Source organism: Pteropus vampyrus, unplaced genomic scaffold, assembly GCF_000151845.1.
Source record: "Pteropus vampyrus isolate Shadow unplaced genomic scaffold, Pvam_2.0 Scaffold9, whole genome shotgun sequence".
NCBI lineage: Eukaryota > Metazoa > Chordata > Mammalia > Chiroptera > Pteropodidae > Pteropus > Pteropus vampyrus.
In genome coordinates this window covers 330,517-382,975 of record NW_011888790.1, presented here as the reverse complement: position 1 = coordinate 382,975, position 52,459 = coordinate 330,517, and the positions used below count along the sequence as shown (strand labels likewise).

The following is a 52,459-nucleotide window of genomic DNA, read 5'->3' as shown; positions in this document are numbered from 1 at the left end:
TGGAGTTAGGTGTACATTACTCAACTCAAACATTTGCTGAATAAATGAAAAACAGAATGAACAAATGTATTCCCAAAAAGCATTGAAAGAATTGATTTTTAGTCACTTGTTTTTCCATCACCCCACTCCCAAAATTAGTAGCAGAAAAAAATTGGTGCTTCCTTATTGAAAATGATAACTAGGAAATTATCTAGTATGTTTATTTGACTGTTTGATTTTTACTGACTTTTTTATCCAAGAAATATTTTTTGGGTTTAATGGAAGAAATGCAAATCTGAAGCTTTTGCCATGAGCCACAATTAATTTTGAAATTATTCATAAGACTTAGTTTTCTCAATTTTTAAAATAACATGAGGAGAACCTCAAGGTTATGATTTTAATTTTAAATTCAAAATATCATGTCTGGAAACTGTCATTTATAATATGCTTCTTTATTTTCCCTCCACCTCTCCAAGATGCTATTTCTCCTTTTTATTTTATTTTTTTCAGCTTTCATTTAATTTAATGTGTTAGGCTTAAAAACATGTTTATAACAGTTAACCGCAAAGGACCCAGTGGACATTTAGAAATACTGCTATAATTATATAGCTTATTAGTTTCATTGAGAGTCAACAATATACCAGAGGCTGCTAGTGACCACAAATCAGAAAAAATAAACTCTAACTGTAGGCTACAGTAATAAAATCTACCCTATCACTGTCTCATGAGTTGTGAGGACAAGTGAGATACTCCATATACAATACTCTGAGCTACTCAGAATAGAAGAGTAGAATTCATTTACGATCATTTTCTTATTATTATATTTGGGTATCCAAGTCCTTCTAGAAACTTAGAAAACTAGCTGTAAGATGCACTGCTGAAAAGTTGTAAGTTAATCAGTTGCGAATTTCACAACTTTTTTTAGGAGGAGTTTCATTAAAATTCTGTTTAAAAAACATTGCAGCTAACATGTTATTTTTGTCTTTTCTAAAGGTTCACTATCAGATATGGTCAGAGTACAGAGCTCAAAGCTTTAACAGGTTCTAAAAAATGCAATTCCAACTTTTGTCATATTCAGCCACAAATAGCCTTTTCACTTTTTCTCCCATACCCACTGTGAGTCCCAGGTTTGGGTGTGATTTAGGCCAGCTAGGGATATGACTCCAGATTTAAAATGTTACCTTAATGTAGTAGGGCTCTTGCACCTAACATATGCAAGTACGAAGCAGCTTATTGTTTATCACGCATGTGTGGCAGAATGCCACTATTGTTCTCTGACATATATAAAGCCCATGAGGTCCCCTAGCGCAGAAGCGCACACTCCCAGCAATAAAGTTGGTACCCGCCGTTTCATTCCCATGTCGGCTCCTTGTGCATTCTTTCAACTGGGCGTCTCATCACCCAAGCCTTTTCTTCTTGATCAGCTCGGGCGCTGACACCCCTCTTTTTCACATGCTGTTTTGTTACCACATCGAATATTTTGAAGTTCCCTGATCTATATGTTGGGCTTTCTTAACCTTCACCTTTGCTCACACTCATCTCTTTACTTGGAACTTTTTACTTATTTATTTATTTATTTATTCAATTATTTTAAAAATATTTATTGAATATTATATATGTGCCAGGCACTATGCTAGATATTGTTCAAGACATATATAGACCTTACACTCATGACATTTATGTCCTAGGGAGGAAAACAAACAAACAGAAAATAAGTAATCATTTAAATAAATGAAATAGTTGCTGAAATCACGGTAAATATAGTGAAGTAGACAAGTACCTGGAAATAGAGGCTGTTCAGGGATGGATGAGGGAGAAGCATTACAGATAAAATGGTTAGAGAAGGCCTCTCTGAGGAGGTCACAACTTAAGCTAAGCTATAAAGAACTAAGAGTTCATCAAGTCAAAAGCGAGGGAAGAATTTCCAGGACAGGAGGAACACCTTTTGCAAAAATTCAAAAGCAAGAATGAGATTGGCATAGTCTAAGAACTGATAGAAAACAAATATGGAAGTATAATGAGCGATGGGGAAGTGTAAAGCAATGTTGGAGTAGTTGTAAGGTTATGTACAAGAGTCAAAGTAGGGAGACCAGTAAAAAGACTATTTCAGGTCAGATGAGAGATAGATGACTAAGGTTGTGGCTTCAGAGATGGAGAGACATAGAAAACTCAATATGTACTTTGAAGAAAAAAAATTAAGAGACTTGCTAATATATGAAGGGAGTGATAAAAAAAGAAGAATACAAGATGACTGTTAGATTTTTAGGTTAGCATCATGGTGGAGTGAAAAGACCACTTTGTATATCCCCTTAAATTTATAAGTAGTTAGATATCTATAATCCAACAAAGGTTCCTCTGTTCAACATACAAACAAGCCTGAAAGATCCACATATTGGTACATCTGAAGGTGGGCATGTTGGAACTTGCTCGGGAGGCTGGATGGGGGTGGGGACAGTGACAGTGTTGAAGATGTGGTTCCCCAGCTGACTCGCCCCAGCTAATGTGGTAGCAGTGAGGAGCAGAGGTACAGGGCAATCCATCAAGAAGACATAACATTTATTAACATATATGCACCCAACTTAGGAGCACCAAAATATATAAAGCAATTTTAACAGATCTAAAGAAAGAAATAGAGAAAATAATAGTAGGATACTTTAATACCTTACTTACATCAATGTATAGATTATCTAGACAGAAAGTCAATAGGGAAACATTGGCCTTAAATGGCATATTACATGAATAGAACTAATAGATACTTGTAGAACTTTTCATCCTAAATCAAAAAAATATACATTCTTTTCAAGTGAAGATGGAACATTCTCAATGATAGACCATATATTGGGACACAAATGAGTCTCAACAAATTTAAGATGATCGAAATCATACCAAGCATCTTTTCCAATTACAATGATATGAAATTAGAAATGAACTACAAGAAGAAATCTGGAAAACTCACAGATTTGGATACTAAACAACTACTGAGTCAATAAAAAAATAAAAGAAAAATGATTGAGTCAATAAAGAAATTAAAAATCTATTGAGTCAATAAAGAATAAAAGAAGAAATCTAGAGAAAATTTGAAATGAAAAAGAAAATACGACATACCAAAATTTGGGGGATGAAACAGAAGTAGTTCTAAGAGAGAACTTTGTAGTAGCTGTAACAGACCTACCTTAAGAAACAAGAAAAATTTCAAATAAGTAATTAAACATTACACTTTAAGGAACTAGAAAAAAGAATAAATGAAGCCCAAAGTCAGTAGAAAGAGGGAAACAATAAAAATCAGAGCAGAAATAAATGAAATAGAGTATAAAAAGACAATAGAAAAAAATTAATGAAATGAAGAGCTGGTTCTTTGAAAAGATGAAATTGACAAACCCTTAGCTAGAGTCACTAAGGAAAAAAGAGAGAAGACAAATAAATAAAATCAGAAATAGGTTTCTAGTTTGAGGGATTAGATCAAAGGCAATGCACTAAGGTAGTGAAGAAAATGATATATAACAGAAAAAAAATAGATCAACTCTTTTAAGAACTTTATGAACATAAACTTGAAAAATTAAGAGAAATTTAAAATTATCTAGAAAAATAAAAATTATCAAAATGGAATGAAAAGAAACAGAAAATCTGAGTAGACTAATAACCATTAAATAAATGCACTAGTTAGATATTTTACCTTAATCCACACTTCAGATAGTTTTTTAGGCTAGTTTTGTAAAATCTCCAATGAATATATGATTTATACTTTATAAAAACCATTTTAAAAATAGTAAAAGAAAATAAACTACCCACTTATGAGGCTGGTCTAACCTTGAAATAAAATAGATAAGTACTGTATAAGAAATTGTAGGTCTGCCTTATATATAAACATAGCAAATATCGTGAATAAAATATAATAAAATTGAATTGAGTAATGCATTAAAATTATATTGAACAAGTATAGTTTATTAATGTATGCTTAGATGGTTAACATTAATACCTATTTTATTGTAATTTTCTAATTAAGTAGTTTAAATGGATCGTTTCAATAGATGTAGAAAAGCAATGAATAAAGTTGAATACCTAAATTGTTAAAACAAGAAAAAACAGAGTGCTGCCTCCACTGTTGTCCTAGCCTTCATTCTATTGTTAACCTGTAACTAATATGTTCAGAATAAAAGTTTTTAACATTATGTCATTCTCTTCCTCAGAACCCTTCAATTGCTTCTTACCACACTTAGCAAAAATCCTCAAAATTCTTGCTATGATCTAAGAGGCTCCGGAGGGTGGAGCCTCAGGCTACCTTTCCAATCTCATTTGATTGTGCTAATATGCTCTCATCTCAGGACATTTGTACTTCTGGTTTTCTCTGCCTAGAATGCTCTTTCTTAAGATAGCTCCATGATTTGCTCAGGTGTCTACTCAAATGTTACCTCTCAAAGAGGCCTTTCAAGACCTTATATAAAATAACTATTTCTTCTTTCTCCCCCAAATTCTTTGACTTATGCAGCTGTTTTTTGTGGGAGAGGGAGGTAATAACATTTATTACTACCTGATTTTCTAGTATATGTTTTTTTTCTCTCGTTCTTTCTTTTATAAGCTCCATGAGGATGGGAATCTTATTACTATTATTGGTCTTAATGTATTCAATAAATTTAAAATATATAGTATGGTTCCAATACATATTTGTTGAATGAATGAATCAGTGCATGAATAACTACTTCTGGGGTTATTGCTGCAAAGATAATACATGGTAAGTGTTTAAAGAAAGTTGTTTTTATAAAAAGATTAAAAGAGACTGTAATGAATAAAATATTGCCCAGGGCAAGGCCTATATTTACTTTATACATGTACATATATACATTTATAACATATAAGACTTATCATTACATTTTCAAGACTTCTTTATAAAATAGGTAACAATTTTAGATTTTTCTCTAACATATCATATTGATATAAAATGTTAAATCTTATGAATTTAATTAGGTCTATGAGTCTATATAAGTTTTGCTCCCTCAAGGAATGTATAATCTAAGAGGGAAGATATGTCATTATAATGTGGGGTAGAAAGTCATACATACCTCAAGTGGTAATACTCTAGGAGTTCGGACGGGGTAAATACATTTCTTTTGAGAAGGATGAAGTGGGTGAGTCACTACAGTCACTTACAAAAGGTTAGCGAATCAACTGGAGTTCATATAAGACAAACAACTAACTATGGAATTCTAGGGAAAGCTTAACTATAGTCCTATTCCTTTCAGTCAACCAATGTAAATTTTGAATAAGAACCACCCTGTCTAACCTCTCTGAAACTTTTGGCAAAAGAAGTAAAAAAAAAAGGAGGGACTGGAAAATGTGTGAACTGACCAAGGAATGCCAGCACGTAGGCATGAAGTGCTCTGAGGAGCTAGATGAAACCAAAATTCATAGTGAAAGTCTTGAGAAAGTTCACAGCTTAATGACTTCATAGAACACCAAAGAGAAGTCTAAGAATTTTAAATGAAGTTCATGCATAATCACAGTGAGTGGTTCTGCAAGCGAATGTGATTTGGCTACAGACTTTATTATTATTAATATATATTTTGTTTGATTGACTTTTTAAAGGGCACTTAAGAAGTCTGCAACGGAGCCAAAATTAGAAAGATCTCTTGGTTCTTAGTTTTATGTTTAGATATATTTAATCATAAGGTTTCTTCGCCAACAGTGATATTCATGAAGGTGAACTGTTTTCCAGATTTTAAAATGAGCCAGCTTAGATAGTCTCAAACCATAATAACAGCTACCATCTACTCAACACCTACTTGGCTCCAGGCACTATTAAACACTATGCAAATACTATTTTTAACTCTTATAAGAGGCAAAATAGGCATTCCAGTCCACATTTTTTTTTTCAGATGAGAACATGGAGGATTAAAATTTTTGTCTAATATTGCATGGCTTGTAAACCAGAATTTGAGCCCGAATAGGTATGCTACATATAGATAGATAGATAGATAGATAGATAGATAGATAGATAGATAGATAGATAGATAAACTTTGCTACCAAGTCGATCAATACACATTAACTGAGATCCCACTATGTTGAAAGCACTTAAAGAGTCATATCTGTGCCGGCATACCTTTTGCTGTCGTGCAAGCACTGCTTGTTCTTTGCCTTGGAACCTTATCTATTGGGTCTGTAGGCTGTATGAGGCTAGGGGCTGTGCTGTCCACCTCGATTGACTCATACCTGGGTTGGCTTCCAACACAGCCTCCTTTCTCTCCGTCTTCTAAGGAAGGAAAGAGAGCAGTGCTCTTTCATGTTATTCTCAGCCAGAACATATAGGTGATGCTCACTGGTATTAATAGTAAGAACATTTATTGTCTGTCATGTGTTCCAAGGATTTATGCATTTAACATTCACAAGAACTTTGCGGAATAAGTATCATTATTTTCCTCCTTTTCACATGAGGACATTGAAGTACAGGAGTTCTAGTAACTGGACTAAGATCATAAATCTGGTAAGGTAGTGTAGCATTTGAATCCAAAAGCCTGGTTCTAGAGATTGGGCTGTAAATCACTCTGCCCTACTTCTCTCAGCAAAAGAAATCTAGGTGAAGGCAATGAGGCTTCTCAAGGATAAATCAATATTAAAGAGACCAGATGTATCCTATTCTGATGTTCTAATGTCTGACGAATGCAGTTTTACTTCCCTTCCCTTTTATTCCCTTTCCTATTTTGTTTAATTTCTTTCTCAAATTTGAAAATCGAGCAAATAATACGTCAATACTTCCTTGTAAATATTCATTATGACAAAAGTATCTAAAAAGCTAGTGCTCCTTCTACCTCTCCTCTGTCTCATTCTCTACCCTCTACCTCAGCCAGAGGTGAAGCTTCATTCAGAACTTCTAGGAAACATGTATGTACTTATTCAATTATACACTTTGGTTTCTCTTATGTTGTTCTTATGTTAACATAAATGTAATCATACAACGTGCATATAATGTGACTTGCTTTCTGCAAGAGCCCCAGCCTATCTTGGGATTCTTTCCATGTAGGTATATAGTCATCTTCTTCATCCCTTTGATTACCCTGCATATCCAAATAGAAATATACCATAACTCATTAAACTATATATAGATAAATTTACTTATAATTATTATATTTATTGTGTAAAAATAAGCATTTTATAATCAAATATGTTAATTTATAATTTTAATGTATTTTTTATTTAACATCTATTCTGTAGATATTTGTAGATGTTACACTTTATTATTTCAGAAAATGCTAAATAAACATACATGTGTAACTTTTTTGTGTGTATCTGAATTATTCTATTTGATAGATACTTAGCAGTAAAATTGCTGGGTCTAAGAATACAAGTGCAAATTTTAATTGAGACCACTACTTATCCACCCAATAGGCGGTAGCAATTGAACATACACCAATCACGTCTGTATGCCTGTTTCCCCATAAGTCAACACTTGATATTATCTGTTTTTTAATTTGTTTATCTAAAAGCCAATAATATATAACTTTTACAAGATTTTTATCAACCAATGTAAATTTTGAATAAGAACCATCCTGTCTAATATATTTTTAGATGTTATTGGCTGTTTCTTTATCTATCTTTGCCTCTTTTCTTTGCATCTTTTTCCTGTTTTTCTGTTGGTCTGTTTACTGTTATTTATAGAAGCTTTTAGATTTTCTAGATATTAAATGTGTACTTATTAATATGTTGCCAATATTTCTCCTCATCGGTTGTTGGTCTTTTAATTTTTTCAGCTTTATTGAGGTGTAAATGACAACTAAAATTGTAAGATATTTTAATCGTATTTTAATTTTGTCTATACATAAACACACGCTTTTCTTACTTTTTGTCCAGAAATTTTCGTAGGGTTGAATCCATCAATTTCATCTTTTTAAATGTTGGGGTTGTTTGTTGCTTAGAAAAACCATCACTGCCAGAAATTATTTTTTAAAATGCCAACATTTTCTTCAAATAGTTTTATTATTCACTTTCCCATTTACAAATAGATTTTTTTTTTTTTGGTGAGGTCAAGAGCAGTCTCCTGTGGTAGAACCCGATGCAAGTGTTCCCTTCCTGACCTCAGCATTTTAGATTAGCAGTGGTGTTGAGCATCTAAATTTATGTGCACATGGAGAGTCTCTCTTCTGCTGCAGGCACAGACTGTAGCTCTTCTAAAATCAGCAAGTAAAATATAGTGGTATGTGAATTGTTTTTTCTCACGTTATTTGAGCGTTACAGTGTGCCAATGACTGTTTTCTGGAAGTAGCCAGAAATACTTTCCAGTAGAAGTTCTCCCTTTTGAACTGGGAGCCGTGGGAAGAATCACATTTTAGGGCAGCTATCAAAGTTAAAGTGATCTGCGGATGGGTTCATGAAAATGACTTGATTAAAGATTTCAAGAGGAAAATGGGCCCAAATACCTAGGTTGGTGAAGATACTCCACAGACTGTTAGCATTGGAAGGAATCTTCTATGTCTGGTTCAATGTCTATAATTCTATATGTCTATAATAACAAATGAGGAAATCAGGTAAGAAAACATCATATCTCTAAGGACAATGATAAAACTAATATTGTACAGATAATGTGATAAACAGAGCTTTGTGAGGCTTAGCAACAACCTCTGTGGTTTGCTGTGCTGACCTTTCAGCATTTCTGACATTCGGGAAATATTTCAACCTTTGAGGTTATTTAGAATCCCATCCCAAAATACGAAAAAGTAAATATAACCCTGTAAGTGCCTCCTCAAACTCATTCTGTGATAGAAAAGTCCTCATTTACCTCACACTCTAAAGGACCACAGACCTCTTAGATTTTATCTTACATTAAAATTGTATTACTTTTTCTCATTTTCAAACTACTTCCCTCTGCATGATCTCATTTGATTCTCACTTGAATTTGCCTCATCAAAATTAAAATAAATAAATATAAACAAACAAATAACATCCTCTGTTTTTTGGGTATCACTAGAAATACGGTGATCACCGCATAGTACTGCTTTTTCACAATTCCATTACCTTAGACTTTTAGTAATGCAGTATTTTCTTCATTCAGTTTTTTGGTTCTCTCAGTAAAACCCTAAAGTAGTGTCTGGCAATAGGAAATCAGTAAACTTTAAAAAAGATGTGTTTGCCCTTTTATAAATGTGTTTATTTATGTTTACTTATTTATGAATAGGTGATATTTTTACAAAAGGATATACTATAAAAAGTTATCCTCGACCTTGTCCCCTAACTACCCAGTTCCCCTTTCACAAGGCTACTCCTTGGTGGGCACCTAGCAGCTGATTTAGAACGAGTGTGTGCCTGGCTGTTTTTTAGCTCTGTGATCCAGGAAACTGTCAGTCTCTGCATCTGGAAGTCCCATTATGGCCTTTGGGAGCTAATTAATGTTTGATTGAGTGTTTTTTAAACTTAAAAAAAAAAATCAAAACCCACAGTAAGAACCATATTTAAACACATAAATCTTAAATAACATACACATTTCAAAAAACGATACTTATTCTTGCTATATCCTAATATTTTCAGTTCTGCTTCATTTTTTTAACAGTCAAATAAACATGCACATATATATTTTATCTCTCCAATCCAATTCAATTTAAGAATATTTCTTATTTTTCTTGTTGTAAAAGTTATAGAGACTTTTGATTAAACATGGGACTGAATGTTCAAATTTGAATAATCTTGCTCCCTCACAATCTTGCAATCTTGCTCTTACCCCGCCTCATGATAAAGGAATTTAAATAAAAGGGCAAAACACAAGGCCTAAGCAGAGAAAATAGCAACAACTATTTAAAAGCTGGATGGTAGATGGACAAGTGATAACAAATTTAGCTTAAAGCCTTTCCCTGAAAAAAGCACCAAAACTGAGTATTTCCTGCTATGGAAATCTCAAAACAACTCCAGAAATGGAGGTCCCAGCTGCCTTCGAAAGCAGCACTAAAATTCAGACCCAACTCCCTTCGCCAAGACTGGAGCGCAGAGGCTGCATTTGTCAAGACTTTGTGACTTATCCATGCAGGAATTTTCTACCTAGTTTAGGGGAATGGCCTGAAGCGGATTAGACTTTTTCATATAGAGATGTCCAAAGAATCTCCCTGTTTTCCACTCCACTTTTTATTCCTGCCTTTACCTCAGCCGACATTCCCCTGAGCCAATGGCTCTGGGTTCTGTGGGTCTGTGTCTTCTCAGCTTTATGCCCTGCTCCACACATTTGGGCTGTAGCTTCCCCTGACATGTTTTATCTGCAATCTCCTCCACCCACTTTTTATATCAGAAATGGATAGAAAGCTTTTGTTAGATAATGGCTCTTCTTTTTTTTGCTTTGTGTTTTCTAAAAATTATTATTATTGTTGTTGTTGCTGTTATTAGTATTTTCCATTTAATGAAGTTCTAGAAAGGAGCCTGTGCTCATAATGAACAAGGAGTAGACAAATCTTTCCTTAGTTAATATCCATATATGCAAATGAATATCGATAATACTTATGAAAATTACAGTACACAGTGGTAACCACCCCCTCACTTGAGAATTAGAACATAGATAATTCTGTTGAGGCTTCCTGATGCCCTTTCCCAATTGTATCTCCCTCCTTCATCCCAGAGGCAACTGCTCCCCTCGATTGTGTGTTTATTGTACTTTTGCTTTCTTTCATGGCTTTATCACAAATGTACATATATTCATTTTGTTATTTTGAAGGTTTTATAAACATTGAATCATATATAATCTATTGTGACTTACTTTTTTTCATTTAACATTTTGTTTCTAAAATCATCTCTGTTCATGTGAGTAGTTGTAGTCTTTTCTTTTTCACTGCTGTGTAGTGTGGATATGCTGCCATTTATTTATCCATTTTCTAATGGTTGGTCATCTCAAATGTTTCTTTTTGTCTTTTTTTTCCTTTTTAAAAAAAAACCCCATGAACAATGCTTCTATGAACATTCTTTTATATGCTTTCTGCTACAGAGATACACGAATTTCTCTGGCCTAGGAATGGAATTCCTGGGTTGTAGCATATGCATATGTTCAACCTTACAAGCTAATATCAAATTGTTTGTCAAAGATTTTTTTCTTTTGTCAATTTACACTTCTAAAAATGAGTTTCCCATTTTCCACATTCTTGATAAAACTTTGCAGTCAGGCTTTAAATTTTTTCCTATTCTCTTGGGTATAAAATGATTTCTAATTGTAGTATTAATTTTTTAACTTTATAGTTTTCATCGTATATTATATAATACAAAAAAAATGCACAGGTCATAAGTGTAAAATTAGATAAATTTTCAAAATGAATAGTCAGATCAAGAAACAGAGTATTATGAGCATCCCAGTACCCCTATGCTCCTTTCAATTCACTCCACACTTAAAGAACCATTATCCTGACTTATAAAGGCATAAATTGGTTTAGGTATGCACATTTTCTGTGTGTGTCTGGCTGCCTGCTTCAGTGCAGTGGTTTTGAGATTCAGCATATTGTGGCGTGTGATGCTAATTTTGCATTCCCAGCAAGCTCATTCTAACTCCACCGCTTCTTTCCTTTTTGTTCTGTGACTCAACACATTTGGGACACGGAGGTTTAGAACTGCTGCCTTAAGCAGCTTAGAAATCTGAGTTCTGTTGTCCTGTCCAAAGAGAAAACACAGCATGGGAGATGAGAGATGGAGCCAGAGAGATTAGAAGCTGGAAAGACATAAGACCAGAGTAAGGGGGAACAGGGTGAGAGGGCCCAGGAGAACTTTTATCAATGGCCTGGGAATGTCTGAGTCTCCTGGTCACGTTGGTGGTCAGGTTGCTCTAAGTGGACTTAAATAGGTAACCTTATATTCATTCACTATGCAGGGTGCTGAGGACTGAACAATACACAAATAGATCTTGCCCTCAAGAAACTCAGAATATGGGAAGGAATACTAACACATACACAAACTGGTAATTGCAATATAAAGTCATAGGAATTATGCTGTCAGTGTAGCACATGGGGGGTGGTGAGGAATATCATATCTCCTTGGGAGGAAGGAATTCAGGAAAGGCTTGTCCAAGGAAGTGCCCTTTGCCTTAGTTTTTACAGAATGAGGACATGTTTGCTATGAGAACAAAAGTGTAAAAACAGAAGAGTTTCCAGACATAAAGAAAAATGTGCAAAGGAATGACATCTGAGAAAGCATAGTTTAATTATGGGATCTAAAAATCTTTCACTATTAAATAGGCAGCAGAGTACATATATAGGTACTGAAAGTTGAAGACAGATTTTTGATTATGAAGCCCCTTGCATGCCATTGAAAAGATATAGGACTTATTCACTAAACCACCAAAGTATAGGAAAATAACAATTTTGGATCAGTGTTTTGGAGGGACTGAGGAGGATTAATTGGTGAGTAAAAGATTGGATGGAAGGTAACTCCAATCCCATTTGTGGAAATTTTCTTGCTTACTCCATTCTTGCTCTGTCCTAGTGCCCACCTACTCCAGACTTTGGCCAAGTGTCCTTTCCCACTGGATGCTTTTACTTAGGACTTGACAACAGCAAATGGTTTCTATGGTTTAGGGAAAGTAGATGAAGGATAGATAATGAATTCTGTTTAAGGGTCAGGCTTAGGGTGTAGACTGGATGGCTGAGGAGGGGGTGGGATGAAGTCTTAGAAGGCAGACAGATGAAGAAACTCTTTATTTAAGGATGAGTTAGCACCATGGGCACTGAGGTCACCCACAGGAATGGGAGAATTGAGTTAAAGAGGAAATACTGCAAGTTGTGTACAAGAACCCTAAATAAACGTGAGGGATTGACCAGTAGGAATTGACAGTTGACATGATGAGGTAACAGGTGTCATAACCTATTAGCACAAGCTTGAAGGAAGATGGCTTTCCGTACAAAGTGGGAAAATAACGGTCTGGAAGTGACACTGAGCTGCAAAGAGAGTAACAACGTTGTTCTAAGTCCCACAGCCATGGTACATGGAAGATTGGGTTGCCTCATAGAAGAGGGTACAAGGAAAGCAGTTTCATGGCGGGAAAGCCGGGTTCCATTAAGGGTAAGAAATAAACTCCACACATTTGGGCTGTAGCTTCCCCTGACATGTTTTATCTGCAATCTCCTCCACCTACTTTTTATATCAGAAATGGATAGAAAGCTTTTGTTAGATAATGGCTCTTCTTTTTTTTGCTTTGTGTTTTCTAAAAATTATTATTATTGTTGTTGTTGCTGTTATTAGTATTTTCCATTTAATGAAGTTCTAGAAAGGAGCCTGTGCTCATACTGAACAAGGAGTAGACAAATCTTTCCTTAGTTAATATCCATACATGCAAATGAATATCGATAATACTTATGAAAATTACAGTACACAGTGGTAACCACCCCCTCACTTGAGAATTAGAACATAGATAATTCTGTTGAGGCTTCCTGATGCCCTTTCCCAATTGTATCTCCCTCCTTCATCCCAGAGGCAACTGCTCCCCTCGATTGTGTGTTTATTGTACTTTTGCTTTCTTTCATGGCTTTATCACAAATGTACATATATTCATTTTGTTATTTTGAAGGTTTTATAAACATTGAATCATATATAATCTATTGTGACTTACTTTTTTTCATTTAACATTTTGTTTCTAAAATCATCTCTGTTCATGTGAGTAGTTGTAGTCTTTTCTTTTTCACTGCTGTGTAGTGTGGATATGCTGCCATTTATTTATCCATTTTCTAATGGTTGGTCATCTCAAATGTTTCTTTTTGTCTTTTTTTTCCTTTTTAAAAAAAAACCCCATGAACAATGCTTCTATGAACATTCTTTTATATGCTTTCTGCTACAGAGATACACGAATTTCTCTGGCCTAGGAATGGAATTCCTGGGTTGTAGCATATGCATATGTTCAACCTTACAAGCTAATATCAAATTGTTTGTCAAAGATTTTTTTCTTTTGTCAATTTACACTTCTAAAAATGAGTTTCCCATTTTCCACATTCTTGATAAAACTTTGCAGTCAGGCTTTAAATTTTTTCCTATTCTCTTGGGTATAAAATGATTTCTAATTGTAGTATTAATTTTTTAACTTTATAGTTTTCATCGTATATTATATAATACAAAAAAAATGCACAGGTCATAAGTGTAAAATTAGATAAATTTTCAAAATGAATAGTCAGATCAAGAAACAGAGTATTATGAGCATCCCAGTACCCCTATGCTCCTTTCAATTCACTCCACACTTAAAGAACCATTATCCTGACTTATAAAGGCATAAATTGGTTTAGGTATGCACATTTTCTGTGTGTGTCTGGCTGCCTGCTTCAGTGCAGTGGTTTTGAGATTCAGCATATTGTGGCGTGTGATGCTAATTTTGCATTCCCAGCAAGCTCATTCTAACTCCACCGCTTCTTTCCTTTTTGTTCTGTGACTCAACACATTTGGGACACGGAGGTTTAGAACTGCTGCCTTAAGCAGCTTAGAAATCTGAGTTCTGTTGTCCTGTCCAAAGAGAAAACACAGCATGGGAGATGAGAGATGGAGCCAGAGAGATTAGAAGCTGGAAAGACATAAGACCAGAGTAAGGGGGAACAGGGTGAGAGGGCCCAGGAGAACTTTTATCAATGGCCTGGGAATGTCTGAGTCTCCTGGTCACGTTGGTGGTCAGGTTGCTCTAAGTGGACTTAAATAGGTAACCTTATATTCATTCACTATGCAGGGTGCTGAGGACTGAACAATACACAAATAGATCTTGCCCTCAAGAAACTCAGAATATGGGAAGGAATACTAACACATACACAAACTGGTAATTGCAATATAAAGTCATAGGAATTATGCTGTCAGTGTAGCACATGGGGGGTGGTGAGGAATATCATATCTCCTTGGGAGGAAGGAATTCAGGAAAGGCTTGTCCAAGGAAGTGCCCTTTGCCTTAGTTTTTACAGAATGAGGACATGTTTGCTATGAGAACAAAAGTGTAAAAACAGAAGAGTTTCCAGACATAAAGAAAAATGTGCAAAGGAATGACATCTGAGAAAGCATAGTTTAATTATGGGATCTAAAAATCTTTCACTATTAAATAGGCAGCAGAGTACATATATAGGTACTGAAAGTTGAAGACAGATTTTTGATTATGAAGCCCCTTGCATGCCATTGAAAAGATATAGGACTTATTCACTAAACCACCAAAGTATAGGAAAATAACAATTTTGGATCAGTGTTTTGGAGGGACTGAGGAGGATTAATTGGTGAGTAAAAGATTGGATGGAAGGTAACTCCAATCCCATTTGTGGAAATTTTCTTGCTTACTCCATTCTTGCTCTGTCCTAGTGCCCACCTACTCCAGACTTTGGCCAAGTGTCCTTTCCCACTGGATGCTTTTACTTAGGACTTGACAACAGCAAATGGTTTCTATGGTTTAGGGAAAGTAGATGAAGGATAGATAATGAATTCTGTTTAAGGGTCAGGCTTAGGGTGTAGACTGGATGGCTGAGGAGGGGGTGGGATGAAGTCTTAGAAGGCAGACAGATGAAGAAACTCTTTATTTAAGGATGAGTTAGCACCATGGGCACTGAGGTCACCCACAGGAATGGGAGAATTGAGTTAAAGAGGAAATACTGCAAGTTGTGTACAAGAACCCTAAATAAACGTGAGGGATTGACCAGTAGGAATTGACAGTTGACATGATGAGGTAACAGGTGTCATAACCTATTAGCACAAGCTTGAAGGAAGATGGCTTTCCGTACAAAGTGGGAAAATAACGGTCTGGAAGTGACACTGAGCTGCAAAGAGAGTAACAACGTTGTTCTAAGTCCCACAGCCATGGTGCATGGAAGATTGGGTTGCCTCATAGAAGAGGGTACAAGGAAAGCAGTTTCATGGCGGGAAAGCCAGGTTCCATTAAGGGTAAGAAATAAAAGAAAATATTAAAAATTCTATTTATTGTTTTTCTTCAATGTGATGGTTAATTTTATGTGTGAATGCAGAAGGTGTTTTTAGATGAGACTAACATTTATATTGGTGAACTTTGAGGAAAGCAGATTGCCCTCCATGATGTGAGTGGGACTCATCCAATCAGCTAAAGGCCCACATAGAACAAAAAGACTGGCCTCCCCAAGCAAGAGTGAATTCTCCAGCAGACTACCGTTGGATTCTTTAGATTCTCTTGGATCTCCAGCCTGCTAGCTCACACTGTAGATTTTGAATTTGTCAGACTCCATGATTACATGAGCCAATTCCTTATAATAAATCTCACTCTACATATACGTACACATCCTATTAATTCTATTTCTCTAGAGATCCCTGACTAATACATTCATCTTTCAGATTTTTTTCTGTACAGTACTTCACATAATCCTCAAGAGACTGAGGATTCAGGGAAGTATGTTTATAGAGCAGCAGAGGTTCCAGAGGTCAGAAGGCAAAAATTTTAGAGGGTGACCAGTTAAGTCTTTGGAATAAATGACAATACAAGGAAACTAGGAAGTCTGCATGAAGAGAAGCCCTATAATATTAAACTAAATTATTATCCTTCATACTGGAAATCGCAAACCCCAGGAGAGCATGGAAAGATTCTGAAGAACATATGATCTAGATGTTGCTTGCAGCCTCTCCCAGTGCACTTTGGGAAAGAGCTTCCATCTGTCTCTTTAGGTCATCCCTAGAAGCCACAAAGCTGAGACTCCCCCTTTCCCCGCCCCCAAACAGCACAGGCCCTACAGTACAGCAGGGCCTATGTCTAAAGGGCTATTCAAAAACCTGTCGCTCCACCTTATTCTTCTGAACAGCAAATTCAGGTATGTTAATCTCTGGAGAATTGAGGGAGAGAAAGTCCTTCACGCTTTTCTAAACATAACCATCTAGTGGTTTGCATCCCTGCTTAAATCTCTCAGGGTAGAGGAAGCCACTTTCTGGTGTTTATATCTTATAGCTACAGGCAACAATTGTCCTTTTTCTTAATTTGCCTGCAGCAAGGCCATGACTATCATTTTCTTTTTCCATCAGAGCTCATCTATCTAGGAAATGTGGCTCACTACAATGACCTTTAGCCACATTAGTAATTGAATGGTTTGTCTTTTAGGGTCCCTTTAAAGTACTCTATTGACCCCCAATTTTCCCTGAATAATCTATCACAGTGCCTGGAATTTCCACCATTAATAATCACTTTTCAGTGGCAGCAAACAAACAAACAAACAAAACTTCCTAATGCCTATTCCCCAAGCCTATAATATCAGGAGGGAGAGTGATGAATCAGGGATGATGTTTGATTGTACCTAATTATCTTATTTCCTCTCAAGGCTCATTCAGAGATGGAAGAACCTCATTATTTGTCTCAATTGTTCTGTTTTCCTTTTGTTAAAAAGTTTAGTAATGCTTAGTAATGAGAAAGATGTTTTATCTAGGTGTCTCTGGTATTAACAAGTCATCTATTATTCACATTTTTATAACAGTGCTCACTCTATGCAAGTGTACAGTGCTATTATATAAAACTTTTTCTATGCCAGGACAGTACAGTTCATATATCCTGATGGGACTTAAACATAAAGAATGTTTTGAAAAGTCTCATATAAGCATCTTTTCATGTATACATGCAGTTGTTCATCTCATTAATATCATCTTGGTGTCCTTTCTGCTGCTTTGCTGCTGGGCTACCATCTTCAGGGCTTAGATAGTTTAAGTCAGTATTAAAATGTAAAAGATGAATACTCAAATCATTATCAATTACTAAAACCTTAGTAGTAAATATGTTTGTCAGATTCAATTAAGAAGTAATCAGGAGTCTGAGGGCCTGGCATGGACAAAGGGTATACTTTGCTGAGGAATGGAATGAAATGTGATTGAAAGATTTAAAGCCTGAAGTTCTTTCACAGAGGACGGTCATGGTGCTGCCCCACAAGAAGGCCTCTGGGGGAGTCAGAGCAGCATGAACAATAGACCCTTTGTGGCATTTCTGCTAGGCAAGAGGCTCAAGGATGGTGAAAGAGATGGAGCTAGACTCTGAGTGGGAAAACTAAGTGACCTTCTTTCTTCCCTGTCCTGCCTGGGCCCAGAAGCTTCATTAACTTAAAGCATGAGTATCCTGAAAACAACAACAGTGATTGTCTTATAACTAAGAACTTGGTTCTGAAAATCCTTTTGCTGTCTGGGGTAGAGAGGACAGCAAGAGGAGTCAATATAGGCACTGGAGGTGCACCCTTTTTAAAGGTTTGAGTTGGAGGTTTCTAGACAGAGTTGAATAGAAATTAAGAAACAAAAATAAAGGGGTAGAGAGAAAGGAAACAGACATAATTATGCTAACTGATAGGGGTATTTTGGACAGCTGAGGGGAAGAGATAGAAATAGGAAGAGGGAGGGAGAGAAGGAGAGATGGAGAGAGGGAGAATAGTAGAGAAAGACTTATCACCATAGGCCTAGAGAGCTCAGATAAAGTCTCAGCAATTCAGAAACTTTCAGGTATAAAAAATTCTTAGGAACAATGCATTAATTTGAAGGGAAGACCAGAATGACACAGTGGTCATCTGAGTGAATGAAAAGCACAGCAAGGTGCTTTGTGGAGTATCAGCCCAGCTAGAAAATAAACGGTGATCTATTTCACGTTCTCTATGTCTGGCTCATCCAGTCCTATGATAAAAGAACTCTTCTTGGAAAACACTGTGGCTGAGATCTAAACATTCATGCAAAGATCTAACAGAAAGGAGACTATGGAAGGGTTTATACCAGAAAAAAGATTAATCCTTCTCCTCAAAAAAGAAAGTGCATGGTAAATGTGCCCATCAAAAGTTGGCATTACCAATTTAATGTAGTCAGGAAATATCTTAGAATCACAGAGAAACTAGAGGTAGAAATAACTTAGAGTTACAAAGTTAGAAGTTTGGAGGCAGTGTGGCACAGCTGCCTGGCTTTATGAAGATAAGGTATTAATAATTGTACTTGACAGATGGGGAGACTGAGTTCTGAGGCCACCCAGCTAGTTAATGGCCAGGAGATAATTAAATCTTATGTTCTCATCTTCGGTACATGTTATCCAGAGTTAAAATATCAAAAAATATTTTTACGATATTTTACAAAAGCAAAGTCAAAACCCCAATATATTAAATGACAGGATCCAGAAGGGAGATTCTGGAGAGAATATTCTTATCAAAAGAATAACTTAGAAATTTATGGCTATATGACCTAGCTCAGGAGACCTTGTAGACAGAAAAGTTTTCTTTAAAGTGTGGGAAGAGGATAAAGGGAATATTTTTAAAACAACTCTTCATGATTTATGCTCATCTTTCAAAGTTTTTTCTATATTATTTCCCATAACCACAAATACCTTCACGGAAGCCCAACGGAGTTTTTCTCTAATAGATCAAACAATCTGGCATTTTTTTTGCTCTATTATAACCACATTACCACTGAAAATTTCCCTAGGCCGTTGAGAGAAAGTATGTTTTCCTCTTTACGAATAGCACAAATATAATTAATTCATAATCTACTATCTGTATATATTTTAAAAATATCACTGATGTTCAAAGTAAAAGAATTATGAGCAAAATGACAAATCTCTTTTCTGTTATACTGTGATGAAAACATCAAATTTCTGCTTAGCTTAAAATAAATTTTAATATATTAATCAAAAGTAGATAGGATAATTTTCCTCTTTGTTTTAGAATGAAGTTCATATTTCTCTTTTCCTTTTTGGAAGCTTTGGAGTGAAATTTTATAAGACTTAACTGTGAATAGGACAAGATAAGATAATGTATAAATCTTTAATCTTCACAACTCAAAAGAATGGAGTTGACCAAATATTATAAGACTATGAACACATAAAATGATCTTCTGGACAAATATAATCAAATAGAGTTGTAGAATTTGAAGCAACAACAAAGATCATCTCTTTGCTCTTACATAGAATAACTGAATCTGAAGCTTTTTGATTTAAATGCAGAAAAATGCATCCTACTCAGATAATTTTCTTAAATTTCCAATTGGAGATGAAACACCTTAGCAGTTTTTATGCAGTTGAAAGGAAAAAAAAGTGCTCATCCATAGAAATTTTAGTGGACTAATAGAGTAGTTCCAGGAATAAGCTATATTTGCTGCCTATTCAAGATGTCTTTGAAACAAGATGATGAACCAGGTAAAAATTTTCATCTCTTCAAATGACTCTAATTATTTTAGATTGAATTGAATAAGAGTCTTGCTTCATGTGATAGAACATAAAAGAAAACCAGAATCTGATTCTTGACAAAATCTCAGACATCAGTTAATATAGCTTGCATTACTACATTAAAATTAACAAAAATATTCTTTGAATTTTTATGTCATTTCATTTCAAGGCATCTCTATTCTTGATAATCTCGGTAGGGTAGAATGTATATCGTTTCACCCATTGTATAGATAGAGAAAATGAGATACAGAGAGGTTAGGTGATTTGCGAGAACTGATTCTAGATTATAATATTCTCAATTCTCTTCTTCCCAGTATGAAATATTTTTCTAATAAGGAATATTTTTCAAAATGAGGACATGGGGGCCATAGATTAATCTAATGTACATACATACATATATACATATGTATAATATGGATATGTATACACACGCACACATTCTGGATCTTTTAAATGACTACTATATAACTGAACACTCTCATGAGGTTTCATTGGTAGTTTGGTTTTATTTATGCTCAGAAAAGGCCAAAGGATTTTAAGGCTTGCTGTAAAAACAAAGGCTTGTGATAGTTAAATCAGAGGCAAGGGTAGAGAGAACTGAGTCAGCACAAGGTCAGAACTGTCAGTTATGCCAAATTCGAAAGGCATATAGGAATTCCCACATTATAGGAATTTGTACCATGTGCATATTAGGAGCTGATGTACTCAAGTAGCTTATAGTTAATAGCAAGTAATGAACAAGTATTCTTATTGTGATTTCAGTAACAATTTGATTAGAAATAATTTAATACAGATTTTAATAACACAACAAACCTATTTGAAAATGAACTAAATGGATATATGTTATTATTAAGAGAAAATGAATTAAAATTGACATTTGAAGAGTGAAAGTTGGCTGGGTAATGTGTATGAAGCGAGATTATTCTGAGATAGCCAATAAAAGCCTTGATATTTTTAAAGACAATTTTGCATATTCTACTTTTGTGAACAAGTGTCCTCTGTACTGGCTTCATAAAGTGAAAATGCAAATACATATTGAATCTAGAAATGGCCAATAGTCTGTTACTAACTTCAATATTGTTGGTTTGTTTTCAGCAAACTGCATTTATTACATTAAATTAATATTTGAAAATTGATACACTGAACAGATGAAACTTTTGAGAAGCAAATAAATTATATTTTTGTCTTCCATTGTTTCTTAAAATATATTTGGTGGGGATGAACACTCCCTTCTATGCAATAATACATGAGACCAGGGCAAGCCTCATAGCATATCATATTCTACCCACTTACTCAAAGATAATAAAAAGTCCTCTAGCCACTTTAAGTTGCAAAAACAGTCTTAATTTTGTATTTGAAATGGCCTAGGGATGCAACTAATTTTTAAATGTTAATTTTGTATCCTGCTACTTTACTGAATTCATTTATCAGTTCTAATACTTTTGGTGGAATCTTTAGGGTTCTCTACAATTTCATGTCATGTGCAAATAATGATAGTTTTACTTCTTCCTTTTCAATATGGATGCCTTTCATTTTTTTCTTGTCTGATTGTTGTACCTAGGACTTCCAATACTGTGTTGAATAAATGTGGTGAGAGTGGACATCCTCATCTTGTTCTTGATCTTAAGGAAAATATTTTTAGCTTTGTATCACTGTGTATGATGTTAGGTGTGTTCTTATGGACTTCATTATCCAATACTTAAGTAATAAATAAGGCCTCAAGTCAACATATACCACACATATTTTCTAGTTGAAATGAACTACAGGTTGCAGATGTGAAAGCCTGCAAGGGGCAGGAGGAGAGAGTAGGTTCTTTACTCCTTCTCTTCCCCTTTCCCTCCAGCTTTCTAGTGGCTTTAGGATTGATATGAGAAAGGAAGAGGAAAAAGGGTTCAGGAAAGTTCTTACTTGTCTGGTGGCCTTCTGTCAGAAACTGGCTTTGGGGATCTTGGAGGCTGGCAGAAGTTTAACATGATCTTCTTGGTTCTCCCAGGACTCTTTAGGCCTCCTGTCAGGTCTCTCTTTACTTGGGGTGATGCCTCTCATTTGCCTTTGGTGGACAAAGTTCTGCTCTATACAGACTCTTATTGCTGGAGTGGCCTTGCCCTCTCAGTTGGTCCCCCTGACCATGATTTAAGAGACCTTCAGTTCTGCTCCTTCTCCTGTGTGTTCCACATCTATCCTGTGAGGGGAAAAAAAACCCTCATATTCTCTTTTTTCCTACAGTAAGTGCGACAATGGTTACTTTCCAAACTCAGCCCTTCACTCTGCCTAACAAAAGTGATTTTAGCTCTCTCCAGGTTATATCGAGGGCCAGTTTGTGATGTTCTTCAGCTGCAGGGAATGCTTATCAAGTGAAAGAGAGAGCAGCACCACTTTGGTGATGATCGGAGAGAGGTATTGGAACTCAGACATGGAAGCAGCTTTCGTGAAAGCAATGCCTCTCAATCTTTTTATGTAATGGCACACATAGAAATGAATAATGCTTATGTGGACTGCTGGGGTAAACTGGAAGGGACTTAAGGGCATTATTTTAAGAGAGATGGAATTAGGAAAACAGTAACTGCCTAATTTGTATAAAACTTCTAAATGATGTTTTTAAATATTGTGAAAACTTGAGCTCATTTCCATGAAGTAAATTTTGAATATCAACTTCTAGTTTTGAAATGGCTACATGATATTTCTGATTAAGTATTTCAATGAAGGTCTCTTAATGTCTTTTGAGGGGGGAAAAAAACCCAAATAGGTTATCATAAATGGCAGAAGAGAATATTGCTTTTTCTCTCAATGAAAACTACTTTCTCATCATTAGCTGGATTTGGAGTGATTCAATTTCTTTATTGAATATTAAGGGTACAATCATTCTTTGTACTTCTTTTTCTTTCGCTGTTGAAATTTCCATTGGAATGCAATCCAACTAAACACTTTTATATCGATTATTTCAGATTTATGATGATGTCATTCTATTATACTTTATAATACTTCTTTAGGATTCAGTTATCTTAGTAACTCAATATCAGTAGAGAAACTTTTAATCTCATTATCCAAAAATTCTTCAAAATTTTAGACTCATGGCAATTTTTTGCTTATGTTCATTCAGGTGCTCAAAAATATCAGTTAAATGTATTATTTTTTCAAACCTATGACTACTCTTTCATATGTCTATAAGGTGAGAGTCATTCTTAAGTTAAATATATATTTTATTTTAGCTCATAAACTTTTGAAAAACTCCTCTTCTGGACAGCCAAAGCGCTTTAGCTTGAGACAGCAGAGAGGTATCTGATTCCATTCATCACTTAAAGTTGAAATCAGATGGGACTGTAAACTTTTTGATTTATTAGATTCCCCGTTTTTGATAACATTCCATGTGGAATTTGATCTCCAGGCAAACTTTTACATCTGAGAAGTTCTCTGTGAGTCACAAATACATTATTTAAGCCTCAGGGTTTTTAGCTCCTGATGTAAAATATTCTTGTCATTGCAACTACATCATCAGTGCACAAATTCACCTAGTGTTTACACAACTTTATTTGCTCAAGTGTTCATTCACGACTTTGATACTTTATCTCCAGTAGTTTTTGATCCATCTTTGCAGAACAAAAATATTCTTTCAAACACATCTCTTCAGGGATTCTAACTCATGTTTTTAACTATTTATAATTACTAGTGTCTGTAAACTAATCAATCAGCAATAGCATTTTTTGTTATTTAATAATCTGAATCAGTGTTGCTTTCATTTACTTGATATGCCATTTAAAAAAAATTAATGGTATTATTTGAAAGTGACTTCTTTTCATTTCTTTAGTTTAATTGCCCCCAATTGTAGAATTAATACATTCCAAAACCTATTAAAATGAAAAATTCTACAAATTAGGTGAGATTTTAGCAATTTAATAGCATCATCTTATGATTAGCTTACTAAATTTGAACCGACAATGTTGTAATATAACTGAAGGAGGTGCCATATGGGGGTGAATGCTGTACATAAAGTTGTATGCACTAAAACAATTATTACTAAATTTAGAAAGTATATACAGAAAATATATAAATGTGTTTAAATGTGATTTCAACTGTTGTAAAGGGTTATTTTAGAATTTGAGGTTTATTTGTAATCGATATTGACACATTATTTGGGAATCCTGCTCTACCACACTCAAGTCTCTTCACGAACTCTCTCAACTGACTCTCTTATATTCTTGAATAGAATGAGGAGGCTTATAATGGATAATACCAGTTTTAAAGATTCCATTTGAAAAATTTGGTATCTGATATCATTCTATTTTGATACCTCATTAAAAACTTTAATTGTAACATCCCATCATATATTGTTAATATGAATTATATTGCTTGTATAGTTTTCTATTTAATTAAAATGTGTTTTAATTTATAGTTCTATAAGATCTTTAAGCCTAAAACTTTTATGACAAGTTTATAATATTACAATATAATAATAAAACAATTTTGTCTACACTAGGGGCCTAGGAAGCTTTTCATTAAAAGGGGTTCGTACTTTAATCAAGTGAGAAAAAAAACCTGTTCTAGATCAATTAGATTTGTCTCTATATAAAATAATAAATATCTGGATAAAAATATATTAAACATCACAATTATACTTCAGAATAAATGACCCGTTTTACTCTTTATTTGGGTATTTTGTTTCATGTTAAAATAAATTGAATCTGAAAAATTCTATCCAAATAGAAAGATCATGATTTTTAAAATTTCTTAAGAGAATTTCAAAATGAGTTTCAAAGTAAGTCATTAATTTTTTAAAAGTGTCATGAATTTGCCAAATTTACCTTATCTTACTATCTACCAGTGTCTCTGTAGAGTATGACTGTTATTTCTATAATTGATTCATAGAGATTTATGGTCTTTAGTATACCTGTGTGCTAAAATAACACATACCTTTTGTAATGTAATAAAACTAGATAGATACATATCAGTTTTGTTCAAATTTTATAAATTAAATAAAAAGTCTAAATAAGGGATATTTTTTACCACATAAATTCATTTAAAAATCAATATGCATATTGTTGCCAAAAGAAAATATGTTTTTAACAGCAAAGTACATACTCTCACAAATGTGGTTATAGTTGTTTAAAGACATGTAATACCTGCAACCATAAAACTTCTAGAAGAAAACATAGGCAGTAAACGCTCTGATATTGCTAACAGTAATTTCTTTTTGGATATATCTCCTCAGACAAGGGAAATAAAAGAAAAAAATTAAACAAATGGGACTACATCAAACTAAAAAGTTTTTCTACAGCAAAGGAAACCATCAATAAAACAAGACAACTGACTAAATGGGAGAAGATATTTGCTTATGATGCATCTGATGAGAGGTTAATATCTAAATACATAAAGAACTTGTACAACTCAACAACAAAAAACCAAACAATTCAATTAAAAAATGGGCAGAACACCTGAACAGATATTTCTCCAAAGAGGAAAAACAGATGAACAAGAAACATATGAAAAGATGCTCAAAGTTACTAATCATCAGAGAAATGCAAATTAAAACCACAATGAGATATCACCTCACACTTGTCAAAATGGCTATCATCAATAAATCAAAGAACAACAAGTGTTGGCAAGGATGTAGAGAAAAGGGAACTCTCATACACTGTTGGTGGGATTGCAAATTGGTACAGCCACTATGGAAAACAGTCTGGAGGTGTCTCAAAAATTGAAAATGGATATACTTTTTGATACAGCAATTGCATTTCTGGGTATTTATCCAAAGAAAATCAAAACAATAATTTGTAAAGATCTATGCACCCCTATGTTCATGGCAGCACAATTTATAATAACCAAGATATGGAAGCAACTTAAATGTCCATCAACAGACAATTGGATAAAGAAATTATGGTTCATATATACAATGGAATGTTACTCCGCCATTAAAAAAATGAAATCCTACTATTTGCAATGACATGGATGGACCTAGAGGTTATGTTGAGTAGAAGAAGTCAGACAGAGAAAGATAAATAACATAAGATTTCACTTATATACGGAATCTAAGGAACAAAAAGAACAAACTAATCAAAAACAGACTCACAAATATAGAGGACAATCTGGTCATGGACAGAGGGCAGGGGGGTTAGGGAACTGGGAGAATGGAGTGAAGGATTAAAGAAGTACAAATTAGTAGTTGATAGATGGTCACGGAGACAGGGAGCACAGTATAAGGAATGCAGTTAGCATTAATATAATGGCTAGGTGGAGAGCCAGAGAAGAGAAAGAGAAATTAGGGGGATTGTTTTATAAACTATGTAAATGTCTAACCAATGTACTGTATACTTGAAATTAATAATGAAATAAAATTAAAAATATAAAAACATGTCATACATTTAAAAATAACATATTATGTATGCATAAACATGTATATATATTTAATGATGACATGGAAAATTATTATAATTTTGAAAAGTGACCTATAAACTAATACATATTATAATATGAAATATATTGTGCAGTTCAGTATTCTTACAGTAACCTCTGAACCTCTCCAATAGCACAGTGACTCTTTCAAGAGAATACATTACATTATAATAACCAGGCTTTTTAAAGTATGGCAGTTTTAGGATCACATTTTGTGGCACAATTTAACAGATATCCAATCAGCTATATTTATTACCATAAACAAGAAGAGGAATCTCTACCACAACTCTTTCTAAAGCACAGAACAAAAAAGAATAGAAAAATTTTGGTCTTACTATTAGGAGGAGACCAAAAATAAAGGTCATTCTGTTTAAAGTAATTATATACATATTTAAAAAACACAGTGGATACCATAAATGGTATTAAGTTTTCTGAAGGCTTACACTTTTAAATTATATATATGTCAAAATTCTAAGCTATATTGTATTACAGGAGAATATAAATATAAAGTGATCAGCTACAGGCTCAGTGGGATTGTGTCACCATGATGAGCAAGTGCCAGATCAAAGTAAACCCGGATAAGGTGAAGGGCTAGGGGGTCTAAGTGTTGTCTTCTCAGTGTACGCAAGGAAATAAAGCGGCAGCTGTAGACATACCATCTACTTATGATGAGCTGAGTGGTCTTTTTGCACTCATGGTCCTCAGCAGGTGGATGGGCTTCACATACCTGCACATCTTGCTTATTTTTACCTTGAATTTTTGAATTTCTGATTTGTTATATTCTTTTGTATCTACCAGGTCATGATTGATCATATTTAATTTATGTTGGAGTATTATTGTATTATAGTATTTTTATATTTCTTGGCCTTTTAATTTTATTTTTTTATGGCCCAGTATATGATAATTTTTACAAACATTCCCTATGTCTTGCAAAGATGTATACTCTACAGTCACTGGATATAGCGTTCCATTTATGTCAAAATTGCTGAATCATATTGTTTGTTCAACATCCTTACTGATTTTTTTAGACTGCTTGTCCAATTATGACTGTGGTTTTTCCTGGAAATTTTTAAAAACTTTTCTTCTTAGCAGTAGTTTTAATTCTCATTTTCAGGCTTATTTTTTGACACCAGGATACTTTTGCTCATTATGTGTTAGATTTACCTGTGCTGTCTTGAGCAAGCAATCTTATACAGGTGAGGGAGTGGGTAACAGGGGCTTCCTTGGTTTCCTAGTTCAAGAGGACCTTCTTCTATTGCATCAAGAAAGGGCCATTTCTTTAATAAAAGATGATTATTTTGGGGGGAAGGTGATGAGGGGTTATTTCTCTCCTGTTTTTTGATATCTTTTTATTTCATTAGAACCCTTATCTCAGTTGCTTTCTTCCTCTCTTCCCAGAGCCTCCAAGGACCACCTCTTGAAGATTCCTTCCTTTTCCCTAGAAGCACCACCTTCCCAAGAGTGCCCCCTCTGCTCCTGTACATTTTTAACCCCTTTCTTTGAACAGACCAGCAGCCAGGGCTCTGATCCACTAGGTCTCAGCCGACTCTGGGTATTCTCCTTGAGGGAAGGACTCTGCCCATGTGTGTCCTTGGTGTTGCCCGTTCTCTAGCCAGACTACAATCCCAACTCCGCTGGACTGACTTCTCAGTCCTACAGGCCCTGCAATTTTAGTCCAGCTATGGGCTCCAGAACAAAGCCTGCTGGTCTCTGATGATTAATTCCTTGCTTATAGGTAAACTGAAGAAATTCGTAGTACTTTTGTCCTCTAATTATGCAGTAGGCATAAAGGCTATGGATGATTTTATTTGCTTTCCTTGTTGATCTGTGTGGTTTTTAGAAAGTTGTGTGTGTAAAAGTGATTAAAATTTATGTGACTGCCATTATCCTATGGAAACTCAAAAGCCTCAATTATCTTTGAGAAGAAAAATAATCGTAATCTAGAAATATCAATTGTTCGAAATGTGTGTTATCACAAATCATTTTCACACCCATTTACATCAATATTTTTCTTTGAAAATCTCCAGAGAAAAAGTCATTTTAACAAGTATATCAAAACAGTTTTATAGTTGTTTAAAAATGTTATTTCCTTTACCTTCTGTTTTATACATTGAAGCTGTCAGATATACTCTAGTAATCACCCAACAGTTCAAATCAATAGAAAATTACTGATTCATATTATGTTTAAGGTGCTGCAAAGGATTAGAAAGACAAATGCAAGATATGCCCCCCTTTGATGAGTTCATAGTTTAAAAGGAGATAATCAAGGACCTAAATAGTTGAAAACACATGAATATGATTCTTACATAATAAAGGGAGAAATAACATATTAAGGAAGTACGAAAGAGATATAGATCATCTATCAATAGGGAGATTAAGGATTTAAAGAAGGGTAAACCTGTCCCTCAGGCAGAACCTACAGGACAGGCAAATGAACTTCTTTCATGAAAAGACTAGGGTGCGTTTCAGTCTGACGTCTGCTCTATGCTGTAGGGGTGGTAGCTGGCCAAGAACTGTGTCCCTGATTGTTACATACAGTTCCATGAGACCCAGGAATACGAGCACCTCTGGCCTCCAGTCAGGCGATCAAGGGGTGTCCCTTGGGTGGTACTCATGGGCACATCTCAGGATTTTCTTAGATCCCCTTTAATGTCACCTCCTTGTTCTAATCTCATTAATGTGACTCTCTATCCAATTCAGGTAATTATTTCACCTTATTCACAAGAACTTTCTTTTTCCCACCAAACACACCCTCACGGTAATTCTCTGCTGATAATTCTTTTTCCTTTTCACTCCATCTCCAATTCAGACAGCACAAATCTAGTCTGGGTTTAATGCCTCAAGAAAAAGATGGGTTAGGAAAAAACAGACAAGGAGTTTTCTGAGTTCCAAAAGTCTTGACCTTGGAGGAAACAGAAGGCTCCAAGTATAAGCAAGAGACTTGGAAGAACTTGAGACAGATCAGGTAAGGCTTCCCATCCTATAGACTAGTTTCCTGATTTGGAGGAGAATCAAAGGAGAAAGGTAGATGCTACTTAGTGTTAAGAAATTGGGTCCTGAACTACCCCCACCTCTCAAGCTTACACTTGGAATTCCCAGGCCCAGGGGGCAGCTAGCACTCCCAGATTTGTTTGTGGATTCTAGGATCAGTGTTAAGGGTGTGGTTCTGGGCAAAGATATGCTAACGGCCAACTTCTGCTTCTGTAATCTGCTTGCTTGTTTGATGTTAACTAGGGTGTGGCTAGGCTTCATACGCTACCTCTTTTGGGAGCTCGAGGCTGATCTCCTTGAACCCTGCCTGGTAGAGAGTCAGTCACCGGCTGGCTAATAAAGGCTCATAATTCATCTCAATTGGCTCGTGGGTCTTAGAATTGATTGTGCCACAACAATCAGTAGGGACCCTAGCCCCCTTTCTGAGAAGAGCCCCAGGAAAGATGCAAAGACACTTGAGAAGAAATGGCTAGAAGTATGTCTAGGCAGAAAAGGCCCAATCATGCACAGGAGTTGCCAAATGTTTCTTGTGCTTATAAGTATGCTAATTCCTCCTTTTCTTAACAAGCAATTGCAGAGTTGCTTATTTTTGTGCGCAAGACAATTGCATGTTTTGTGTGCAATTCTCTTCCTTGAAAGAAGAAATAGTTTCAAGAATTTCTAATTCAACTGTGAGGATAATACATACACCTTTGGAGTAATGAGAAACAATACAAAGGAAGCACCTCATATGAGTTCAAAATAAAATCTCATAAGCTATATATAAAAAAGCATTTAATTCTCTGGGTTGTTATTTATAAAGTTGAATTCTAATACTTTTTTGAGAACAGAAACAAATGTGTTTAATTCTTGGAGGGAGAAGAGATGAACTCATGTTTTACTTTAAGCATGACAATTTGCACTTAACCAAAATTCAAGAGAAAAAAAAGAAAAGAAAATATTAATAATCTCTATAGCAAACTTTTCTTATTTTTCTCTTCCTATGGGTGAATGGATGACTGAGGATTTACAAAAGGTAACTACAAAGTGGTTTCTTATTTTTATTTTCTTTTCTTGCTTGAAAACAGGTTTATGACAATTGTGCAATGTGGTTGTGGGACATACACTGCCATTGCATAAGTTTTCAAATTTAGAACCATTTTTGTCTGTTTTCACACCTTAAGCAAGGCAATCAGTCAAATGAGAACTTTTATAACCCAGTTAAAACCCTTCCTACCTTGTCTAAATCCAAAATGACTCAAACATATTCCATTTTCAGTTATATCTACCCAGTGAAGGACTAATTTTGTAGCTGACCAAGAACATGGACAATTTTATGAAGGTGGTTCATACTTAACTGTATATAGGCCCCTTAAGGAAGAGTTCTTTTGTGTTCAAATGACTAGAAGCCATAGTCTATATCTTCAAGGATCTTATCATCTATTGAGACTGAATCTATATACCCAAAGCACTTTGTGAGGAATTACATATTAATTTTTTAATAATTAATTTGCAGAGTAAATGAGAACTGAAGGAAGAGAGAATAAGAGCATTTTGAATGAGGTGATTTTAGGACTCTCTGCAAGCACTTTGGCAAAATTTTAAAACATTTCTGCCACTCGTATGCTCCAGAAGATATTTGAGTTGTGTCAAGGAAAATATATGGTCTCTTTTGAAGTGCTTCCTTCTCTGTCAGAACAATGTTTTCTTAAGATCGGGCAATTAAGATCGTATGACTGAATCGGATCCAAACTGAAGTGACTCACTGCTGTAATTTTTGTAAGGTTGTGACTTCAGTGGTTGAGTATATATCTTTCAGGACAGTTAATACTTTCTGAGTACTCTTCAAGTTGACATTTTTCCTTAGAATTATCTCTGTATGGAGACAGTCTGGGTCTGTGCATGTTCTGCGATTTAAGTTCTTATTGCATTGGCTTGTTTTCCAAGCTAGATGAAAGTAGGTGAAGATGATATGATTGTGATTATCTTTTTCTGAGGACTATATGTCCTGTTTAATGGCTAATAAACCACTTAGTAAGCCCATTTTCTTGGAATATAATAAAATGATTAAGAGTTTGTGTCTCAGTTCTAACCCTAAAGAAGTTTCTTCACCACTGTGAACTTTGATTTCTTCATGACAACTGGGAAACTAAGAATGCCTACTTCTATATAAGTATTGTACAAATGAAATGAAATTATTCATGTTAAGCACTTAGCAAAGTTCCTGGCATATAATTAGCACCCAGAAATATTTTTATTATCACTGTCAATGGAGGAATATGAACACTGATCACCCTGGGCATTCTGATCTTGTTTTCATGCTATTCCTCTTGCATGAAACATCCTAACTTTTGCTCTTAGTTCACTTAATATTCTAGGCATTGAAAGATTCATTCAAGTTTCATTGTGAATTTCTTTTCAGCTGCTGTAGCCTGATTTCTTCTTTGTCTCACCTGTAATAGCATTTTCAATGTCCAGTGTGGTAGTTAAATTCAAGGCGTCTGGATTTGAATCTTGGCTCTTTACTTACTGGCTGGATGACCTTGCATAATTTAATTAACCTTTCTGTCTCCTCTCTGTAAAATGGTCATAATAATAGTACCTACCTCATAGGGGTGTTGTGGAGATAAGTTGAAACACATAAAGAGATGAGAACAATGCCTCGAATAGTAATTATTAAATATATGTTAACTATAACAATTACCTTACATTTTTGTACCAATTTGTTCTTTAATTGGTTCATATTCTAGCCCCATATTATCAATTATATATCAATTCTTGAGATCAAGAACCATTACTCAGGTAACATTTATATAGTACCCATCACAGGAATGAGTACCCAGCAAATGTTCAATGTTTGTTGATTGAGTAAAGTCAAACAAAGTTATAAGTAAATTATTCAGAATGAAGGAAGATAAAGAGAAACATTCACATACTAAGCTTCATACCTGCATCACATATATTATATCAATTCATCTTCAAATCATCCTTGTGTGAGGAAGCTTTATCTTCCACACAAACAGCATTTGTACAAAAATGAAATAATGTTGCATGTAAAGTGCTCATCATAATGGCTGGCAGGTGAGTGGCTCAATGAATGTAACAATTATTAACTATCAATAGGAAGGAAGAGATCAAACTTTTCACCTCATTTTACGAATAAATAACTGAGGTTCATAGAGTTAAACCAATGCCTTGAAGTCAAACAGCTAATAAGTAATGTGACCAAGGCTGGAAACTATGACTTTGCATTTCATTGCCTCCATTATATCAAAAACTGCTAAAAAAGTTTCTTTGAAAAAAGGCTTTGAGTTTATAGTGATAGGATGGGGCTCCTTAAATATCTCTTCCAGATAAATTGGTTTAGTTTTCTACTATTGTAAGATGGTCTACAGACAAGGAGCAGATATTGCATGAATGATAGGGCAGAGTCAGAGAAAACAGCAATGAATTAGAAGCCGGAATCTAGTTTTAACCATGGCTTTGTCTTTACATAGCTGTTTGTGACTGAACCTCCTTGGGCCTCAGATTCTATCTTTAAAAGAGATGTGCGAATTAGAAGAGAAAGGATCTCTAAGTTCCTTTTAACATTTGACATTCAGAATGATGAAGCTAGAATAGAGAATCTTAAGACATGGCACTCGATTATCAAAATTTTTTTTCTTGTTCTGTGGAGTCAAGGTAGAACTTCTTCCTATTTTCATGAAGATGCTGGAAAAAATGCTTCGAACTACATGTTTGAATAAAATATTTTTTTTGTCAGTATGTATTGCTGATTCTGCCGTGCTAAGCTCAGTTGCATGGATACAGAAACACTGAAATCATTCCTCATTAACTGTGAAGAGAACATTTAGAGACAGTTAGTCTATTTTCTTTGCTTCCAAAAATTCAAAATAAACATTATTTTCCAAACCTGTTTCTATGGTTTTCTCATTTAACCATATTAATACTTTAGTAATGTCATATAGTCCCAAGAAATACATGTTATTGCAGGACAAGCAAGGTGGGGTCTATGTAATACCATATGTCTGAAAGACATGTTTTCATACATCTGTCTAATATTGGGTATATATTTCTAGATAGTTGGGTGATGAAATAGAGTTATTCCCAAATGATAACTAATGATCTTGTTTCAGAGTCACACAAAAAAGGGCTATAATGAAGAAAAACATCTTGCTTTTGACTCGAAGGCAGATTGGACCTGTGATTTGCATGATTATGGAGTCCTTAGAATACCATTTACTAATTGTACTTGTAGGAGTAGTATTGTTAAATAGTAGTATTTAACAATATTACAACATTAACTATTGTAAATGTATTGTTAAAATCTAAACAAAATTGAGAATAAAATTTCCCTGAATTATACGTGAAATGTAGAAATTTCCTTGTTGAGAAAAAGATCTGTATGTGTTCCCCTGTGCACTCATGTGAGGACTGGCAAATAAACCCTGGTAAACTAATTGGAAACAGAAATGATTGAGACAGAAGTGGGAAAATACATGAGTAGAATAACCCTATTATATTGCAACTTAATTGGTCTAATCCAAAGGAACGAGCCAGTAGTTTGATAATATGACTCCAGAAAACAGCATCATTAAATGTTATTTAAAGTTGTTCCAACAGATCTTTTAAAACCAATAACTCCTAGGAAACTAGTATCGAATAAATGAGAATAAATAATGATATAAAAGGAAAGTCAGATCAAACAGAAACATCAAAACTAATGAGGTTAGCAATAGTTAGACTCACTTGGACACACTTTTGCTCCATGGATTTCAAGATTAAAGAAAGTTCGATTTATAAAGCCCTAGCATGATAGCAAAATCAATGACCGCTAAACATGGATAGAGGGGGTTTATTTTGCAACCACCTGTAGGGACCACAACAGGGTTTACAGTTCAGCTGGGTTCACTTCACAGATACATTTTATCCCTTCAAGGGAGATCAGCAGAAGGGATAAGAGGAAAAGGCCCAAACTTTTCATCTTCAGATCCTCTCCCCAACCCCGTATATGTACAAAAGCGATCTTTTTCTTAATAATCCTATATTCCATGCTTGTACTAAGAAAATGCCTTCAATAAGTGAATTTTTAGTCCTTGGGGAGAAAGGAGAGAAGTGAGGGGAGAGGGGAAATAGAGAGAAAAGGACCATTTTTTGATGGGGAAAAGTACAATAGCAACGCCATTCTGATGATTTACTATAGGATAAACTCTTCTTGAAGGTGAAACATTTTTGCTGAAGGAATAATATGTTATTACTTTTTTTTGGACGTAAGGTTTATATTTTATTAATCAAATTTTACCTTACTTAGTGCTTACTCTGTGCCATGAAATATACCAGTTATTTTTGGGAACGGGATATATGCGCAATTCCCGTACCCAGTAATGCTGTAGTTGAGCACATTAAACAGCTGGAAAACAAAGCAGGATGCTAATTCGTGAGGCACAGAAGGAAACATTTCCACAAAATTAGAGCATTCCATTTGGGACGAGATGACAGGGAAGTTTTCAGGGAAGAATAGTGACTCGTGTTGAATTTAAGTGTCATTTCAAGATTATGCTAAGAAATATATGGTAATAAGAAAATTAATAACACTTTTCATGTTTACTATTTCCCGATTCCAAGTCTTTGCTCATGATATTTTTTCCTAGCTGGAATATAGCTTCTAACAAAGCAATCAATCACATCTTCCAAAAATCTGGCTCTCAACACATCTCTGCAGGAAACCTATCCTGCTAATTCCTTTGCATTTTATTGTTTTCAATAAGTCCAACTGACTATGCTATTTTCCATTTTAATTTTTCTTATGTCATTGTCTTGAGTGTGCTGATTTTGCTGAACTTAAACGACTGAGCAAAAAAGATAGTGTCTTGTTCATTTGATATTATTTGTTATTATTTTCCTTTTGTTACTTTGGCACCCAGTATAAGTTTTTGCACCTAGAAGTTTGCTTGTTCATGTGAGTTTATTTCTCTGAACTTTAAGAATAGGTGGAGTTCAGGAAAAAAAATTTATTTCCTCAGTTTTTCCCTCTTCTGCCTTTCTTTTTCTTTCTTTTTTTATTTTTTCAATAAGGACTTTTTTTCTGGATTTTTCCTGCTCTGTTCCCCTCTGTCGCTTTGATCCAGACTTTCACTTTTCTTTGTCCCTACTTTCCTTAACTTGCTCAATATTTTTAAATCTACTTTATGAAGTATAATTTACATATAATGTATTTCGAAATTTGATGAGTTTTGACACATCCTTACAGTATTGTAACTATCATTACAATCATAATCTAGAACATTCTATCACCCAGGAAATTCCCTCATGTCCCTTTGAAAGCAAACCCATCCAGCTCCCTCTAGCAACCTGTGATCTGATTCTGTCACCACAGTTTTGTCTTTTTTAAAATTTTATACAAATGGAATTGAACAGCATGTAGTCAGTCTGATACTAAAGCTCATGTTCCATACCTGCATCTATTACTTTTTGATAAAAGATAGACAATGGTGAAATAGTTGAAGTAAGTTGAAATTGAACACACTGCTCAGGATTGCACCTTGGCTGTCAAGGGAATCCAACCTGACCCATTCTGACCTAACAGCCTTATTTATAATCAATCAATAAATTAAAAAAAAATTGGGACCTACTATCAATAATTATAAACAACTGAGAGAGAGCTTAGGGATCCACAAATGAGTAATAAATGTTTCCTGCCTTCTAGAGATTGCTGCTAGTAGGAGAGATAAGACAAGAGCAGAAAAAAACTCATACCATAAAGTAGAGGAGTTCAATGGAAGAGGAGAGCATAAACTAGAGAATTGGAAAAATCTTTTCAAAAAGAGATGTCTTTGACTTTGACCTTAAAAAATGAGTCAGGTTTCAAAAGAAGGTGATGATAAGGTGATATTTCAGGGAGAGACAATAACATGGGTGCAGAACATAGAATGATGGTCTCCCAAAGATGCCCAGGTCCTAGTCCCTGAAACCTGTGAATAGGTTACCTTCCATGGCAAACTGGACTTTACAGGTGTGATTAAGGATCTTAGAATAGGGAGATTACCCTGGGTGGTCCTAATGTAATCACAAGGGTTCTTAAAAAAGGGTTGCAGAAGGGTCAGAGTTATAGAAGGACATGGGATGACAGAAGCATTGGTGAGAGAGAGAGAGACAGAGAGAGAGACAGAGAGAGACAGAGAGAGACAGAGAGAGACAGAGAGAGACAGAGAGAGAGAGAGAGAGAGACAGAGAGAGAGAGAGAGATTGATTGATTCTTAAAGCTGCTATGTTACTAGCCTTGAAGATGGAGGAAGGGGCTTTGACCATGGAATGCTGGGCCTCCAGAAGCTGAAAAAGGCAAGAAAACAGATTTTCTCCAAGGAAGGCAATTCTGCTAACACCTTGATTTAGCCTGTAAGACTCATTTCTGATTTCTCACCTCCAGAACTATAAGATAATAAATTTGTGTTTTTAGGCTTCTAAGAGAAAATTTGTTCCAACAGCAGTTGGAAACTAATACAATGAGAAAATACAACTTTTAAAGGAAATAGTGAGTTTGAATGTAGTCTAAAGTATTTGTAGGGCAACATGGGAAATAGGGCTGAAACTGCAGGTTGGGATAGAGTATGGCATCTGGCATATAGTCAACACTCATAAATATTTTCTAAGTGCATTTGTTTCATATTATCATGGCTTGAATTGTGTCTCCCTCAAATTTATATGTTGAAGTCCTAATGCCCGAGTACCTCAGAATATGACTTTACTTGAAAATAGGGTCATTGCAGATGTAATTAGTTAAGATGAAGTTATATTAGGGGTGGGCCCCTCATCCAGTAGGTCTGGTATCCTTATAAAAAGGGGGAATTTGAATACAGACCCATACACAGGGAGAACATCATGTGAAGATAAAGGGTAGAGACCAGGATAATGCTTGCACAAGCCAAGGAACACCGAAGATTGCCAGCAAGCCACCAGGAGCTAGATGAGAGGCATGGAACAGATTCTTCCTCACAGCCCCCAGAACAACCAAACCTGCAGACATCTTACTCTCAGACTTTCAGTCTCCAGAACTGTGAATTAAAAATTTCTGTTGTTTAAGCCCCTCAGTTTGTGGTACTTTGTTACGGCAGCTCTAAGAAATAATACATGTATATTTAGGAAAAAATGGAGAGACATGAAAGGAGTCAAACCTGTGACTGAAACAATTAATTGGATAGTGGTACGTGGGATGGTCTGGAGAGGGGAAAGCCATGAGGGCTAAAGTGGGAACGCAACAGAATGAAGAGAACTTAGTAGAGCAGTGAATTTGGGTGATTAAAATTTCCAAGTCATAACACATAACGTTTAGGAGGAAAACAAGACAAAGTATTTGGAATCATGGCTGTCCTAGAAAACCCAATCTGTGTCAGCAGTTCCCAAGTGTATTACACAGAACACTAAGCCCACAAAATGCTCTGAAAGAAAAACTTTTTTCAGAAATAAATTAGGCAAACTCAATATTTTAAAGTATCAAAGGCTCTGAGGAGTCTTTTAAAAACAAATCAAATCAACTTTACATAATTCAGCACTTTTCGAATTTATGTGAACATGCCTTTTTTTTTTTTTCATAGAGCCCTTATTCACATCCATGGAACATTCTTGGATCATCTTGCTCTAATTGTGTCTCATTCTCTAAGACAGATGTTTTCCAATACTGTATGTGTAGCCATATGTGGCTATTGAACTTTTGAAATGTAGCTAATCTGAATGGAGATATTCCATGGCTATAAACATGCACTAGATTTCAGAGCCTTATATGGAAAAAGAACGTAAAATATCTCAATTTTTATATTGATTACTATATAAAATAAGACTTGGATATGCTAGGTTAAATAAAATATTAAGATGAATTTCACCTATTTCTTTTATTTTTTATATTATTTTAATTTTTATATTATGGTGACATTGGTTAATGAAATCCAGTAAGTTTCAAGTGTACAATTCAACAGTAAGGCATATATATATATATTGCATTGTGTGTTCATTGCCCATAATTAGATTTCTTTCTGTCACTACATATTTGATCTCTTTTACCCCATCTACCCCCCTCCCCCCACCATCTGATAACCACTTCACCTATTTCTTTTAAATTTTTAATGTGACTACATGAAATTTAAACTTATATATGTGGCCCAAATTCTATTTCTGTTGCACAGCACTGCTCTTGACTATCCTATTTGCTTAGTATTCTCTTTAATTTCTGGGTTCTTTTTAAGAACTGTGAAGGGTCTGAGGCTTTACCCTATTTGTCTGCTAACAAATTATCTTGCCACGGTTTCAAGGATTCTAGTACAAGACATGAGACTCATGAATCAAAGATAAAGGATTGTTTCTTATTCATAGCAACAGCAGTAGCCAGTGTACCATTATTTATTTATTTATTTATTTGCACTACTTCCGAGTCACAATTCCCATGGGCAATATGAAGATAGCTAACACCTAAAGGGTGACATAATAGGAGAATTCCAAGTTTAGGAAACTGAAATATTCTATAATAGTTAGCGTGCCTACCCTTTGCTCCAAAGGGATGCATTATCTTTATTATACTGGACAGAAAGCATGTCTGCCTTTTGTTCTGGAAGAAGACACTGTATCGTCTAAGACTCTAGTAAACCTGCCCTTTCCTCTGAATAGAGGCACTAATTCTATTATTACTACACAAATACTCTTGAAGAGATAATCTGGAACAAAAATGATCAGTGCCTTGCTTGCAAGACGGGAGACAATTTTTGTGTTTCTGTCCAATAGATCTCTTCCCTAAGACCTTATTACTAAAAAAAGATGTGAAAACAAAGGCCACTTCTTGACTATCCAACTTGTGCTTAAGAGATTAAAGATGAGGAAACCCTTATGTAGATATCCAGAAGAGAATCTCATTCTCCAGTGTGTAGGAAAATGTCAGTGTCTAGAAGGGGCTATGATTTTTCTGCACATTTTTGCTCTCATAGGCAAAATAGAAAATAATCTCTAGCACTTGGTCCAGCTTTCTGGACCACTCTGCGTGTGTCAGAGCCTGATGAGCGAGCTCAGGCATGCCCAAGACTTGATTCTCCTAACATTGATTTTGGTTGGTAGCAATCATGCCTTAATCACTTATATTTATAGTAATAAAATACAATATAATACTAATAAAACAGTATATATATAAAACATGTAAGTCAACTATATAATAAAGTATAATATTTATAAAACTTACATGACCAAATAGATAGCATTTACCTTTAGAAATTCTTAGAGTATCAGACACTAAACTCAGTAATAATGCCATTGTGCAAAATATATTCTGTAATCATCTGTGTTTTCAGAATCTTGTTTTGATTATTTCCAATGATAGAGATTTTTCTCCTTTGCCAAATGGTTAGATTTTTGTAAACATCTCAAAGTTATTTATAGCAAAGTCCTGTGAATAAGTTGAGTAATACAGTAGGGTATTACTACTTTGTAAAAAAGCACAGTATGATTTTAAGACTCTTAAAGTGGCTTTTAAAATAGTTATAAAGCAAAATAATTTTTTCAAAATTATTTTGAGTAAAGGCAGCATTTCCCAAGTAATTAAATAGCTTTATAAAGTGACTGATTTAAAAGCATATGCCCTTTTCGATTGCCTAAATGTTAGTAATAGTGTATTAAAATTACTTTCATTCAACAGCCATGCCCTGTTACCTGTATTAATAATAATAGCTGATAATTATGGATCACTTATACTGTGCTAAATACTTTATATGTATTAATCATCAGAAATTTTATTTACAAGGAGAAAAAAGGCACAGAAAGTTTTAGTAACTTGTCCAGATCACCCAGTTAGTTTGTATCAGACTCAGAATTTGAACAAGGGCATACTTCATATATATACTATTTCATCAAGCCAAACTAAAATGACAAGGTTTGAAATATGCGTAATTACATGTCAACCTCTGTATTTTCAAAAACATTTAACCAAAGGTTTGTACTTACTATGATGAAAAGATAATGTCCTTTCTGGAACTTTTATACTCTATACCATATATGTTGGTTCCATTCAGTGTCAATAGCTCATTTTCATATTCAATGTCTCCCCAGAGTGCAAAAAGAATGTGAAATTCTCATGAGACATATAAATCTAGTTTTTCCTTTAAATGAGTTTTCAATCTGTTATATTTATAGATTCAAAATAATAGATAAAAATAAAATATAAGAAAGCCTTTGAATTCTATTAAACCATGTATAAAAAATTCCTGCTTATGTCTAAGAAGGAAATAAACAGCTCCGAAAATCAAAGAGCCAGAGGACCTGGTTCAAGGCATTTGTTGCCATCGGGGACTACAATAGACATGTCAGTTTGGGTGTCAAGTGCTTCAAGGAGGTAGCCACTGCCATCCGTGGGGCTATCAACCTGACCAAGCTCTCCATTGTCCCTGTGTGGTGAGGCTACTGGGGAGACAAGATCAGCAAGCCCTACACTATCCCTTGCAAGGTTACTGGCCGCTGTGGCTCTGTGCTGGTGCACCTCATTCCCTTCCGGAGGGGCAATGGCATTGTCTCGGCCCCTGTGCCCAAGAAGCTGTTGATGATGGCTGGTATCGACGACTACTACATCTCAGCCAGGGGCTGCACTGCCACCCTGGGCAACTTTGCCAAGGCCACATTTGACGCCATCTGTAAGACCTACAGCTATCTCAACCGCGACCTTTGGAAAGAGACAGTGTTCACTGAGTCTCTTTATCAGGAATTCACTGACCATCTTGTAAAGACCCACACTAGAGTTTCTGTGCAGAGGACCCAGGCTCCAGCAGTGGCCACCACATAGTTTTATGCAAGAGAAATAAAGTTAATTAAGTCTGTTAAAAAAAAAAAAATGGCTTCCCACAGTTTGTCCAAAAGAGGCTTTCTTTTTGAAAAAATTTGACTCTTTTCAAATAACCTGCAGAGTACTCTACTTGAATGATTAATTGGGTTTATCAAAAGGGAAAGAGAAACAGAACTCTATTACAGCAAATAGTAAGATGTGGCTATAATGCACATTTAAAAAAATATATTTTAAAGTAAGTATTGCCTTCTAAATTGGTCTGCCTTATTATTTTGGTTTAAAGGCTTGATAGTAATAAAAATAAAGTATTTCCACATCCAAAATAGCAACATAAATTTCCATTTTTGCCTTTTTTCTATAAAATTAACCATAAATAATTGGATTTTTTAAAAAAATCTTTGAGATGTAGAATTTTTATTGTTAAATTTTACTTCTTAGTCTTTCTCCCAAATGAATCTCTTATAAGATTTTATCTCAGGAGAAAGAAGATTTTTCCAGTGATTCTAAAACTAGAATCACTAATGGGTTTCTAATGAGGAGTTTTATTCCGTCATGAACCCTTACCTAGCATCTACTATAGCAGATGGTGTGAAATTGGTGGAAGATGAAGGGATTCAGATGAGTTGGAGTTAATAGAAATAAATCAAACCGAAGTTTGAGTCATCTTAGTCATGGTCTACGAAGATAGAACACGAGGGTCATCTCATTGGTAAATTAGGGTTAGTCTGGCAACTTACAGACAGAAAGTCAGAGTGGGAAAAACCATTAGAGAGCATGTTTGCTTTTGTAAAATGGGTTTGGATGTTTGTTGCTGTTTTAAACTAATTTTCAAAAATGCACAGGGTAGCAGCAACTAAGACTGTAGATTTACAATCAAATTGGCTGGGTTCATATCTAGACTCGACTACTTACTAGCTTTTTATTTTCTCTGCAGAGAAGTTTATTAATTTGTCATCTTTAAATTGAGGATAATTTAATATTTCAGTAGTTGTAAGAATTGAATGAGTAATACATTTAAAGAGCTTGGACCAGTGCCTGGCATAGTAAACACTTGATAAATTCTCAACCCTGTGACATAGGTATGACAGTTAATTTTATGTGTCAGCCTAACTAGGCTAAGGGATGCCCAGATAGCTGGTGAAACTTTATTTCTGGGTATGTCTGCAAGGGTGTTTCTGGAAGAGATTAGTACTTGAAATGGTAAACTGAGTAAAGAAGATCACCCTCACCAACACAGTGGGCATTATCCAATTATTGAGGGCTTGAGTAGAACAAAGAAACAGAAGAAGGGTGAATTTCCTTTTTTTTGCTTGAGCTGGGACATCTATCTTCTATTGCTCTCGGATACCATCACTCCAGGTTATTGGGCCTTCAGATATAGACTGAGACTTACGTCATTGGCCCCCACTGGTTCTTAGGTCTTTGTGTTTTATTGGAATTACACAACCAGCTTTCCTGGGCCTCCAGTCTGCAGATGATAGATCATGGGACTTCTCAGTCTCCATAATTGCATGAGCCAATTTCTCATAATAGATCTGTTTGTATACATACATATCTGTATCTCTTATTGGTTCTTTTTCTCTGGGGAACACTAATACTAATAGCAAATCCTACTTTATAGTTGAAAAATTTAAGCCACAAAACATTTAAGTAATTTGCCCAAGAGCATGTAGCTGGTAAGTAGCTAAACTGAGATTTGAACCCAGGCACTGTGGCTAGAGATTATATATAATGACTCCAGTAGATTTGAGAGATTTTGGTTAAATTTTAGTGGCATTGTCAAGATTATATCTCAATTTGTTAAAATATTGGCTGCTACATAATAAAAATGCTTTAAAATATGACTGTTGCTAATAAAAACATAATTAAGCCTATTAAGCTTCAAGAAAAGAGAACAAAAGTTTCCTACAACAATGTAACTGAATACTACTTTAATAGATAAAAAGAGAATGTTATTGTAAAGGCCACATTTAGATGAAACTTGAACCAGTAGGTAAGAATGAGTGGCTTATTGTACAGCTCACTCACTTAGGAATATTAATCTAATAAAACTGAATGAATTCCTTCCATTATTATTCTTGGCCCACAGGAAAGTCGACAAAAGCTAAAGTATGATAGAGTCACATTAGGTCAGATTCAACTAGAGTAGGGGTCTTAGAGAAATTGAATTTTTATAAATGTCTTTTTGGCTTCTCCGGGCTTGTGTGTTATGTTTATACTGAACTTACTGTATATAAGTTATGGTTTAAAGTGTTTGCTTCCTGAAGCCACTTGCTTTCTGAAGCACTAGAGCATGACACAGGACAGTGAGAAACTGCCATTCCGACATTGTGATTTAAGAGCAGAGATGGTGGATCCAGACCAAGGAAGATCATAATCCAGTTCTGCCACTTTCTTGCTACATGACATTGGACAAGTCACTTAATGGCTTGGCACTTTATTTTCTTCAGGTACAAAAGAGAGATAGTAAAAAAATCTACCTCATAGGGTGATTGTAAGGATTAAATGAGTTAACATGAGTAAATCTTAGATGGATGACCAATGCATTAGAAAGAATAATAGAAAGGTCATTTCTTGTTAATGTTATTGCTGGTGGCACCAGCTTGCCTTGTTAACTTGGCTCATGTATCCACCAGTGATAAACCTGCATATATCTAGACTTTAGTCATAGTGTATGTAGTAGTGTAAAACCTTCAGTTTCAGTATCATGAGGCTAATCAGACCTTTTAATTAACGTAATTAAAAAAAAAACACTGATTTTACAAGAAAAAAAAGTAAACAAAACAACACCATCATATTTTAAGAACTAAGAGAAAACAACAGTGTTTAAACAAAACACCAGGAAACTCCCTTTCAGGATTTAAACCTTTCAGGATATTTCCTAAGATCAGTTTGAATTCATTCCTATTTCCTATGATGCACTTATCACTGATGAATTCTGACACTACTCCTCATGTGTCCTAGGCTAGTGCCTTAATATCTCTGAGCCTCAATTTTCTTTCTTATGAAACCAAAGTACTCTTTGCTCTGCCTGACTCACTGGATAGTCGGGATGCTATATCTAAAGGAAGCTGACTATATCTAAAATATCAATATATTATATCTTGGGCAAAATATTACATTACTTTAAGAATGATTCTTAGATACCACAACATCTTCAGGTTTAAAAAGGCAAATTAACCTAGTCTCCTAAAATCACAAGGACAGAAAAATAGACTAAAATTTTATAAAGATTTTCATCAAGTATCGAAAGGAAAAGATGTACTGATTAAAACAGATACACAAATTCTTGCTAATATTTCAGCTGTAGAGCATATTAACCCTTCCAAATTTTGTAAGGCTATGACTCCACTAAAGAGGAGATGCAGAAGGCTACTAAGGACTTTAGTTTACACTGGGAATCCCAGGCTTTTGGACAGGCTAGGGAAGAGATGAATTCTGGCCAGGAAAGCTTTTAGGGACTCTTACACCATATCAGATGAGTAGTCCCTTTCCCTGCTGGTATGTCCTGACTTCCTCTGCTTAGGATGCAGCTGCTGCTTCCACATTTGCATTCACAATATCAGAGAACATATTGACTCAGCAGTTCTTCTGATAAAAATTTGTTCTACAGAAATACTTGCACTAGCAGGCATTGCTATATAAATTTACCATGCAACATTGCTTGTAATACTGATAGCTAAAAATTGGAAGCAATCTAAAGGCCCATTGATTCAGAAGTCTTTAAATATATTATGATACATTCAATCTATGGAATATTTATTCTATGTATTCAAAGTATTAAAAATGAAGTAGATTTTTTGTAAGGACACAGAATGGTGTTCACACTGTATTGAGTGAAAACAGCTACACTACAGTATGTGCAGTATGATCCTACTTTTGTAAAGAAACATAAAACTTTTTCTCCCTCTTCTAATTTATATATATAAATGTATACATATATGTAAAAGCACAGAGAAAAATGGTTATGAAAATATACACCATATATAAACAGTAGTTACTTTTCAGAAGTAGGACCTGAGAGAAAGGACAATTAAATGTTTTACTTTATGCATTTCTGGATTGTTTGGATTTTTTTTTTACAGTGAGTACACTTTTAAATTAGGGAGAAAATTTAAATACACACATACATACACAGCCACGCACATGAACTAAAGCTAAGTAAATGCTATAATCTCTCTCTTTAGTACACTTCTGCTCCTTCTTCTCCATTATTCTTACTTAGCCTGAAGAATCAAAGTTCAGCTCTGGACAATATGTATAGGTTCAAGATCTAAATGTTGAACAAGGCAGAGATTCTTTAAATATAGCCTGGTGGGGGTAAACATGCCCATCTTCCTCATTCCGGGACAGTGTTATTAGTAGCAGTGTGTGTAGCAGTTTTTGTGAGCCCACACAAAGCTACTGCCAACTTATCTCGTATTTATTACTTTGGCACTCTACTCAGAATCCCTTGTACCTGCTGAGAGTTTGCTTTTCATTTTTCTGCTGTTATATACCTGGTTCTTCAAATTCAAAATTTTGCTGTTGGGGTGAATGTTATATTTTTAAACCGAAAAGGCAACATTTGTATATTTTTCTCCTAAAGTTTTCTTTAACAACATGTTCTCTTGGTCCAGATTATCTACTACATTGATCTATAAGTCCTGTTAAATTGGATGAGCATCTATCAAAACTGGAACAACTGTTCTATTCATTGAATCACCGCCAATATTAGAGAGTCACATGACAAAGATTGAAAGCTGTACTACCAAATATGCTCATAGTTTGCCTTCATCTCTTTCCATTTTAATGCATGTCTTAAAATTTTCTCATGATGAATGCTTTTTTAGTCTAGAATCAGGAGAGTCCCTGGCATTTGAATAAAGAATAGCACAAGCTCCTGATGTTTGTAAGAAATATATTTTAGGATGCTGTAATTCCCAAACACCATGATAGCAAATAATTTCCCCTATCAGATGTCATAAAGCAGCACTAGGAAATTTAAACGATTACTTCACATCGCTCATTTAATAAATACAATACCGAAGTTATATTTGAATCATTTGAACTTCTTTATGGAAGTTTTTATTTTTGTTGTTTGCTTTTGATTATTACACATTTTTGAATCAAACTATTTTATCATTTATAAAAATCCCCATGTCCAACAAGACAAGTAGAAAGAATGAAAACAACTTGAGATGTAGATACTGGGAAGACAGCTAGGCTCACTCACTAGTGAAGAGACTTTCTCAAATATAGCCTCATAGTACCTTGATGCAAATTTGTAACTTTGGCAGAATCTCAGCCTATCATGGGAATCTGAGTCACTTATAAATGGTTAAACCGAAGGTTAAATTTGTGCATGCTAAAGTTCACTACATTTAAGGTGAATTAACCAGCACTAATTAGGCCTTTTCTTTTTTGCTACTTATCACTTTGTGAAAGAAAAGTGAGCTAACAATATACGGCTCCATCCTTGCGTTCCTTCAGTCTCCAAGTGACCCTCCCCAAATGTTTACATGCAGCTCAGTGGAAAAGGGCACAGATGGAACAATATATTTTCTTTGTTTCAGGGTTCATATTTTTGTTGGAAAAAGCACTGGACTGGGAGTCTGGATATCTGCTATTTCTAAACTATTATCTTGATCAGGTTACTTAATCTCTCTGATCTAAAGTTTCTACATTGCAACATGACCTGTTAGGAAAGATCTATAAAGCTCCTGAGCTTCAGAATTAAATGTCCACCTGCCTAGGATAACTTTTGTAACATATTAAACATCTCAAAGGTAATATGTCAAAAAAGAACTCGATTTTTTCCCATCAGATTTGTTCCTGTCTTGATTTTTACCCATTTCAGGGAAGGGTTTCACTATGTATCCAGTTTTTCCGGACAAAAACCTAGGGGTCAGATGTCACCAAGATGGCAGTGTAGGAGACACCAGCCTCCCTCTCCCCACAGAAATAACAATTAGAAAAGCTGTACACGAACAAAAACAGCCCTGGGTGAGCTCTAGAGCTGCTGGGAGCACTCAGCAACTTCAGAGGAACAAAAGACTGAAAATAACCTCACAAAAAAGGAAGAAAGACTAGCTTCTTTTTGCCTGCACCATCCCATTCTCCAGCCTGGCATTGCTCAGCACCAAGAGGGAGCTCTCCAGCTAGAAGGGGAGAGGAGGTTGAGGGGCCAGCTTCCCCAGCCTTTTGGGGCACAACACAAAGGACTCGCTTCCATTTTACCCCACCCAGACTTGTAAAACTGAGAAGTATAGAGACAGCTGGGAACAAAGAAGAAAAGCAGGGACTACCAATATAAACCACACATGGACGCAACTGTGGTTCCTAGTGATCTTTTCTATAGATGACCATAGCAGCTTTCTCCATTGAAGGAATCAAGGGCTGGCACAGCTGTTGCAGACCCCTTGCAGTTCACTGGGTTTTGCCCCACAGGTATTTGCATTCACTGACAACAAGCACCTGAGTACCCCTACTCTCTCCCTCCCCTCTGCCCTACGGAGTGCTGGACCCTGGAAGATGGTCTAAGCCTCTGCAGCTGCATGAGTCCAAGATGCCAGCCAAGACTCCCCCCAACTGATGCCCTCCTCTGTGTGTGCACCCCCTCAGGCTAGCCCCTCTACCTTTGTACTTGCATGCCTCTTACCTGACACCTGTCACTGGCCTCTTTTGCTGTGTGTGTTCTGGTGGCAAAATACTGCAGCTACAGAAGTACACACTGACAGCCATAGCTCACACAGCTGCTTGAGGACCCAGATTTGACCCTATTGCCTGTATTGGCCTGTATGACTGGGCTCACCTACAATTAGTTCCCCCAGTGGTGCACCTGCTCAGCCCTGACCTAAATCTGTCAATGGCATCCACTGCTATGTGTATGCCGGTGGGGAGACTGTGCAGCCATAGGAGTGCATACTGACAGCTGCTTGTGAGCCTAAAATCAGCCCTATCCCCAGTAACTGGCCTGCACCACTGGGCTTATCTGCAGCTAGCCCCTCCAACCCCACACCTACATGCTCCTAGCCTGACTCCTGACACTGGCCTCTACTGCAATGCGCCCATGGCAATGCCCAGCAGTGCACACTGACAACTAGGGCCCCTTTAGCTGTCTGTGTGCCTACACTTGGCCCTGGCCTTTGCTGCTTGCCCTGGCCCCCACCGCTATGTGTATCTACAACTGGCCCCTGTCACTAAACAGGCACCTGCACCTGGTCCCTGCAGCTGAGTGTGTGTACACCACTGGCTCTGGCCACAACCACTGCTTGCCCTGGCCCCAAGCTGTTGGACTTGGGACACTGCTGAGAACCCCAGGAACCCTTGCAGCCTCTGTGGACATCCCTAAGTTTTTGCCAAAAATCACACAGTTGTCAATGCTGTGGACTCCAGTGGGCTAAGCCAACAAATCACTACATCACACTCACCTTCTAGTCCCCAGACCTGGAGCTGCCACATGTCGCTGCACTTTATATTTTGCAGTACTAGACCTTGGGTTACAGCATGCTCCAGTGCACCTCCACCCATAGGCGAAGGTTTTTCTTTACCACAATCCATACAGTCTGAAGGAGGTAACTGGTTTTTCAAAAGATTTCTACACAAGGCTACAGGGATCACAATGAATCAGGGAAAGATGACTCCACAAAAGGAGCACAGGAAACTTCCAGTAACTCTCCCAAAATGGAGATCCAGAAATTGCTGGACTAATAATTCAAAATAATTGTTCTAAATACGCTCAGAGAGCTACAAGAGAATACAGATCAACAATTTAATGACAACCTATGAGACGGGAAAACATATTTGCAAAGCATATATCTGATAAGGGTTAATATCCAAAATATATAAAGAATTTATACAACTCAATAGCAAAACAAACAAACAAACAAAAAACCCTGACAAATAATCCAATTAAAAAATGAACAAAGGACCTGAATAGACAGTTTTCCAAAGAAGATATATGAAGGGTCAACAGATACCTGAAAAGGTGCTCATCAACATCACTAATTATTAGGGAAATGCAAATCAAAACCACAATGAGATACCACCTCCACTTGTTAGAATGGCCATCATCAAAAAGACAAGAGATAACAAATGCTGGCAAGGATGTTGAGAAAGGAAAATTTTTGTGCACTTCTGATGGGGTTGTAAATTGGTGTAGACACTATGGGAAGCAGTATGGATATTCCTGAAAAACTTAAAAATAGAACTATTATACTCTATGATCCAACAATTCTACTTCTGGGTATGTGTCTGAAGGAAAAGAAAATACTGTGTTGAAGAGATATCTGCATTTCCTTGTTCATAGCAATATTATTTACAGCAGGCAAGACCTGAAAACAACATAAATGTCCATTAATAAATGAATGGATAAAAAATGTATACGCACACAATGGAATATTAATCATTCTTAAGAAGAAAATCCTGATATTTTGATAACCTTGAGGGCATTATGCTAAGTGAAGTAAGCCAGACAGAGAAAGACAAATACTGTATGATCTCACTTATGTGTGTAATCTAAAAGCATCAAACTCATAGAAACAGCGTAGAATGGTGGTTGCCAGGGGTGAGAGGTGGGGTAAATGGGGAGATGTTGGTCAAAGGGTATAGACTTTCAGTTATAAGGTGAATAAGTTGGGGTATCTAATGTACAGTATGGTGACAAAAGTTAAAAATAATGTATAGTACACTTGAAAGTTATGATTAGAGTAGAGCTTTAATATTCTCACAACAATCATAACAAATGGTATTATATGAGGTAAAGGATGTGTTAACTAACCCTACTGCAGCAAGCATTTCACAATATAAATGTGTATCAGTTTAAAATTCTCACCATGGTCCACCAGTTTCAGATGATCTAGTGTCCACTTTCTTTTTCAGTCTCAATACCAAGTTCTTAGGTGCCTTACACTACCTGCACTTGGACACTTCTGTCCTTTGAAAACGTCAAGCTTATTTCAATCTTAGGGCCTTTGCACTTGTGGTTATTTTTACTTGAAAAATTCTACCCAAGATCTATGTTTGAATGCCTCCTCTTCATCATGCAAGTCTTTGTCAAATGTCACTTTCTAAGAGAACCTAACTTGCCACTCCGCTGACAGTGACTGACCTACCTTTGTCAATCTCTGGACGAGTACCTTCTTCATTTTTTTCATAGCACTTAGCACCACTGAACTTATCTTAAGTATTTATCATTAATTTATTTATAAGTTCTCCAAGGGCAAGAATTTTGTTTTGTTCATTATTGTATCCCTAGTGCTTACAAAAGTGCCTGGCACATAGAAGGTACTCATTAAATATTTGTTGAACAAAATAATACAACTACGTGTTTTTAAATCTCTCCTTAAACATTTTAGTTAGATGTTCTCCCACAGCCTAATATGAACTCAAGCATTCTGGGAATACCAGCCTAAGAAAATAATCTTTTCTATCATTCTCCAAATATCCCCACAACCTGAAGGTGTCTCCTTTATCAGTGGCTTTTTGAGGGCTAAAAAAGTCTCTATTTGAAAAAATAAACCAATGAGACTACATCAAACTAAAAAATATTTACACAGCAAAGGAAACCATCAACAAAATGAAAAGACAACCTACAAAATAAGAGAAGATATTCGCTTATGATACATCAGATAAAGGGTTAATATCCAAAATATATGAAGAACTCATACAACTCAACAACAAGAAAACAATCCAATTAAAAAATGGGCAGAAGATCTGAGTAGATATTTCTCCAAAGAGGAAATACAGATGGCCAAGAGACATATGAAAAGATGCTAAAGGTGCCTAATCATCAGAGAAATGCAAATTAAAACCATAATGAGATATCATCTCACGCCTGTCAGAATGGCTATCATCAAGAAATCAAAAAAAGTGTTGGTGAGGATGTGGAGAAAAGGGAACTAACTCTCTTGTACTGTTGATGGGATTGCCAATTAGTACAGCCATCACGGAAAACAGTCTAGAGTTTCCTCAAAAAATTTAAAATGGATCTACTTTTTGACTCAGCAATAGCACTTCTGGATATTTATCCAAAGAAAACCTAAACAATAATTAGTAAAGATCTATGCATCCCTATGTTCATGGCAGCACTATTCATAATAGCCAAGATAGGGAAGTAATCTAAATACCCATCAACAGATGATTGAATAAAGAAGTTATGGTTCATATATACAATAGAATACTACTCAGCCATAAAAAAAAAAAAAATGAAATCTTCATGTGGATGGGGAGCACGGCATAGGGAATGCAGTCAGCAGTAATGTAATGGCTATGTGTAGAGCCAGAGGAGAGAAACAGTAATCAGGGGATCTTTCCATAAACTACATAAATGTCTAACCAATGTACTGTATACTTGAAACTAATAATAAAAATAAAATGCTAAAAAAAAGTATCTACTTTAACAATTATCACTGTTGGTTCTTTTAATATGAGAACAATTCACTCCTGGCATCACAACTGTTTTTACATTGTGAGAAAGCTAACTATTCTTACTGAATTGCTAATGCTCCTCTTGGTTCCTGATATGGAAAGGAGGCCTAGCTGTCATTTGCTTGTCAATATCTCCCGTCCTTTTCTGAATCCAAATATAAAACCAAACACATCATTCTCTACTGAAATATAAACTGCTTACTCTTTGCTGGCATTCATAATAATCTGAATCAGCCTAAATTTATTAAGAGACCAGGCAGGGTTCTGAATTTTGCTTCCAAGGGGAATGCCAAGACCAAAGACTTGAGAGAAGAAAAGTAAGATAATCTGTCACAGAATTGAATTTGCCTTGGGAGGAAAAAATTGATTTCCCCTAAGAAGTTGGGAGCTCTTCAACAAACATAAGGTCCACAGTTGACAAATTGGCTTTCTAATATAGTTTTCCTTATGAAAACACATTCTAAGTAATATACTCTTTCTTAATAACCATAATGGCCTTAACAAATAAGGAAAAAATTATTACAATTTCTAATTCTCTTTTGTTAAGTAATAAAGAATGAGAGAAGAAAGTAATGTTGAAATCCAATCTTATTTCCAAAAGCTGTTAAGTCTATATTTTATTTTTACATTCTTATGTTTTCTTGCCTCAAGCAATGGTATTTTATGACCCTTTAGTTTCAGAAGTGTAAGAGACATAGCCCACAGATATTCCTACCAGTATTGGTAGACAATATGTACATTTCTTTTATCATAATATCCACTTAGTATTTCCTTAACACTTCCCTTTTAATCTTCTTAAATTTCTACACAAATTGACCTGGTGCCAAGT

At 35.4% G+C, this 52,459-nt stretch overlaps 1 pseudogene; it reads left to right on the top strand.

Moving 5' to 3' along the window:
• The first annotated feature begins 19,999 nt into the window (after nt 1-19,999).
• LOC105302108 lies at nt 20,000-41,226 on the top strand (annotated as a pseudogene).
• Nucleotides 41,227-52,459: the final 11,233 nt, after the last annotated feature.